Consider the following 72,089-nt stretch of genomic DNA (forward strand, 5'->3'; position numbering starts at 1 on the left):
CAGGAGTGGTTTTAGTGTCCCCACGAGGAGACAAGCTCAGTTATGTCCTCCAGATTCACTTTGACTCTTCAAACAATGAAGCTGAGTATGAGGCACTACTATATGGGTTGCGTATGCCATTTCACTCGGCGTCCGGCACCTGATGGTTTATGGCGACTCAGATTTAGTGGTTAACCAAGTAATGAAGGAATGGGACGTCAGGAGTCCCGCAATGATAGGTTACTGCAATGCAGTGAGAAAGCTAGAGAAGAAGTTTGAGGGATTGGAGCTCCACCACATACCACGAATCAAAAATCAAGCTGCTGATGATCTGGCAAAGATAGGTTCCACTCGGAAGCCTATCCCCAGCAATGTGTTCTTGGAGCATCTCCATACCCCGTCAGTGCAAGAAGATCCCTTCAAAGAAGAGCCCCCGCAACCAATAAGTCCAACCAACCCGACTGAGATAGAGATTCCAGCCGTGGTCGACCTGATCATGGAAGTCTTGGTGATCACTCCTGATTGGACGGTTCCATACATCGCATACATTCTCAGAAAAGAGCTCCTAGAGGACGAAGACGAGGCTCGCCAGATAGTCCGTCGATCCAAAGCTTTCACCGTGATGAAAGGGCAGCTTTACAGAGAGAGTGTCACAGGAGTAGCCCAACGCTGCATCACCCCGGAAGAAGGTCAGATGATCCTAAATGATATCCACTCGGGGACCTGTGGTCACCATGCGTCCTCTCGGACCATCGTGGCCAAAGCATACCGAGCGGGATTTTATTGGCCTCGAGCAAATGAGATGGCGAAAGATATAGTCGACAAGTGCGCAGGTTGCCAGTTTTACTCCAACATGTCTCACAAGCCCGCATCTGCCCTGAAGACTATTCCACTCGTCTGGCCGTTTGCAGTCTGGAGATTGGATATGGTCGGTCCCTTCAAAACTGGCGCGAGTGGCTTCACCCATTTGCTCGTAGCAGTCGACAAGTTTACCAAGTTGATCGAAGCCAAGCCCATCAAGAACCTTGGAGCAGGCACTGCCGTCAGTTTCATCAGAGAGTTGATATTCAGATATGGAGTTCCTCACAGCATCATCATAGATTACGGCTCCAACTTTGATTCTGATGAGTTCAAGGCGTTCTGTGCATCTCAAGGCACTCGGGTCAACTACTCGTCTGTCGCGCACCCGCAGTCGAATGGACAGGCTCAAAGGGCGAATGGTTTGATCCTTCAGGGGTTAAAGCCTCGACTGATGCGTGATCTTAAGCATGCTACTGTAGCTTGGGTGGCCGAACAACCATCAATCCTATGGGGGCTGAGAACAACACCCAACCGGTCGACTGATCGAACCCCTTTCTTCCTGGTATACGGCGCTGAGGCGGTGCTTCCGAGCGACTTGCTACACAATGCTCCCAGAGTTGAACTGTTCTTAGAAGCCGAAGCAGAGCAAGCACGCGAAGACGCAGTCGGTCTCTTGGAGGAAGAACACGAGATGGCTTTGGTTCGGTCGACCATTTATCTGCAAGATCTGCGTCGATTCCACACCCGCAATGTCAGATGTCGAGCATTTCAGGAGGGAGACCTTGTGCTCCGAGTGGTTCAGAAATGACCTCACAAGCTCGCTCCGGCCTGGGAAGGTCCCTTCATCATGACCAAGGTGCTTCACAATGGAGCGTATCACATCTACAACATAGCCAAGAAAATGGACGAGCCACGAGCATGGAACGCGGAGCTACTTCATCCTTTCTATACCTAGAATCACTCGACCCGACGAGTTGTAATAAAAGCACTTCAGATTATTTTCCAAAGACAAGATCTTTACAGTATCGTAATGATCGGTTTCTCGTAATCACTTGTGTCCAAATCCCCAGTGGGTGGCTTAGCCGTGAACCCGATTTTCCTAAGTTAAAAAAACACTCCGAGTGGAGAGCAATCCTCCTGCTCGGGGGCTTAGCTGCGACCCTGTAATCGCCTAAGTTAAAAACATTCCGAGTGGAGAGCGATCCTCCCACTCGGGGGCTTAGCTGCGACTCCGTAATCTCCTAAGTTAAAAACACTCCGAGTGGAGAGCGATCCTCCCACTCGGGGGCTAAGCCGCAACCCCGTAATCGCCTAAGTTAAAAACACTCCGAGTGGAGAGCAATCCTCCCACTCGGGGGCTTAGCTGCGACCCCGTAATCGCCTAAGTTAAAGAACACTCAGAGTGGAGAGCAATCCTCCCACTCTGGGGCTTAGTTGTGACCCCATAATCGCCTAAGTTAAGAACACTCTGAGTGGAGAGCAATCCTCCCACTCGGTGGGCTTAGCTGTGACCCCGTAATCGCCTAAGTTAAAAACACTCTGAGTGGAGAGCAATCCTCCCACTCGGGGCTTAGCTGTGACCCCGTAATCGCCTAAGTTAAAAACACTCCGAGTGGAGAGCAATCCTCCCACTCGGGGGTTTAGCTGCGACCCCGTAATCGCCTAAGTTAAAAACACCCCGAGTGGAGAGAAATCCTCCCACTCAGGGACTTAGCTGCGACCCCGTACTCGTCTAAGTCACAAATATGCTCTGAGCTCCGCCACAGATACAATGTTCCGTCCCCATCCGCAAGGACGACAAGGCGTCGACTGAGCACTACCTCTGAGTTACGCCACAAATACAATGTTTTGTCCCTATCCGCAAGGACGACAAGGCTGCGACTGAGCTCCATCACAAGTACAATGTACTTTCATTTGGCAAAGGGTGAGAGGATCAAGTCCACTCGGAACCGAAGGACAATCAGAAATAGTTTAATAATAGAGCAAAAGCCATGGTATTCAAAGAAATCCAAGTTCAAATAAACCCTGCAAAAGTTCAGAACCATAGCGGGCAGGAGTACTCAGGCGTCAAGCCTGAAAGAGTTTAATGATTACATGATCACTTGGCATTCTGAGGCAAATAAAGGTGGGGCATAATGTTTTTTGGTCACTCGTCAGGAGAAGGGCTGGCTGGATCACAGAAACTGTCAAGATCAATGTTGTTTGCAATGTGAGTGGCAGCCTCAAGGAAAGTGTCCATGAAGGACTGGAAAGTGTGCTTCTTGGTGTTCACATCCTTGAGGGCCGCCAGCTTGTCTTCTCTTGCGTCTTTGCAGTGCACTCGGACCAACGACAGGGCAACATCAGCACCGCAGCGAGCGGACGATTTCTTCCATTCTTGCACTCGGCCAGGGATCAGATTCAGTCGAGTCATCAATGACTCAAGATCTTGTGAAAGTTCTGCCTGAGGCCAGAGTTCAGCATCAACCCGAGTCATCGCCGCCTTTAGTCGGGAAAGATAAGCAACATCGCTGTCCATGCGTGCTTCCAACCGCAGCAAGTTCATTGCAACATCATCTTTAACAGGACAATTAATGGGGTCGAGACCCGTCTCGACCTGCCCAGTCTCAGCCTCAAAGTCCTGGCAAAGTTCTGCACAGTCAAAAAAATGATGAGTCGACAATATGATAAGACGTACCAATCGATAGCAACTAATCAGTCGAACGATGATACCTTCAAGCTTCAGGACCAGTTTTGCAGCCAGATGTCCTAGATAGGACTCCAACTCGCCCTTCTTGGCTTTGAGGCTTCCGAATTCATTGGTTAAGTTCTCCTTGACCTTCTTCAGTTGCTCGACCTCCCGATTGGCCTCAGAGACGGCAGTCTTCAGCTTTGAGTTCTCCTCTTCTAACTTGCTGACTGAAGCCAGCTTCTTGTCCGCAAGGACTGTCTTCTCTCGCGCCTCCTTTTGAGCAGCAGCAAGATCCCGATCCTTCTTCTCCAGAGCCTCCTTCACTTTCTCTAAAGAAATAACATTCTTCAGATGAGCTTGAAGTTAACGGTTTTCACTACGCACATCTGTTCGAGTGAAGCCACTCGGTTCAAAGAGACTAAAAGGAGAAACATGATGGAGTGCGGGTCACAAGGTGGACAGTTGACGATTGGTTACCTCCCATGATAGCCGCTTCATCCTGAGTAGTCTTGAGGTTCTTATTGTCCAACTCTAGATCAAGACTGAGGCTGATTTGCTTCTTGTTCAGTTCAGAAAGTTGAGCCCCAAAATCACACGACCTCTGCAGTCAACAAACAAGATGCGTCAGTCGGCAGAAACAAAAGATAATCACAGTGAAAGTTACTCTAAGACTACTTCCGAATCAAACATTCAATAGTAGTCTCGGGGACTACACCCAGTGGGTGCACTTAGTGTGCCCCCACCGATTTGGATTAACACTCGGCATGGTCTGCCCAGCTTGAGTTAAAAAAAGAGGAAACAAAAGAGTAGATTCTCATACCCCAACCGACTGCCAGCAGTCGATCGTGGTCTCGGGGACTACACCCAGTGGGTGCACTCAGCGTGCCCCCACTGGTTCGAACAAACACTTGACTCAACATAAGTCGAGTGGAGTGGAAGACCTATTTAACTCTAAAGGCAGGCACACCCCAGTGGGTGATTGGATGTGAAACATAGACCCATGATAGTAGATGCACATATGGGCGGTGAAGCAACATCAACAGTTTTCATTATTCAATAAGTTCAGTCGGGAATCAACTAACCTTAGCATTGGTCTGCAGAGCGGTGCTGGCATTATAGGCCACTTGACTGGCCTCGTGCACCACCTTCACTTGCTCCATCACAAGACTCACCTGGCAAAGAGCCTCCCTAGCAGCACTTGACGAGTCATCTGGAGTTTGGTATGAAGCAAACAGCGATGGTGTCAGAGCAGTCGAAGCAGCCACTGGATCGGACGCATGGAGTTGTACTGGAGCAGCAGCGATCTGAGCAGACGACCCCGATGGGTGATCAGTCAACAGCGGGTTAGCAAAAGTGATGTTGGTCCGAACCGGATCTCCGGATTGCTCGACCACTGTCTCAAGCACCAACATCGACTGAGGAACCTGAACCTCATGCGCTTTCCCCCTCGAGCCCTTGCCCCTCCTCCTCCTCTCCCTTAGCGGCACTTCTTCTTCATCATCATCTGGAAGCACGACAATGTATCATGGAGCTGCAACAAAAAGGAACATCAGAAATTCAACTGGCTGACAACTCAATCGATAGAATAAATTCGAGTCAGGCGGACTTACCAGCTCTGGAGGTGGCCGCGTCATCAGCTTCCTCGTCACCTGGGCCTTATCAACGTCCATATCAGTCGTAGAAGAGGTAGGGCTGGGAAAGTGTACGATCCATTCGGTCGGAACAGAAGAGTCAGTCGGTAGAGGAAAACATAGAAAAGACACTCAGCCAGAGGCAACAGGAACATCCATGTTAATCCTGGGCAGAGTCTTCCAAGCTTTTGGAGGAGCAACCTTGGGCTGCTTGCCGACTTTTTCTGTCGGCTCCGGAGTCGAAGTCTGAGTGCGCTTCTGTGTTTGGGTGCTTGGGGCCACGTTCTTGCTGCACCCACCCGCTGGATCATGGAGTAGCATGGATCGACGTTCCGAACGAGGAGGCGAGTCGACCATCTCTTCGTCGTCCGACTCGTCGCCCTCCTCTTCGTCTTCATCATCCGGAGATTGCCAATCACTGCTACGTCTTGAGCTTGTGTTGGTTTTCCTTGAAGAGGAAAGGGTGATGCAGCACTAGTAGCGTAAGTATTTCCCTTATTTTTTGAGAACCAAGGTATCAATCTAGTAGGAGGCTCCTCAGAAGTCCCACGCACCTACACAAACAAACAAGAACTCGCAACCAACGCAATAAAGGGGTTGTCAATCCCTTCACGGCCACTTGCGAAAGTGAGATCTGATAGAGATAATATGATAAGATAAATATTTTTGGTATTTTTATGATATATATTAGAAAAGTAAAGATGCAAATAAAAGTAGATTGAAAGCTTATATGATAAGAGATAGACCCGGGGGCCATAGGTTTCACTAGTGGCTTCTCTCAAGATAGCATAAGTATTACGGTGGGTGAACAAATTACTGTCGAGCAATTGATAGAAAAGCGAATAATTATGAGATTATCTAGGCATGATCATGTATATAGGCATCACGTCCATGACAAGTAGACCGACTCCTGCCTGCAACTACTACTATTACTCCACATATCGACCGCTATCCAGCATGCATCTAGAGTATTAAGTTCATAAAGAACAGAGTAATGCATTAAGAAAGATGGCATGATGTAGAGGGATAAACTCATGCAATATGATATAAACCCCATCTTTTTATCCTCGATGGCAACAATACAATACGTGCCTTGCTGCCCCTGCTGTCACTGTGAAAGGACACCGCAAGATTGAACCCAAAGCTAAGCACTTCTCCCATTGCAAGAAAGATCAATCTAGTAGGCCAAACCAAACTGATAATTTGAAAAGACTTGCGAAGATAACTTGATCACGCATAAAAGAATTCAGAGGAGATTCAAATATTTCTCATAGATAAACTAGATCATAAACCCACGATTCATCGGATCTCGACAAACACACCACAAAAAGAATTACATCGAATAGATCTCCAAGAAGATCAAGGAGAACTTTGTATTGAGATTCAAAGAGAGAGAAGAAGTCATCTAGATAATAACTATGGACCCGAAGGTCTATGGTAAACTACTCACAACTCATCGGAGAGGCCTTGGAGATGATGTAGAGGCCCTCCGTGATCGATTCCCCCTCCGGCGGAGCGCCGGCGAAGGCTCCAAGATGGGATCTCGCGGATACAGAAGGTTATGGCGGTGGAAATAGTTTTTTGTGGTCGCTTCTGATGTTTTCGGGGTACATGGGTATATGTAGGAGGAAGAAGTAGGTCGGTGGACGCTCGAGGGGCCCATGAGGGTGGGGGGCATGCCTTCCTGTAGGGGGCGCGCCGGGCACCCTCGTGGCCGCCTCCTTTGTTTCTTGACTTCCACTCCAAGTCCTCTGGATCACGTTTGTTCCAAAAAGATCGCTCCCGAAGGTTTCATTCCGTTTGGACTCCGTTTGATATTCCTTTTCTTCGAAACACTGACATAGGCAAAAAAACAGCAATTCGGGCTAGGCCTCCGGTTAGTAGGTTAGTCCCAAAAATGATATAAAAGTGTAAAGTAATGCCCATAAACATCCAAAATGGGTAATATAATAGCATGGAACAATCAAAAATTATAGATATGTTGGAGACGTATCAATCACCGCTCTCCTCCGCGCTGTCCTCTCCCTCCTGGGCTTGCTCCAGAACTTGTTCACCATTGGGCATCGAGTACATCTCAGTATAAACCTACAAGGCAAGAAGTAGAGTAAAAGTCAGTCGGGTTCAAAGACAGTCAGAATATGTACCCAAATACAGTTGGTAGCGGGGGCCGCACCTTGTCTGGCTGGTTGTTCTCACTGAAGGGGTCGACTCTCCTGGCTCCTCTGGGGTTGTCCTTGTTGCCTGTAATACTCCTCAACCACAGGGCCACTGTCTTAGCCGGTACTTCCTCTGGATGAACCCGAGCGGTGTCGTTGGCCCCAGAATACATCCACATAGGGTGGTCACGAGCCTGGAGAGGCTGGATGCGTCGACTGAGGAATACCTCCAGCAGATCCATGCCAGTGACGCCTTGATTGATCCATTGGACCACACTCTAGACTAGCATGTTTGTTTCCATGCTCTCAGTAGCGGTCACTTTCAGCGAGGAAGGAGTCTGAACACGATCAAAGGTGAAATGGGGAAGTCCAGTCGACTGGCCTGGAGTTGTGAGGTCCTGGCAGTAGAACCAGGTCGACTGCCAGCCCCTGACCGACTCAGGAAGGGTCATGGAAGGGAAAGAGCTCCTCTACCTCTTCTGGATACCCAAACCCCCACACATCTGAATGACATGTGTTTTCTCGTCACTCGTATTTGCTTTCTTCAACGACTGAGAGCAGATGGTGAAAATGTGCATGAAAAGACCCCAGTGCGGTGGACAACCCAGAAAATTCTCGCACATGGACACGAATGCAGCAAGGTATGTGATGGTGTTGGGAGAAAAGTGATGGAGAGGAAACCACGGAAAAAGGGGTGCGAAGGTAACGAGAAACCCTAGTCGAGATGGGTGGCGAGCAGAACACACTCACCCGGTCGCGGCTGCTGCACCGTCTCCCCCTCCGGCAACCGTGCAGCACCCTGGGCGATCAGTCCGGACTCCACCAGTTCGTCCAAATCAGCTTGCTGGAGCGAAGATCGGATCCAATCGCCCTGGATCCAACCCGGCGGCAGCGCCGAGCGCGAAGACGACCCATGATTCTGCTTCTTGCCTTTCGCCGCCCCCGTCGCCTTCTTTGCGCGTTCCAGCACCGCCGTCTTGTCCTTCACCACGTTGGCGGGGTGGCGGTGTCGAGAGCGGAGGAGCCGGATGCAGTTCGGAAGCAGAGGAGAAGAGGAGAAAATAGACTCGCATAGTGCAGGCGCCTCGGCTCCGTCGCCTTATAAAGGCCCACTTCCGAGTGGCTGACGCGTGGGCCCAGGCGATCCTATCAAACCCCGCAACAGTCGCACACTAGGTACGTGGCGAAAAAGGTGGCGTAGAGATCGAGGCACTCCTGTCTATCCATCCCACTTACCACGGCATGCTCCGTGCTGCGCGCTTCCCCGAAATTTCGAATCTCGTGAGATCCAGGATACGCCGTAACCAATCGTGCCAAAGGTTCCGCGCCCAGAAACAACACTCGATAGATGACGTTATAAATTCACTCTATAACTTTTGAATCGATTAAGGCGACTGAAACGAAGCCGAAGTTTCCGCATGAGCCTTCCGTCCAATGTAAGTACTTGTGAAGCGCAAGAGTTGAAGCAAGATCAACTTCAACCTTCTTTCCACCCGGACCTCAATCCATTCGGGGGCTAATGATGATGATACAGACCTAGGGTAGGGTCATAGGCCTGACCTATACGTCCTACCCAAGGTCACTACCTTAGAAGCAAAGAAGCTCAAGAGACAGCAGGGAGTACCCACCAAAGCGTCGAGTGCGATCCACTCGACCAATCAACCACTCGGGTACCCCTCCTTCCCAAAGTCACATGACCAGTCTACCACTCGACCATACAAGAAATCACTCGACCTACTGAAGACCAGGAGTCACCCAGAACAGCAACAGGCAAGCATTCACTCCGTAGTCTTTAAGGTCATTTAAGGCACTTAAGGCTGGCGTTACCAGTAACGCCTCAATCTTTATGTACATTGAACCCTCTGTAACGGGGGATGGCTGGGGTCCTTGCGAACTCTATATAAGCCACCTTCCTCCTCTAGCACAAGGGTTCGCACCCCCTATAACACACACACACACACACTCATATATTCCAGTCGACCACCTCCGGGCACCGAGACGTAGGGCTTTTACCTCCTCCAAGAGGGGCCTGAACTCGTAAACACTTGCGTACAATCTTGCCGTAGCTAGGACCTTGCCTCCTCATTCGTACCCACTATACTTACTTCATACTTAGTACCACGACATCAGCCGTCAGCGCGACCACGCCCTAACCCTGGGGGTTCCGTGATGGCGGCAGCGGCGGCCAACGAGCACTCCCTCTGTCAGGACCCCGACTCAATGCCACATCGATCTAGCATGTAACACCTCATATCACTTTGCGGCCTCACGCACGGTATCCCCACGGGTGTCGCCTTACCTTTGCCCGGGACCGTTTGCGCCTTTTGGCACATGTATATGATAGTGTCGCTAGCATCCATATGATAAGGAGCCCGGGCTGACATGGCTAGTCGTAAACCCAAAGTGGCACAAACTTACAGGGACAGGCATCCATGACCCAGCATCGAACGTGTCGGTCATCAGCGAGTGAATCCAGGCTGTAGCACTGGGCTAGCAGGACTCCGGTGAACCGGGCTGTAGCGGGCTAACAGGACCGGTATTCATCGCGTGACATTTCCCCGAAGAGACAGACACAGGAACGAAGAAGGACACATGCCGGCCAGCCTAAGTGTTTCGGAGAAGTAGCAAGCTACCATGGCTCAGTGGAAGCACTAGGAGACATTTCCCGGTAAGAGAGGCTACTAAGGATAAACAACTAGATAGTCAGATCCCACACATACCAAGCATTTCAATAACATACACACAATATGCTCGATATGTGCAAATACAACATGGCATCACAACATGACTCTACAACTCAAGTATTTTATTCAGTAGGCTCCGAGGAGCGAGATATTACAAACATGGGTCTCATGACCCAACACTCAGAGCATACAAGTCAAAGCACAAGCGGAAGCTTAACATGTCTGAGTACAGACATCTACAAATGAAAAAGGCTTAGAAGCCTGACTATCTACCAGATCCTGCCGAGGGCACAAGATCGTAGCTGAGGTAACAAGCTAAACGTCAAAGTCCACGTGGAACTACTAGCAAGACTGAAGTCTCTCTGCAAAAACATAAATTAAGCAACATGAGTACAAATGTACCCAGCAAGACTTACATCAGAACTATCTACATATGCATCATTATCAACAAAGGGGTGGTGGGGTTTAACTGCAGCAAGCCAGCTTTGACTCGGTGGCTATCCTGAACTACGACTGCAAGTAACTCTTTTGAGGTGGCGCACACGAGTCCACATATTCACCATATCAATACACCACTATGGATCCGCTTCCGTCTCCCTACGAGAACGCCATCCATAGCACTCACGCTTATCTTGCGTATTTTAGAGTATCCACTTTCACTTGTCTATGAACTGTACAGGCAACCCAGAAGTCCTTTACCACGGACACGGCTATTCGAATAGATAATGTTAACCCTGCAGGGGTGTACTTCTTCACACACGCTCTCACCACTTACCGCCGTTTACACGACATGTACTCGGCAACCTTTAATCGGAAGCCCAGCGAGGGTGTCGGCCACGACCTGACTAACCATACAAGTCTCTCGTCCAGGTTTATCGCCTATTTGGGTTCCATCCGCAAGGAGATCCGGCCAGGATGTCGCTCACGGCCCCAAACGATGTGAGCAGGGTTCCCAAGCCCACCATCCGGGTGCCACTTGGTACACCGTGCCACTGTGCCTAGTCTGTCCCAAGCCCACCTGTACCGGGTGCCACTTGGTAGACTACTAACACTACCTACAAACACCAGAAACTAGTTGCAACTCCTGGACAGAGATCATGTTGATTAATAAGTCGAGAGGGGTCGAGTTACCGGAACCCAATGTGTGGTAGTAATTGTTCATGGATCACAAACACAGAACTCAGTTCCTGAGGACGGCTGCAATGAGACAACCCACCATGTACTCCTACATGGCCTCTCACTGCTACCTTTACCAAATCGTGTTCACACACTTAGCTCACACACAGCAGGACATGTTTACACACCTCCGATTCATCCCCGATGAATCAGACCTAACTCAACTCTAAGCAGTAGCAGGCATGACAAACAAGCATGAATGAGTAGGCACATCAGGGCTCAAACAACTCCTACTCATGCTAGTGGGTTTCATCTATTTACTGTGGCAATGACAGGTCATGCAGAGGAAAGGGGTTCAACTACCGCAGCATGTAGCAGTTGAATCGTTGTTGTCCTAATGCAGTAAAATAGAGCAGGAGCGAGAAAGTGGGATTGTATCGGAATGAACAAGGGGGTTTGCTTGCCTGTCACTTCTGAAGATAGTATAGCTCTTCATCGGCGTCATCGAACTCATCGTCGGAACCACGTCTATCGAGAGGGGACAAACACCGGCAAACAAGGAAGAGCACAATCAATGCAATGCACGATATGATGCATGATCATGACATGGCAACATGCTGTTGATTGAGATAATGCAACTAACAACAAGTTAAATGGAGTTGGTTTGAACACTAGGTTCAAATTCAAACTCCATATGTGATTTCTTAAATGCCATTTAATTGAATTGTCCTAAACAGTAGTCATAAGTTGTTCTAACATGCATGAAAATGGTACAGATGGATAGACTGGATTTTTTTGATCATTTTTCATATATAAATTATTTCTTTCTGACTTACGGTTGAATTTATATGAATTTTTGAAGTTTTGGATATATTCTGGAATTTTCAGAATTAAATTAAATCCAGAAAAGAGTTACTGCATCAGCACGACATCACCCTGACGTCATCAGGTCAACAGGGCGGGTTCAGGTCAAACCTGACCAGTGGGGTCCACTGGTCCGTGACTGGGGCTGATTAGTGTCGCTGACATGTGGACCGAGTCAACAACCACGTCAGCAGGGTCAACTCTGACGCGTGGGTCCCGCTGAGTTAATCTAAACTAAACAGGAAATAAAACCCGGGGTTAATTAGGGCGTGGGGCCCATGCGTCAGTGGCCCACGGGGTTGGTTAGCGGTGTGATTAGGCCCTAATCACGGCCAAGTCGGCAGTCGCCGGCACCTTGCCGGCGACGACCTCAAACCACGGCGGAAACTCGCCGGAAAACTGCTACGGGGCTCGGTTTTGTGCGTGGTTTGCGTCTACGGGGAGCTGAAGGTGTCCCGCATCCAAAGGTGGCGACGGATGGAGCTAGGGTGGCCGGAGATAGCCGGAACGGAGCTCGCGGCGGCGGCCGGAGTTCGGCTTAGCACGGGCGAGGCACTCCGCTTGGCTGACGGGCGAGCTAAGCGGCAGGGCGGATTGCTGGGAGCTCCAGGAGCACGCTGGTGCCACTGGACCGGGCGGAGGTGCTCAGGAGCGAGGATCTCACCGGCCATGGCGGACGGCGGCTTCAGTCGTCAGTGAAGTAGGAGCTACAGCGTGAAAACGGAACAACGGAGAGGGGGGGTTCGAGGGAGAGGCTTACGGCGGTTGCAACGATGCAGACGGCGAGCTCGGGGAAGGTCCAGCGCGGGCAAAACGGCAGCGACGATCTCGGGCGGCCGGAGGTGAAGACGACGGCGATGGCGGTGTTCTAGGGCCTCCGGCGTCGTACAGCTCGATGGAGAGGACGAGGGGACCGAGGCGGTTCTTCTGGACAGCTCAGGGGAGATATGCGACGGCGGTGGGCGCGGTGGTGGTGAACGGCGTCGACGGCAGCGCTCGGTTGCGAGAGGGAGAGAGAGCAGAGGAAGGGAGAGCATTCGGGAGAGAGTGAGAGGGCCCAGGGGGTGCGTGGCGTCTCCGTGGCATCGTCTAGGAGCACCGGGGAGGAGCCAGGCAGGCAGGGAGGTGGCGTGGCGAGCTCGGCGGCGTCGCGGTGTCCCTCCTCTGCCTACTGGCAGAGGTAGGCGATGACTGGCACCGGGCCAGTGGGCTGGGCTGGCCAGGTAAGTGGCCCAGGTAGGTCCTTCTCTCTCTCTCTCTCTCTCTCTCTCTCTCTCTCTCTCTCTCTTTCTTTTATTTCTATTTTTCTTTTGTTCTGTAAGTTTGTGGCATTACTAAAAATATCTAGGCACTTTGAAAAATCACCAAACTGTGCATGCCCAATGTTTAGAATATATCCAACATGGAACATTTTGGTTTGGGATTATTTGGACATTCAAAATATTTACTAGCATTTAAATGCCCAAATGCAATTAACTAATGATTTAATCCAGTGACCCTCTGTTGTCCTAGAAAAGTGTGCACCATTTTTGTCAGAGGTTCTAGACCAAGGCAAAGATGATGAACATTTTAGTAGGGCATTTTGGGTTCATTGAAAATGATTTTAGTAAACCCTAGTTGGTTTAAGGGGGGTGCTGGGGGTTCTGTCATCCCCAATTCAACTTAAATAAAATTTAAACATGATGCAACAAGATGCAAACACTAGGCAGCACCAGAAACTAGGGATGTGACAACTCACCCCCACTAAGCAAAAATCTCGTCCCAAGATTCAAGCGTAGGGTAAGATGAAGGGGAAAACGCAACTAACGAAATCTTCACGATCCAGGTTGCACTTCAAATGAACGTTGATTCAATCACCATCTTTGTCTTGTCGTCTTGCTCTGAGAACTCCAGCCAACATGACAACAAGAGGAGAAGGAGACTCTAGAAGGATCGATCTTCTCGAAGATCGAACAACTTAGGATCAACCCGCGGAATGAGGCATAGCAACACCACTCGAGCTGAGACACAAAACACACATCTAGAGGGATGGAGTGGAACAAATGACGAGGGTTCACTAGGTAGACAACAATTCCACGCTTAAAAGGGTGGTGAACGGTTGTCAACTCAGCGAGGAGTTGAGTTGCCATGATGCCACAGCGGGACATCCTGGAGGAGGGTGATTCCTAGATTATTACCTTAAGTGGCAAAAAGAATTACCTTTGATTCAGAGATCATTGAAAATCTTTTATACCAACCTAAGGCAATTCTCGAGCGACCATTTGGAGGGGTTCGGTAGAATGGCATACCCGGATTAGAATGGATGATGTGGATTACCTTGTTGAAAACAACACAAGGGATGATTTTGCTTGCGCGTGCTCTCAAGAACTTGAGCATTTCCATATTCATCAAGGTTTTACCAATTTCCGAAGCGAGGATCCTGGCAGCACATCATACTACCATGATGAATACCGGTGGAAGATGCAGATGAAAAGGAAGATAACACCTTCTCAGATTTCACCTTAGCAATGCCAAGGTCGCAAGATCTGGATAATCGACCGAGAGACATTTAGCACTCCGCTTCTAATGTTCTCCTTGATGTGCTAGTGTATAGCATTCATAGATATGGTTTGATATCTAGAACATCAAGTAAAAGGTCGGACTTCGGGAACACAAAAATCCATAAGGAACAACTAGGGAGTAAATCCTACGAAATCCTTATGGGGAGGTGGCCAACTTCCTCAATCAAGATACTACAGTAATAGGTCTTCCGGCTGGACGTGTTGGCCACGACATCCTCTTTACCGGTTACAGAGGGACCAATATTATAGTTCTTGGAAAAATGCTCCAACCATCATATCTGCCAGAGATTCAGATCTGGTTGGTGTCAGAACAATCTAGACTCATCGAGTCTAGAAATAAAAATGAAAGTTTGCAACACAAATCGACGAGATGATGTTGCGAGATTCTCGGGAAATGGACTACGGTAGTAAGCTCCAAAATATGAGCTGGTCTTGCTACAAACATGTGAACACGTTGTCCGAGACAAGCGTGACCACATGGTAGTCTTATAATAAAATACTACCAAGTTCTGGTTGGGAACCATCATCGAGGATATCGGAGTCTTGTGCATGATCTAGAATTAACACAACAAACTCCTTTTCCTTGAACAAATCAATCAGTGGCTTGGTGTGCTAGGGATTACACGTGGAGTGGAGGTAGCGAGCCTATCAAACCATGGAATACTTCACACATGCATGACTGACTTGGGATGATTCCAGGGAAACAAAAACAATCTTTCTCGAACTCACGGCGACAACTTGCTCCAAATGCACGTGAATCAGAGAAAGTCACTTGTTTCATCCAACATATTCTTCACGAATGGGACATGAAGATAATGCTTATAAAAATTTCCAACACTAGGTTGATGTTCAACATGAATCACGGGGGAGACAAAATGCTGCTGATGGGCTCAACAGTAACTCATCGGAATTTCCATATCACTGGACTTCCGCCATCATGTGAACACGGTGATAGTATTGGTCAGACCAAAAAAATATAATGATGTATGCTCGAGGGATCAACCACGAGTAAGACAACATTATGAACATTGTTGGTTCTGATTTGATTTGACGATAGCCCATACTCAAGTTAAAGATGGGGTAAGACAATAGGTCCAACAACTGGTCACAGGGACCAATCGATGAAGATATCATCTTTCTTCAACACACACACACTCACACTCAAGGATATCCCTTAGGAATGAACTAAGTCGGACAAGCTTTATCTTCCAACTCTCCAAGTTGTTGTTTAGCTTAACCAACTAGCTCAGGGTATCCAACAAGGATTCTTGGAGAAGGGGTGGTTACAGAAAACCAACTAGCTCACAACTCAACATAGCGGTCAGGTGACAACCTAGTGATACTTCCGAGAAGATAATCAGAAAATCACGAACCACCGGTATGCTTCTAAGCTCGAGAACAATCTTGCTTTTCAGGGCAAGATGATATGATCAAATAAGCGAGGGATTGGCACAATCCTAAGTCATTGATCGAGAAGTGCACCGGAAGCAAGGACTAGGTAGCACGATCAACCCTAGGGTGACGATTCAATAATCAACACGCTAAGGATGAGATTGGTGTCCATTAACTACCAAGCAACACGGTTGCTAGGAGTATTGACTTCACACATCATAGTTCACTTGTCGGCATTCCGGTTGCGACAACACAAAACCGAGGAATGAATAATGATGGCGAGAGTATCACTAAATCAAGAATTCATAGGATGGTGTGCAATTCCCATGATAATCTTAATATAAAGATGGTAACACTCCAGGGTGGAACAGAACAAAAACTGGATTAGTATTTTGATCTGCGGAGTACAACTGCTTTGACCCAATCCTAAATATGGATGAGGTACTGGAGTTTGTTTCTCCTAGTCATCCTGAATAGAATGGCTTGACGGACCACAAGATTAATAAGCATCGATGACACGAATGCACAATTACTCCTGACTATCAATTGATAGATGAAGATCGGAATACGACTGAAGAGGGACAACTCAAAGGAACACATATCTTTCTGAGTTGTGGATGCATAGATTAGTATGTCGAGCAAAGCTCAACATTTCTTCCGAATAACCCATGCAGAAGGTAGAACTGGCAGATTCACAATATAGAATGGAGAACTCATCAAAAGCACTCTGGTTGTGATCTTTTGGTTCAAAAGAACTCCTGCCAAGAATGGTTCATGGTATTTGGAAGAACAATATACCACGGACCTCGAGGACTATCACAAAGGTTACTAATATCCTAAAGGTACGAGCAACACTAACAACATGAAGTAAGTAGGGAAATCTCGGGTTCAGAAACCCAGGAGTAGAATGCCTACTAGCTATGTGGCATCACGGGATGCCTTCGGGAATGATGGCTAGAATCATCACACTGGGACACAGAACATGGCTAGATTACTAGGTGATACTCTAGACATCTAGGGTCATAATCATAGCTCCAACATATACGTTGAGGCAATAGAGTACATCAACTCACCGTTTAGTGTGGTTAACCTGGCTAGGAAGGACATCAAAACCGAGGGAAGGATTTTGCAATTGCATCAGATTATTTAGAAACCTGGGATGACTCGGACAGCATAACGGCTGTAAATGCTCAAAAGGTTGGAGACATGCTACAAAAATGGTGGCATAGCCACTCAGAAGCACAATAACAAGGTTCCGAGACCAACTATGAACACACAGGGGTATTAGAAACTGAACTGGGCTTAAATCCAACAATCTTACAAGTTTACGAATTAGTAACACGTGATCCTAATAGAAAGATGAGAAGCCTAATTCCTTAACCCCGTAGGAAAGATAAGATGACTCGGATCAGAGGGCATGAGGTATAAGGAGTAAAAAGAGCCTTACGTTCCATCCCACAATCAATTCCCTTATATACCTAAAGAATTTCTAGACTCGACTTCGACCAGTTTGGCTTGGTAAACCTACAGGCAGTCAAGCTCTGATACCAAAGCTGTCAGGACCCCGACTCAATGCCACATCGATCTAGCATGTAACACCTCATATCACTTTGCGGCCTCACGCACGGTATCCCCACGGGTGTCGCCTTACCTTTGCCCGGGACCGTTTGCGCCTTTTGGCACACGTATATGATAGTGTCGCTAGCATCCATATGATAAGGAGCCCGGGCTGACATGGCTAGTCGTAAACCCAAAGTGGCACAAACTTACAGGGACAGGCATCCATGACCCAGCATCGAACGTGTCGGTCATCAGCGAGTGAATCCAGGCTGTAGCACTGGGCTAGCAGGACTCCGGTGAACCGGGCTGTAGCGGGCTAACAGGACCCCGTTATTCATCGCGTGACATTTCCCCGAAGGGACAGACACAGGAACGAAGAAGGACACATGCCGGCCAGCCTAAGTGTTCCGGAGCAGTAGCAAGCTACCATGGCTCAGTGGAAGCACTAGGAGACATTTCCCGGTAAGAGAGGCTACAAAGGATAAACAACTAGATAGTCAGATCCCACACATACCAAGCATTTCAATAACATACACACAATATGCTCGATATGTGCCAATACAACATGGCATCACAACATGACTCTACAACTCAAGTATTTTATTCAGTAGGCTCCGAGGAGCAAGATATTACAAACATGGGTCTCATGACCCAACACTCAGAGCATACAAGTCAAAGCACAAGCGGAAGCTTAACATGTCTGAGTACAGACATCTACAAATGAAAAAGGCTCAGAAGCCTGACTATCTACCAGATCCTGCCGAGGGCACAAGATCGTAGCTGAGGTAACAAGCTAAACATCGAAGTCCATGTGGAACTACTAGCGAGACTGAAGTCTCTCTGCAAAAACATAAATTAAGCAACGTGAGTACAAATGTACCCAGCAAGACTTACATCAGAACTATCTACATATGCATCATTATCAACAAAGGGGTGGTGGGGTTTAACTGCAGCAAGCCAGCTTTGACTCGGTGGCTATCCTGAACTACGACTGCAAGTAACTCTTTTGAGGTGGCGCACACGAGTCCACATATTCACCATATCAATACACCACTATGGATCCGCTCCCGTCTCCCTACGAGAACGCCATCCACAGCACTCATGCTTATCTTGCATATTTTAGAGTATCCACTTTCACTTGTCTATGAACTGTACAGGCAACCAAGAAGTCCTTTACCACGGACACGGCTATTCGAATAGATAATGTACCGGGACTAAAGGCCCTCACCAACCGGGACTGTAGGCCCTTTTTCTACTAGTGTGTTAACCCTGCAGGGGTGTACTTCTTCACACACGCTCTCACCACTTACCGCCGTTTACACGACATGTACTCGGCAACCTTCAAGCGGAAGCCCAGCGAGGGTGTCGGCCAAGACCTGACTAACCATACAAGTCTCTCATCCAGGTTTATCGCCTATTCGGGTTCCATCCGCAAGGAGATCCGGCCGGGGTGTCGCTCACGGTCCCAAACGATGTGAGCAGGGTTCCCAAGCCCACCATCCGGGTGCCACTTGGTACACCGTGCCACTGTGCCTAGTCTGTCCCAAGCCCACCTGTATCGGGTGCCACTTGGTAGACTACTAACACTACCTACAAACACCAGAAACTAGTTGCAACTCCTGGACAGAGATCATGTTGATTAATAAGTCGAGAGGGGTCGAGTTACCGGAACCCAATGTGTGGTAGTAACTGTTCATGGATCACAAACACAGAACTCAGTTCCTGAGGACGGCTGCAATGAGACAACCCACCATGTACTCCTAAATGGCCTCTCACCGCTACCTTTACCAAATCGTGTTCACACACTTAGCTCACACACAGCAGGACATGTTTACACACCTCCGATTCATCCCCAATGAATCAGACCTGACTCAACTCTAAGCAGTAGCAGGCATGACAAACAAGCATGAATGAGTAGGCACATCAGGGCTCAAACAACTCCTACTCATGCTAGTGGGTTTCATCTATTTACTGTGGCAATGACAGGTCATGCAGAGGAAAGGGGTTCAACTACCGCAGCATGTAACAGTTGAATCGTTGTTGTCCTAATGCAGTAAAATAGAGCAGGAGCGAGAAAGTGGGATTGTATCGGAATGAACAAGGGGGTTTGCTTGCCTGGCACTTCTGAAGATAATATAGCTCTTCATCGGCGTCATCGAACTCATTGTCGGAACCACGTCTATCGAGAGGGGACAAACACCGACAAACAAGGAAGAGCACAATCAATGCAATGCACGATATGATGCATGATCATGACATGGCAACATGCTGTTGATTGAGCTAATGCAACTAACAACAAGTTAAATGGAGTTGGTTTGAACACTAGGTTCAAATTCAAACTCCATATGTGATTTCTTAAATGCCATTTAATTGAATTGTCCTAAACACTAGTCATAAGTTGTTCTAACATGCATGAAAATGGTACAGATGGATAGATTGGATTTTTCTGATCATTTTTCATATATAAATTATTTCATTCTGAGTTACGGTTAAATTTATATGAATTTTTGAAGTTTTGGATATATTCTGGAATTTTGAGAATTAAATTAAATCCAGAAAAGAGTTACTGCGTCAGCACGACATCACCCTGACGTCATCAGGTCAACAGGGCGGGTTCAGGTCAAACCTAACCAGTGGGGTCCACTGGTCAGTGACTGGAGCTGATTAGTGTCGCTGACATGTGGACCCAGTCAACAGCCACGTCAGCAGGGTCAACTCTGACGCGTGGGTCCTGCTGAGTTAATCTAAACTAAACAGGAAATAAAACCCGGGGTTAATTAGGGCGTGGGGCCCATGCGTCAGTGGCCCACGGGGTTGGTTAGCGGTGTGATTAGGCCCTAATCACGGCCACGTCGGCAGTCGCCGGCGCCTTGCCGGCGGCGACCTCAAACCGCGGCGGAAACTCGCCGGAAAACTGCTATGGGGCTCGGTTTTGCGCGTGGTTTGCGTCTACGGGGAGCTGAAGGTGTCGCGCATCCAGAGGTGGCGACGGATGGAGCTAGGGTGGCCGGAGATAGCCGGAACGGAGCTCGCCGCGGCGGTCAGAGTTCGGCTTAGCACGGGCGAGGTGCAGCGCTTGGCTGACGGGCGAGCTAAGCGGCGGAGCGGATTGCTGGGAGCTCCAGGAGCACGCTGGTGCCACTGGACCGGGCGGAGGTGCTCAGGAGCGAGGACCTCACCGGCCATGGCGGACGGCGGCTTTGGTCGCCAGTGAAGTAGGAGCTACGGCGTGAAAATGAAACAACGGAGAGGGGGGTTCGAGGGAGAGGCTTACGGCGGTTGCAATGGTGCAGACGGCGAGCTCAGGGAAGGTCCAGCGTGAGCAGAATGGCGGCGACGATCTCGGGCGGCCGGAGGTGAAGACGACAGCGATGGCGGCGTTCTAGGGCCTCCGGCGTCGTACAACTCGGTGGAGAGGACGAGGTGACAGAGGCGGTTCTTCTGGACAGCTCAGGGGAGATGTGCGACGGCGGTGGGCGCGGTGGTGGTGAACGGCGTCGACGGCAGCGCTCGGTTGCGAGAGGGAGAGAGAGCAGAGGAGGGGAGAGCATTCGGGAGAGTGAGAGGGCCCGGGGGGTGCGTGGCGTCTCTGTGGCATCGTCTAGGAGCATCGGGGAGGAGCCAGGCAGGCAGGGAGGTGGCGTGGCGAGCTCGGCGGCGTCGCGGTGTCCCTCCTCTGCCTACTGGCAGAGGTAGGCGATGACTGGCACCGGGCCAATGGGCAGGGCTGGCCAGGTAAGTGGCCCAGGTAGGTCCTTCTCTCTCTCTCTCTCTTTCTTTTATTTCTATTTTTCTTTTATTCTGTAAGTTTGTGGCATTACTAAAAATATCTAGGCACTTTCAAAAATCACCAAACTGTGCATGCCCAATGTTTAGAATATATCCAACATGGAATATTTTGGTTTGGGATTATTTGGACATTCAAAATATTTACTAGCATTTAAATGCCCAAATGCAATTAACTAATGATTTAATCCAGTGACCCTCTGTTGTCCTAGAAAAGTGTGCACCATTTTTGTCAGAGGTTCTAGACCAAGGCAAAGATGATGAACATTTTAGTAGGGCATTTTGGGTTCATTGAAAATGATTTTAGTAAACCCTAGTTGGTTTAAGGGGGGGTGCTAGGGGTTCTGTCATCCCCAATTCAACTTAAATAAAATTTAAACATGATGCAACAAGATGCAAACACTAGGCATCACCAGAAGCTAGGGATGTGACACCCTCCCTCGACCACGCCCTAAACCTGGGGTTTCACGATGGCTGTGGCGGCGGTCTTGGTGGTCAGCGAAGGAGCACAAAGTTGGGCAGCAAAGACCGGGAACCCTGGTTCGGGGATGGCGACTGTGCCGAAGTCATACCACAACCACGCCGTAGGATTCCCTAGATCGAGGGAGCAGTTGGATCGAGAGGGGACCGGCGGCGTATGTTTTTCTCCTTGTGTGTGAAAAATAAATGCTTTAATTTTCTTAAAATTGTTTATTTATTTCCTAATTAATGTGATTGAGCGAGTTAAGGTAAGCTTAACTAATTTAGATATTGATCATGATTGATTCTTTCACATAAAGACATTATTAAATAAATTTCGCCAGTATGGAAAGTTCTGATCCGTTCAGTTTTTTTCATTGTGTGGGAGGGTGACACGAAATAAACCGGTGGGTGGTGGGGGACGAAAAAAACCCAGCTAGAAAAGACGGTTGAAAGTCATGGGCCGAAAATAAACCGTGGATACTGTTCAAGCAATTCAGACATTAGAAGTAGAGATTACTATAAACTTGGTCAAAGTTTGCACAGTTTGACTTGACAGAAATCTTATACACAAAATAAAAAGAAACGGAGGGAGTATAACAGTTCTTTTCCTATTTTGGATTTCTACTCTAGATATCAGAATTACCTTAGCTAGTGATGTGGAGCTTTTCTGGCAATTGCCAACCGCTTTACTTAGCTTCTGTAGATCTTGTAGACCGAAAGAAACTTGCGTCTCACCTGCAAAATAAAACACATGTCAACATCATAATGATGCAGGCACAACACGTGGGAGTTTTATTCATTCAACTTGTTGCGTGGTTGCAACTGTGTTTGTCATAATGGTGCAGGCACAAATTGAAGTCCCGAAAGATACGGCTTTCGGGCCGTAGCAGTATATGGTTATGCATCCAAGTCATGACACTGACGAAAATATTGAGCTGGAAGTCTACTAGCTGGCTAATAGCTAGGCAGTGGATTAAACCCTTTCTGAACCCTTTTCATAAAAAAATAATTCTAAACATTCGAAAAATTCTACTATTTTTTTCGTGATAAAAACTGATGAGTGTTTTAAATGCGTGCAAAATTTTGTGATAGAATGACATTCGTGGAGGCCTATGAAAAAAAGTCAAAATTGACGGTCCAAAAGAATATTTTGGAAAATATTTTGGAGCATCAATTTTGTTTTCCCTACCAAATTTCCACGAATAACATCTCATTACAAAATTTTGCACGCAGATGAAACACTTATCAATGTTTGCTTCCAAAATATACAGTCTTTTTGAAAGAAAAAAAAAAGCTGCTCACCCGGATGCAAGTGAGCTCGCAGAAGAGCACTTTCGACCAAACTTATCATACAAGGTTTGGTATGTCCATGGGTAGTAGAACTGGTAAGCAATCCAAACTCAGGTAGAAAAAGTAATACTCCCTCCGATCCAAAGAGCAGAACTGTTTGCGCATATAGAGACGGCACCTAACACGTTGTTACATCAGGCCGGACCGCATGAAACTTACAGTAGTGCACAAATACAGCGTTGCTTTTGCAGCACGTCCTGAACTGTGACTTGACGGGATTTTGTCTCCGGAGTCGGACGCGGCTGGACCTGGCTACGCCACTGCATATTCAAATCATCCATTCTGCCCCACTGCTTTTAGCTCGTACTGTAGGGGATGCAGCCGGCGCCGGGGACCTGCTCAAGCAAGAGACCGACTTTTTGTCTTCCACACGAGCACGACTCGCCAGCTGAAAATTCCCTGTCCCCGGCTTGAAGGTGTGGCTCATTTGGTCCGGCGTCACGGTCGGAGACAGCTCCATATCCGTCAGCGGAGGATCTCATGGTTGGTCGACGACAGAGCTCTCCACCAGTGGCCGAGCTTGAGCCGAAATCTTAGGGCAGTAAGAACATCTCTAGCAACCCTCAGAAATGGTTAAACCCATAAAAATCCGGTTTTACAGTTTTTGTTGTCAAAAAACACTTCGAATAGAGCCCATAAAAGTGCAAAACTGAGGGTGCCATAAAAACCGGTCAACGCTACGCGACAAGGGAATTCCGACGTACGCACACGGGCTCCGGTGACCTTCCACCACGGAACTCGCCGGAAACTCGCCGCTTAAAACAGTTGCGCCGCCGGCCTGCAGAGGAGCTCGCAGGAGCAGCGTCGGCGACGACTCCGTGACACCGGGAGGCTTCATCCGTGCTGGTTGTCCCTCATCTGATGTTGGCTGTCCCACATCTGCCATAGAGGCTTCGATTGATTAAGCACTGACGGGAGCTAGCTAGCAAGCTCCTGGATCGATTCGATCGAAGCTACGGCGACGGGAGCTAGCTAGCTCCTGGGTCGATTCGATCGATCCATTCAAGCAGCTACGGCGACGGACGCTGGTGGCGCTTCGTGTGAGCCGTCCTGGACGCCGGCGGCTACGTATTTGGCCGCTTCGTGCGTGCCGGCTTTGTAGGAGCGAGCTAGTTGACCGTGGACACGGGCGAGAGGAAGAAGAAGACGCGGGAAAAAAATATAAACGAACATTCGGTTTTGCAGTTTAAGTTTGAGGGGTCTATTCGGCCGCAGCTCAAACCCGACCTTAAAATGTGTTTTCCGCGAATTAACAACCGCGTTTTAAGTTCTGCGGTTTAAGAGGTATGCTAGAGATGCTCTAAGTTATATACACATTATTTTCATGAGGAGAGAGGAAGGGGGGATTACCCAGGTTGGGGAGCTTTGCCACTGCTCTCCACGTCCGTGTCCGGTGGGACCGGGCCTACCAAACGGCGCGCACAGGGTCTCACAAGAATCAACCATACAGAACGCACTGTTAGCAATCAAAAGACTTGACTCGTACTCACATGACTCTTCTTGAGAATCAGAGTTGAAAACACACAGCGAAGCAATCATATCAATCATAAGGCTCGACTCATACTCGAAGGACTCTTCTTCAGAATCAGAGCTGAAAGAGGGCGAAACACACAAGGAGCAATCAGAGCAATCATAAGGCTCGGCTAAAACTCAAAGGACTCTTCTTCAGAATCATAGTTGAAACAAGGCGAAACACACAATGAAGCAACCACAACAGTCATAAGGCTTGACTCATACTCCAAGGACTTATTCAAAGTCTATGTGAGAGTATGTGACGCCCATCTGCGATGACGAAGGGGGGGAAGAGGACGGAGGGGGTGGGTCAAGCGCTGACGGCGGATCTGAGGCCCTTAAGGCGCGCGTGGGGCACGTCGTGGAAGAGAGGGGGAGCGTTCAACAGGTTAACCCTATGTTTGCTTATGGCCTCTACCCATGACCCATGGGACATGGGAAGGTAGCATAGTACACAGTTCAAAAAAATAGCGTAGGACAGGCATGGGCGAGAGATAATTTGGCAGTAGTAGCTTGCCAGTTGAGTCTCCAAGAGCTGGTCCTCACATTCATAATCGGAGTGTCCAGGATTGTTGGCGCACAAGGTAGTTCTACTGTAGCCACACAGACAGACGCAAAACTGTAGGATTTGGACTGCTTGCAACGCTCAAACACAGCTTTCAGCATTACACGGTGCAAATATGCTGGATTTGGACAGCTAACAACGCTGACCACAGCTTCCATAGTTTTGGACCACAACGTGACAGTGAGATTGGACTTGGAAGTACCAATCAGAGCTGAAACAGGGAATAAATATCAACCAACACAATCTTCTCCGAGTTTGTTTTCCGGGTTCCGGTCCTCCTCGAGTTCATCCGCTTGGACATAATTGACGTAGCTCCGGCGTAAATTCCTGCCATGTACTTGAAACAGCGAGGCTAAGGTTTTTCGTCACGTGCCAAAGTTTGGCGTCAGGTGCTTCAGATCTATGTAAGGTTCAACGGCGACGACTATGACTTCAGCGCGCTGGTTCTTAGGGTCATGTGCACGAAGACTTCTCTGCTGTCGCCGACAAGGTCAAGCTGGCTCCGGTAGGGGGCGACGACAACGACACGTCGACGACTCGTTCTGGCGGTAGTACTGGTCGTTCGGTGATCTTATGAATCTTGATGTAATTTTTATTACGTTTAAAACACTTTATACTTTCGGTGAACTTTTATAATAATAAATCTGATCCTATGGAACACTAGGCAGGACAATGTTTTTCTTTTCTTTTTTGAAATGGAGACAGGACAACCTTGGCCGACAGAGCAACCATTTTGTGTTCATCCATTCCCAGGGTACTCCTTTTTTTTCACATTCCAGAGTACTCAAAAACGTTGCCCTTGGGCGTTCAGTTATTCCGCCATAAACACGAAATGGTCTACAACAACTCGACATGGACCGATGGACGGGGTAGATGACGCCAATGCAATGACAGACGCACACACAGCACACACGGCCATGTCAATGACCGGACACCAACGGCGACCGCCGGCCAAACCTAAGCCGGCGACTAAGGCGCAGCGAACTTGTTGCTGTACCAGAAGACTCCCGTGCGGTCTTCGGGCTCGACGTAGATGCACTCCTTGGCCTCGCGCCATGTGGCCTTGGCGACGGGGGTGGGGTCGAATTGGTAGTACTCGCCGAGGATGGGCTTGATCGCCTTGGTGGCCTCCATGGCGTGGTAGTGCGGCATGTTGGAGAAGAGGTGGTGCGCCACGTGCGTGTCCGTGATGTTGTGGAACACGCGGTTGAGGATGCCGTAGTCCCGGTCCATGGTGGCGAGCGCCCCGCGCAGCCAGTCCCACTCCGTCGAGTCGTAGTGCGGCAACGCCGGGTGGGTGTGCTGCAGGTAGGTGATCAGGACCAGCCACGCGTTCACGATCAACAGCGGCACGCCGTAGACCCGCACCACCCACCAGAACCCAAAGGCCGACGCGAGCTTGAACAAGGCGAGGGACACGGCAAGCACGCCGACGTCCGAGATGAAGACCTGGGCGCGCTCCCGGTCGTTGTAGATCGGGCTGTAGGGGTCGAAGTGGCAGGCGAAGCGCGGGTACGGGCGGCCGCAGGTGTTGAGCGATAGGTACATCGGCCACCCAATGGTGAGCTGCACGACGAGGAGCCCCAGACGTCCGACGGGGTTGTTGTAGATGTAGGGGGCGTACCACGCCAGCGCCTCCTTCTGCTTGGGGACGAACACCTCGTCGCGCTCCAGCGAGCCGGTGTTGGAATGGTGGCGGCGGTGGCTGTACTTCCTCGAGAAGTAGGGGACGAGCAGCCACGAGTGGAGTACCAGGCCGACGATGTCGTCGAGCAGCGAGGAGTCGGAGAAGGCGTTGTGGCCGCACTCGTGCGCGATGACCCAGACGCCGGTCATGACGCAGCCCTGCAGGACCCAGTAGAGCGGCCAGGCGCCCAGCTGCAGCACGCTCGGGAGGGTGGGGATCCAGACCAGCGCCACGTACAGTAGGGCCCCGACGATGACGAGGTCATGGACCAGGTAGGAGAATGACTTGATCACCGAACGCTGGAAGCAGTGAGGCGGGATTGCCTTCTTGATCTGGGCCAGTGTGAACGGCGGCTTGTCCGTCGGCGAGCGCTGGAAGGTCGCGCCGGCGCCGCCGCGGCCGAATAGCTCCCGCTCCTTCTCTGTCATCCTGCCGCCGGCACCCATGATGCTGCTGATGACAACGACGAAAAACAACGGTGGTCAGACAGTACGTATGAAGTATTGAAGTTATGTATCATTCAAGAACGAAGATACTGTATATTCTAACGGATGATTCTACAAGCAGATGGCCATGAACGACGATATCTAGCAAGTTGGTTATACTTTACCAATGTACTTCTGCTCTGCGAGCGCACGAGAGGGCATCGAGGCAAGCCCGGCACGAGCACCCACGGTGGTGGGAGTAAATTGCACGGAAGTACCACAATTGGGGCATTGGAAGCAGATTGGTACCAAGTTTGGTAATTTTTGCGTGTCAGTACCAAGTCTGGGGCTAGACGTTACAAAAAGGTCTAAATCGCGTATAAACGCGTATTGACGGTGTATCTGACCAGCGGGCCCGCATGTTAGCTGCCGACGTGGCATTTTTTTGCAGAAATCCCCCGCACAAGGAGGGGCGAGGACTGGCGGCGGCCACCACAGCGAACGGTCGGCGCCGCTGGGGAGGAAAGGGGCGGCCTCGTCGCGGCCCCCAGTGCGGCCAGGCGCGGCGAGAGGCGCGCACCGAGGCGGGCGCGGCCGGACCGGTGGGGGGGGGGGCGCTGCGCAAGGGCGGGTGGCAGCGGACGAGCGGGCGAGCAGCAGCGGCGCAAGATGGGGCAAATGGCGGCGGCGCGTGGCAGCAGCAGCAGGAGGAGGAGGAGGCCAGTGGCGGCACGACAGGGCGCGCGCGTGCGCAGGCGAGCGGCGAGGCCGCGCCGGGCGCGCTCAAGTGCGAGCAGCCGCGGCCAGGAGGTTGCAGGCGCGGCACTCGGCAGGTAGCAGGAGTGGACGGCGGTCGCGGCAGGAGCGGGGCGAGCGCGAGCGCGAGCTCGGTCGGGGGGGGGGGGGTCGGCGGAGCGCTGCGTGGGTGAGGGACAGAGGAAAGAGGACGAGCGGGAGGTGCTCACGGTGGCCGTAGGGGATGGGCAGTGGGGCGCGAGGAGGTCGACGGAGACGATGACGACGTGGAGGCAGACCGGCGAGGTAGCGTCCCGGGCGGCGGCGGATCCGAGGGAGCGAGGAGGGGCGAGGACGTCCTGCGGGGATGACGGCTTACATCGGGCGCGGGCGTGCAGGAGAAGGGGATCGAACAAGGGCGCCCCTCCCCTATTTGTCAGCGCGTGCGTGTGGGTGACTGCGCGCAGGGGGAATGAGGGAGATCGACGGAGTGGGGGTGCGCGGGTTAGGGACGTCCTGCTCCGGTGGCCGGCCGGCGGCGAGGCGAGGAGGAGGCCGGGGCGAGGCGGGGGTTACGGGAGGCGAACGAGCTCGGGCTCGAGGGGCTCCTCCCCTCAATCCAGATCGGGTGCCGCCGCGCTTGAGGACGAAGGAGGTGCGAGGGGGTTTCTGCAAAAGAAATGCCACATCGGCAGCTGACATGCAGACCCCGCTGGTCAGATACACCGTCAATACGCGTTTATACGCGATTTAGACCCTTTTTGTAACGTCTAGCCCCAGGCTTGGTACTGACACGTAAAAAATACCAAACTTGATACCAATCTGCTTCCAATGGCTCAATTGTGGTACTTCTGTGTAATTTACTCCGGTGGTGGTGGCGAAAAAGATTTTGTGGATCCCGTCTCCAAATATGGAACCGTGCATACCGGATCGCATCTGCCGCCACCTGTCCAACATCATCATCCCACGGTAGCCAGCCCAGCAGCCCTCCGCTGCGATCGGCTCCTTTCCCACGTACGCGCTCGGCTCCGTTTCCATACGCACGCGATTGGCATGGCACGTTTGCAGATCGCGGCATGTGCGAGCATCCGCGACATGCTCAGATTTTTTTTCGGATGCGTGCCCCACCAGCTGCTTCACATGTACTGCTAAGCTAAATTCATATGTAACCATATGCCTCTTCTCGAGCTCCCATTTAAGACACACATTTTCTTTCTCTAAGAGCATCTACAGCCGGACCTCTCAAAGCGGCCTCATACGCCCGGACGGACTGCCCGCTCACTTTTTTGGACCCAGACGGACGCCTCAAACGGGGCTCAAACGCCCGGACTGACCGTCACTCCTCATATCCAGCCCAAATATGATGCAGATATGGGGTGGCCCGGGCACGCCCGGGCGCGTCCGCCTCACAAGCCCAGCCCACCACCGACCCCATGGATGTCCCACAAAAAAAACCATCGGCCTCGTCGGTCCGAAACCCTAGCTCACTCACTCTTCTCTCTCGCTCGGTCCTCTCCCCTCATCGATTCCGGTCGAATCCGTCGCAATGTCGAGCTCCGGCAGCCGCTCCAACGACAAGGTGGATCCGGAGTATGAGCTTGCCCTCCGCATCGCCTTGGAGCGGTCCAAGGTGGAGACCGGGGGCAGCTTCGGATCTGCAACCTCGCCGCGGTTGCAGCTTCCCCTCGGTGCATCTCGAACGCCGATGCTGGCCCCTCCCGGCCCATGGGCAGCTCCGACAGGCGGCCATCGCAATCGGCGCCTTCCCTACGCATCCCTTGCCCCGCCGGCTGCTGCTTCCCCACGCCATTCCCTCGCCCTACCGGCTTCTGCTCCCCCTCGTGGGTAGCGGTGGGTGCTTGTGCCCGCCCCGCCAGCCTGGACGCGCCCGCCGCCCGCCGCGGGAGGCAGTGGGCAAGGGAGAGTGAGGTTGTGGAGAGCTCCGCCCTCCGCCGGCGTGGGTTACCAGCGGAGCCCGACGAGGACCAGCGGCTCCTCGCGTGGGTCTACCGCCGTTCTCTTACGACGACGGAGACGGACGCTCAGCGGCTCCGTCATAAGAACACCAAGGCTCTTCGTCTTGCCATCGAGCAGTCCGAGGGGGAGGCGTTGGAGAAGGCGAAGGAGGCGGCTCAGCTGGCCAAGCTCAGGCACCAGCAGGACCGGGCCATCCAGCACCTCAAGGGCCTCGTCATCATCGACTCCTCCTCCGACGACGGCCACGGCTCCTTCTCCGATGAATCGGACGATCCTCTACCAGCCACCGACGGGTACAGCTCCGCCAGCGACCAGAAGGGGAAAGGGCCAGCCCGGAAGTGGTGAAGTTGATTTAATTTCAAGTTTTAGATGTAGTATAAAGTTGTCTATCATTTATGTGAACTTTGGTGGATCTTTTGGTGAACTATTGTCCTATTTCCATGTCCGGAGCTGATGTTTCATCGACGTTGCATGATATAGATGGATATAGGGGTTCGGATATGAGAGACATGGATGTGGACGACGCGGTTTGAGGACTGCACGGACACTGTCCGTGGACGTGTTCGGGCGCGTCCGCGGGCGTTTGAGGGCCCGGATTTGCCAAGTCCGGTTGTAAATGCTCTAACTCTATCTTCTCCCACAAGATTGCTAACTTGTTTATCTTAATTTGCAACTTGGTGTTCACCCTCTCCCGGTGACAAAATGAAACAATTCAACTTATGTGAGTTGACACTCCTATACCACATTGAGGGCGGCCAATCACTTGCGATAGTAGCCCACATACTCGTTCACTTCTCTTGAATGATACACCATTGATGTTGGAGGAAGCCATATTGCGGGTGTTAACGATAGGATGTGGCTCCAATACTTACTTCCCCTTTGCTCCATGCCACATACAGGGTCCATGCTTATGGTCAACCAAGCTTTAACCAAGAAGAAGATACCCTTAAATATTGTGAATGTCATACCTTTTGCTCTGGCCATATTTGCCTTTCTTTTCCTTTTGGAGTTTGATGTTCCGCCAACTTCAAACGTAGGACAATTTGAATCCCCCAAGAAATAGTCCATTTGGTAGGTTATTGATTCATATTGATTATGCCCGACATGATATTGTCCTAACATTATCACGACGGCAAATAAACTAACTGTATATGCAACTAATTGATAATTGATTCAATGGCATATGCAAGGTATTGATCGGAAAGGATCAAAACATGTATTGTCTCCTGCTACATCATTCCATCAAACGGGATGTGGGCAGACCAGGCGCCACCGTTGTCGTGCTTGTCCGCTCCTGTTGCAGCTACAGCGAGTCACACATGTTGTCCTCCGCCGCTTGCGTTGGTGGAAAACAGTCTGAAATGGCCCATCCGGCTGTCAAACTGCCGTTAGTCGCGGGTGGACTAGACGCCGTGTTGGGAAACGTAGTAATTTCAAAAAAATTCCTACGCACACGCAAGATCATGGTGATGCATAGCAACGAGAGGGGAGAGTATTGTCCACGTACTCTTGTAGACCGAAAGCGGAAGCGTTAGCACAACGCGGTTGATGTAGTCGTACGTCTTCACGGCCCGACCGATCAAGCACCGAAAGCACGACACATTCGAGTTCTTGCACACGTTCAGCTCGATGACGTCCCTCGAACTCTGATCCAACCGAGCGTCGAGGGAGAGTTCCGTCAGCACGACGGCGTGGTGACGATGATGATGTTCTACCGTCGCAGGGCTTCGCCTAAGCACCGCTACGATATTATTGAGGAGGACTATGGTGGAGGAGGGCACCGCACACGGCTAAGAGATCAATGATCGATTGTTGTGTCTCCAAGGGGTGCCCCCTCCCCGTATATAAAGGAGTGGAGGAGGGGGAGGGCCGGCCCTCTCTATGGCGCGCCCTAGGAGGAGTCCTACTCCCACCGGGAGTAGGATTCCCCCCTTCCAAGTAGTAGGAGTAGGAGTCAAGGAATGGGGAGAGAGAAGAGAAGGAAGGAGGGGGCACAGCCCTTCCCCCTAGTCCAATTCGGACTAGGCCTTGGGGGGGGCGCCCAACCTCTCCTCTCTCTTTCCCCTAAAGCCCAATAAGGCCCATATACTCCCTGGCGAATTTCCGTAACTCTCCGGTACTCCGAAAAATACCCAAATCACTCGGAACCTTTCCGATGTCCGAATATAGTCGTCCAATATATGAATCTTTACGTCTCGACTATTTCAAGACTCCTCGTCATGTCCCCGATCTCATCCGGGACTCCGAACTCCTTCGGTACATCAAAACTCATAAACTCATAATAAAACTGTCATCGAAACCTTAAGCGTGCGGACCATACGGGTTCGAGAACTATGTAGACATGACCGAAACACGTTTCCGGTCAATAATCAATAGTGGAACCTGGATGCTCATATTGGCTCCTACATATTCTACAAAGATCTTTATCGGTCAAACCGCATAACAACATACGTTGTTCCCTTTGTCATCGGTATGTTACTTGCCCGAGATTCGATCGTCGGTATCTCAATACCTAGTTCAATATCGTTACCAGCAAGTCTCTTTACTCGTTATGTAATGCATCATCCCGCAACTAACTCATTAGTCACATTGCTTGCAAGGCTTATAGTGATGTGCATTACCGAGAGGGCCCAGAGATACCTCCCCGACAATCGGAGTGACAAATCCTAATCTCAAAATACGCCAACTCAACAAGTACCTTCAGAGACACCTGTAGAGCTCCTTTATAATCAACCAGTTACGTTGTGACGTTTGGTAGCACACAAAGTGTTCCTCCGTAAACGGGAGTTGCATAATCTCATAGTCATAGGAACATGTATAAGTCATGAAGAAAGCAATAGCAACATACTAAACGATCAAGTGCTAAGCTAACGGAATGGGTCAAGTCAATCACATCATTCTTCTAATGATGTGATCTCGTTAATCAAATGACAACTCATGTCTATGGCTAGGAAACTTAACCATCTTTAATTCACGAGCTAGTCAAATAGAGGCATACTAGTGACACTATGTTTGTCTATGTATTCACACATGTATTATGTTTCCGGTTAATACAATTCTAGCATGAATAATAAACATTTATCATGAAATAAGGAAATAAATAATAACTTTATTATTGTCTCTAGGGCATATTTCCTTCAGTCTCCCACTTGCACTAGAGTCAAAAAATCTAGTTCACATCGCCATGTGATTTAACACCAATATTCATATCTGTATATGATTAACACCCATAGTTGACATCGTCATGTGACCAACACACAAAGGGTTTACTAGAGTCAATAATCTAGTTCACATAGCTATGTGATTAACACCCAAAGAGTACTAAGGTGTGATCATGTTTTGCTCGTGAGAGAAGCTTAGTCAACGGGTCTGTCACATTCAGAGCCGTATGTATTTTGCAAATATTCTATGTCTACAATGCTCTGCACGGAGCTACTCTAGCTAATTGCTCCCACTTTCAATTTGTATCCAGATTGAGACTTAGAGTCATCTGGATCGGTGTGAAAGCTTGCACCGATGTAACTCTTTACGACGGGCTCTTTTATCACCTCCATAATCGAGAAATATTTCCTTAGTCCTCACTAAGGATATTCTTGACCAATGTCCAGTGATCTACTCCTAGATCACTATTGTACTCCCTTGCCAAATTCAGAGCAAGGTATACAATAGGTCTGGTACATAGCATAGCATACTTTATAGAACCTATGACTGAGGCATAGGGAATGACTTTCATTCTCTTTTCTATTTTCTGCCGTGGTCGGGATTTGAGTCTTACTCAATTTCACACCTTTGCAACACAGGCAAGAACTCTTTCTTTGACTGTTCCATTTTGAACTATTTCAAAATCTTGACAAGGTATGTACTTATTGAAAAACTTATCAAGCGTCTTGATCTATCTCAATAGATCTTGATGCTCAATATGTAAGTAGCTTTACTGAGGTCTTTCTTTTAAAGAACTCCTTTCAAATACTCCTTTATGCTTTCCAGAAAAATTCTACATCATTTCTGATCAACAATATGTTACTCACATATATTTATCAGAAAGGCGGTAGTGCTCCCACTCACTTTATTGTAAATACAGGCTTCACCGCAAGTCTGTATAAAACTATATGCTTTGATCAACTTATCAAAGCGTATATTCCAACTCTGAGATGCTTGCACCAGTCCATAGATGGATCGCTGGAGCTTGCACATTTTGTTAGCACCTTTAGGATTGACAAAACCTTCTGGTTGCATCATATACAACTCTTCTTTAAGAAAACCATTAAGGAATGCAGTTTTGACATCCATTTGCCAGATTTCATAAAATGTGGCAATTGCTAACATGATTCGGACAGACTTAAGCATCGCTACAGTTGAGAAAATCTCATTGTAGTCAACACCTTGAACTTGTCGAAAACCTTTTTGCGACAAGTCAAGCTTTGTAGATAGTAACACTACTATCAGCGTCTGTCTTCCTCTTGAAGATCCATTTATACAATATGGCTTGCCGATCATCGGGCAACTCCACCAAAGTCCACACTTTGTTCTCATACATGGATCCCATCTCAGATTTCATGGCCTCAAGCCATTTCGTGGAATCTGGGCTCATCATCGCTTCCTCATAGTTCGTAGGTTCATCATGGTCTAATAACATGACTTCCAGAACAGGATTACTGTACCACTCTGGTGCGGACTGTACTTTGGAAGACCTACGAGGTTTTGTAGTAACTTAATTTGAAGTTTCATGATCATCATCATTAGCTTCCTCACTAATTGGTGTAGGAATCACTGGAACTGATTTCTGTGATGAACTACTTTCCAATTCGGGAGAAGGTACAAATTACCTTATCAAGCTCTACTTTCCTCCCACTCACTTCTTGCGAGAGAAACTCCTTCTCTAGAAAGGATCCATTCTTAGCAACAAATGTTTTGCCTTTGGATCTGTGATAGAAGGTGTACCCAACAGTTTCCTTTGGGTATTCTATGAAGACGCACTTCTCCTATTTGGGTTCGAGCTTATCAGGTTGAAACTTTTTTCACATAAGCATCGCAAATCCAAACTTTAAGAAACGACAGCTTAGGTTTACTGCTAAACCATAGTTCATACGGTGTCGTCTCAACGGATTTAGATGGTGCCCTATTTAAAGTGAATGCAGCTATCTCTAATGCATAACCCCAAAACGGTAGTGGTAAATCAGTAAGATACATCATAGATCACACCATATCCAATAAAGTGCGGTTACGATGTTCGGACACACCATTACGCTGTGGTGTTCCATGTGGCGTGAACTGTGAAACTTTTCCATATTGTTTAAAATGAAGGCCAAACTCGTAACTCAAATATTCTTCTCTATGATCAGATTGTAGAAACTTTATTTTCTTGTTACGATGATTCTCCACTTTACTCTGAAATTCTTTGAACTTTTCAAATGTTTCAGACTTGTGCTTCATTAAGTAGATATACACATATCTACTCAAATCATCTGTGAAGGTCAGAAAATAACGATACCCGCCACGAGCATCAACACTCATTGGACCGCATACATCGGTATGTATTGTTTCCAACAAGTTAGTAGCTCGTTCCGTTGTTCCGAAGAACGGAGTTTTAGTCATCTTGCCAAAAAGGCACGGTTCGTAAGCATTAAATGATTCATAACCAAGTGATTCCGAAAATCCATCTTTATGGAGTTTCTTCATGTGCTTTACACCGATATGACCCAAACGGCAGTGCCACAAATAAGTTGCACTATCATTATTAACTTTGCATCTTTTGGCATCAACATTGTGAATATGTGTATCACTACGATCGAGATCCAACAAACTATTTTCATTGGGTGTATGACCATTGAAGGTTTTATTCATGTAAACAGAACAACAATTATTCTCTGACTTGAAATCAATAACCGTATTGTAATAAACATGATCAAATCATATTCATGCTCAACGCAAATGTCAAATAACATTTATTTAGGTTTAACACTAATCCCGAAAGTATAGGGAGTGTGTGATGATGATCATATCATTCTTGGAACTACTTCCAACACTCATCGTCACTTCCCCTTCAACTAGTCCCTGTTTATTCTGTAACTCCTGTTTCGAGTTACTAATCTTAGCAACCGAACAAGTATCAAATACCCAGGTGTTACTATAAACGCTAGTAAGGTACACATCAATAACATGTATATCAAATATACCCTTGTTCACTTTGTCATCCTTCTTATCCACCAAATATTCAGGGTATTTCCGCTTCTAGTGACCATTTCCTTTGCAATAGAAGCACTCAGTTTCAGGCTTTGGTCCAGCTTTGGGCTTCCTCGCGGGAGTGACAACTTGCTTGTCATTATACTTGAAGTTCCCTTTCTTTCCCTTTGCCCTTTTCTTGAAACTAGTGGTCTTGTCAATCATCAACACTTGATGCTCTTTCTTGATTTCTACCTTCGTCGATTTCAACATCACGAAGAGCTCGGGAATCGTTTTCATCATCCCTTGCATACTATAGTTCATCACGAAGTTCTAGTAACTTGGTGATGGTGACTAGAGAACTCTCTCAATCATTATCTTATCTGGAAGATTAACTCCCACTTGATTCAAGCGATTGTAGTACCCAGACAATCTGAGCACATGCTCACTAGTTGAGCGATTCTCCTCCATCTTTTAGCTATAGAACTTGTTGGAGACTTCATATGTCTCAACTCGGGTATTTGCTTGAAATATTAACTTCAATTCTTGGAACATCTCATATGGTCCATGACGTTCAAAACGTCTTTGAAGTCCTGATTCTAAGCCGTTAAGCATGGTGCAGTAAACTATCAAGTAGTCATCATATTGAGCTAGCCAAACGTTCATAACGTCTGCATCTGCTCCTGCAATAGGTCTGTCACCTAGCGGTGCATTAAGGACATAATTCTTCTGTGCAGCAATGAGGATAAACCTCAGATCATGGATCCAATCTGCATCATTGCTACTAACATCTTTCAACACAATTTTCTCTAGGAACATATCAAAATAAACATATGAAAGCAACAACGCGAGCTATTGATCTACAACATAATTTGCAAAATACTACCAGGACTAAGTTCATGATAAATTTAAGTTCAGTTAATCATATTACTTAAGAACTCCCACTTAGACAGACATCTCTCTAGTCATCTAAGTGATCACATGATCCAAATCAACTAAACCATGTCCGATCATCACGTGAGATGGAGTAGTTTTCAATGGTGAACATCACTATGTTGATCATATCTACTATATGATTCATGCTCGACCTTTCGGTCTCCGTGTTCCGAGGCCATATCTGCATATGCTAGGCTTGTCAAGTTTAACCTGAGTATTCTGCGCGTGCAAAACTAGCTTGCACCCGTTGTAGATGGACGTAGAGCTTATCACACCCGATCATCACGTGGTGTCTAGGCACGACGAACTTTGGCAACGGTGCATACTCGGGGAGAACACTTTTATCTTGAAATTTAGTGAGAGATCATCTTATAATGCTACCATCAATCAAAGCAAGATAAGATGCATAAAAGATAAACATCACATGCAATCAATATAAGTGATATGATATGGCCATCATCATCTTGTGCTTGTGATCTCCATCTCTGAAGCACCGTCATGATCACCATCGTTACCGGCGCGACACCTTGATCTCCATCATAGCATCATTGTCGTTACGCCATCTATTGCTTCTACGACTATCGCTACCGCTTAGTGATAAAGTAAAGCAATTACAGGGCGTTTGCATTTCATACAATAAAGCGACAACCATATGGCTCCTGCCAGTTGCCGATAACTTCGGTTACAAAACATGATCATCTCATACAATAAAATATAGCATCACGTCTTGACCATATCACATCACAACATGTCCTGCAAAAACAAGTTAGACGTCCTCTACTTTGTTGTTGCAAATTTTAGGTGGCTGCTACGGGCTGAGCAAGAACCATTCTTACCTACGCATAAAAACCACAACGATAGTTTGTCAAGTTAGTGTTGTTTTAACCTTCGCAAGGACCGGGCGTATCCACACTCGGTTCAACTAAGTTGGAGAAACAGACACCCGCTAGTCACCTGTGTGCAAAGCACGACGGTAAAACCAGTCTCGCGTAAGCGTACGCGTAATGTCGGTCCGGGCCGCTTCATCCAACAATACCGCTGAACCAAAGTATGACATGCTGGTAAGCAGTATGACTTGTATCACCCACAACTCACTTGTGTTCTACTCGTGCATATAACATCAACGCATAAAACCTAGGCTCGGATGCCACTGTTGGGGAACGTAGTAATTTCAAAAAAATTCCTACGCACACACAAGATCATGGTGATGCATAGCAACGAGAGGGGAGAGTGTTGTCCACGTACCCTCGTAGACCGAAAGCGGAAGCGTTAGCACAACGCGGTTGATGTAGTCGTACGTCTTCACGGCCCAACCAATCAAGCACCGAAAGCATGGCACCTCCGAGTTCTTGCACACGTTCAGCTCGATGACGTCCCTCGAACTCCGATCCAGCCGAGTGTCGAGGGAGAGTTCCGTCAGCACGACAGCGTGGTGACGATGATGATGTTCTACCGTCGCAGGGCTTCGCCTAAGCACCGCTACGATATTATCGAGCAGGACTATGGTGCAGGGGGGCACCGCACACGGATAAGAGATCAATGATCAATTGTTGTGTCTCCAAGGGGTGCCCCCCTCCCCGTATATAAAGGAGTGGAGGAGGGGGAGGGTCGACTCTCTCTATGGCGCGCCCTAGGAGGAGTCCTACTCCCACCGGGAGTAGGATTCCACCCCTTCCAAGTAGTAGGAGTAGGAGTCAAGGAAAGGTGAGAGAGAAGAGAAGGAAGGAGGGGGCGCAACCCTTCCCCCTAGTCCAATTCGGACTAGACCTTGGGGGGCGCCCAACCTCTCCTCTCTCTTTCCCCTAAAGCCCAATAAGGCCCATATACTCCCCGGCGAATTTCCGTAACTCTCCGGTACTCCGAAAAATACCCGAATCACTCGGAACCTTTCCGATGTCCGAATATAGTCGTCCAATATATCGATCTTTACGTCTCGACCATTTTGAGACTCCTCGTCATGTCCCCGATCGCATCCGGGACTCCGAAATCCTTCGGTACATCAAAACTCATAAACTCATAATAAAACTATCATCGAAACATTAAGCGTGCGGACCCTACGGGTTCGAGAACTATGCAGACATGACCGAAACACTTTTCCGGTCAATAACCAATAGCGGAACCTGGATGCTCATATTGGCTCCTACATATTCTACGAAGATCTTTATCGGTCAAACCGCATAACAACATACGTTGTTCCCTTTGTCATCGGTATGTTACTTGCCCGAGATTCGATCGTCGGTATCTCAATACCTAGTTCAATCTCGTTACCGGCAAGTCTCTTTACTCGTTATGTAATGCATCATCCCGTAACTAACTCATTAGTCACATTGCTTGCAAGGCTTATAGTGATGTGCATTACCGAAAGGGCCCAGAGATACCTCCCCGACAATCGGAGTGACAAATCCTAATCTCAAAATACGCCAACTCAACAAGTACCTTCGGAGACACCTATAGAGCTCCTTTATAATCACCCAGTTACGTTGTGACGTTTGGTAGCACACAAAGTGTTCCTCCGGTAAACGGGAGTTGCATAATCTCATAGTCATAGGAACATGTATAAGTCATGAAGAAAGCAATAGCAACATACTAAACGATCAAGTGCTAAGCTAACAGAATGGGTCAAGTCAATCACATCATTCTCGTAATGATGTGATCCCGTTAGTCAAATGACAACTCATGTCTATGGCTAGGAAACTTAACCATCTTTGATTCACGAGCTAGTCAAGTAGAGGCATACTAGTGACACTATGTTTGTCTATGTATTCACACATGTATTATGTTTCCGGTTAATACAATTCTAGCATGAATAATAAACATTTATCATGAAATAAGGAAATAAATAATAACTTTATTATTGCCTCTTGGGCATATTTCCTTCACGTCGCCTTCCTTGTTGATGGCAGGATCGAGGGGCTTGGGGCGGCGGCGGAGGGGACACATGCTCCTTGAGGTCTAGTACAATACCCTTGGTCGGAACTCTCTGTGTCCCCGCTTCCCTCTCGCGTTGCCTCCTTCGCCGGTCCCTCCGGGCGAAGTTCTCTGGCTTGCAGCTCGGTTCCACGGACGGGAGCCCCACAGACAATGCTGAGGCAACATTTGTTATGGTGGTGAGGGACAGGTACACAGCAAAGATATCTAGGGCGGCAGATGGGGGAGGAAGGGTGGACGATGGTGATGGCTAAGATGCTGGAAATAGTGGAAGGACGCGTGAGGATAGCAGTGTATTTGGTGCAGCTTAAGGTGGGTTTGCCCGGTGTGGTCCGACATGGCAGACGTGCCTGGGCGTGTCCGGGCCTCCCCATATCCGACCCAAATTTAGACTAGTTATGAGGGATACCAGTCAGCCCGGATGTATAGGACCGGTATGAGGAGCCCGTCTGGATTAGGTTTTCTTTGAGCGGTCGATGATTGGGTTGTCCGCCCAAACATATAGGGGGTTTTGCGGAGCCCGCCTGTAGATGCTCTTAATGCACAAAGAGTGTTTCTCCTCCAGCACTTGTGTTGGTGTCACTTGATCAAATTTGGTCTATGGACACCCAAAAAAATTGTCTATGGACAGTTGGACCTGGCTACGCCATTGGTGTTGCCATGCCCATGCCCACTCAAATCATTCGTTTTGTCTTGCTACTTCACCCGAATAGCACGGATGCAGCCAGTCCCCATGTGTTGGTGTCAGTTGATCAAATTTGGTCTATGAACACCCAAAAAATTGTCTATGGACGGCTGGACCTTGCTACGTTGTTGCCGTTGCCATGCCCATGCCCACTCAAATCACCAGTTTTGTCTTGCTGCTTCACTTGAATTGCACGAATGCAGCCGACGCCGGGGACCGGCTGGAGATTTTTTTTTGTCTTCCATACAAGCACGACTCGCCAGCTGAACAAGCCTTTGGTCCAGACTCAGCCCTCAAGGTTGGTCGACGACAGAGCTTTCCACGTCGTGCCCTATGGCCATGGGACCAGGCGTATCTAACGGCCGTTCGATACACGGAGCAACCACATAATTCTTTGAAAGAAAAAAAGAAATAAACAAACAACCACGCAGAACGCGTGGTTAGCAATCACAAGGCTTTATCCGTAGATACAATCGCAGGACTCTTTGGAACCACGAGCATCACTGCTGTGACACCTCGTGGTTAATCGGCGGTGGTGTCCGAAGGTGTTCTGGACAAGTGCTAGTAAGAGCAGTCGCTCCTAGACGCTCCGCCTCCTAGCCGCTGGTGGCCACTAAGGCCCCGGCGTCCACGCACTTCTGCAACAACAGCCGACAGTAATCTCTCCACTACTCCATCTAGGGTGCCATCTCATCTCCATGGCCCTCGCAGATCTCAACTTCGACGTCGGGCAGGACTTCACTGCCGAGGTTTGGGGGAAATGGGGAGTTCCCATCAACTATGAAGATGGCAAGGACCTCGAAGAGTTCGTACTGGTTGCCGAATTCACCAGATCTCAGCTCAGGCTCACGGAAGAATCTGTAAGCACAACTCTTCTCTCATGCTTTGGAGAGAGAGCATCTCTTTTTAAAGTTAAGTTACTACAAAATTGGTCGTTCAAGTTCTCCGTCTCCTCTAAAGAGGTGGGGTTTTCGATCATCAAAGATGGCAACATCTCGATCCCCCTCTTGAATATCAATTTCTTACTTTGGGGAAATGGTGGCCCTAACTCCAGCTGGGAATTAGATCAGTACCTCAAAGAAAAAGAGGATAAATGGACTCATATCTTTCGCCGTCATCCTCGAAAATCTTACGTGCAAGCATTGCAATCTCCCAGAATCTATTTAGACCCCCTCCTTCCGATCCTAGATCCACCAGACTTGTTTAGATCTCTCATTGTCGGGCTCGATCACCGAGACATAATCATGGTGCTTGAGTTACTACTAGGAGGACGGGATCAGCGCAATTTCAAACTCCATCTCGCCTGTTTTGTGTCCTGCTGCCTCCTCTCGGGCCACATCAGGCCCAACTGCTCGAATAGAATCAAATGTCGGGCCTGCAAGCGATGGATCCACATTGCACGAGACTGCTACTCACTAGCTAAGCCCATCCCAACAGCTGAGAATATCTCGCAGCTCATCCAGACGCTTGCGATTCCGAGGCAAGCACCCATTGTTCCCGCGACGGTGACTAATCAGGAGGCCATTCAACCTACCAACCAAGGTCTCCCAGTTATTCCGCTTCGACAGACTCACCGTGTCGACAACCATAATCACAGCACCTCCCAAAACTCCATCTCTCACCGTCTCCAAGCAGCCAGAATCCGCCCAAATCCAGTCCCCCCATTGGTACCATCTGCTACATCGATCACTCCGACGGTTGCAAAGACAATGGCGGCATTTCTTTTCGATCTGACGACATTCCTCCCACCTAATTACCAGAGCATCCAGGTTGTGGGTTGCCCTTCCCGGATTAGAGTCATTACGGGTGCTGCGCAGTGATGCATGAGGAATGGGCGATTGCGACGATCATCCCGGTGCCTAATCTGTTGGTGGCATTCAACAGCATCCGCGAGGTATTGTCAGGTTTTCTTGCTGATAACCAGTTGGGCTTCTCTGAGATTGAGCCACGTCCTTTCGAGCAAGCATATGTCAAGTTCAATAGTGTCTTTGATAGAGATGATATGGTCAACCGCAGTCCACACCAGTTTATAGATGTCCATGTCATCTTTCAAAAACATGACAGGGGTTTGAATTGGAGAAGCTTGGTTCTTAATAGAGATGCTTGGATCCTGTTATCTGGATACCCTTTTGACAGAAGGAACATACAAGAAGTTAGTAATGCAGTCAGTAAGTTTGGAAAATTCCTTATGTGGGACAGAGTCCGTAGCACAAGAGTTAATCTGATGGTGAAGGTCAGAGTGGAAGGACTAAGAGACATTCCTAGCAGTATTGTGATGGGAGAGGGATATGAATTTCACACTGGATCACTAACAGTACCAGTGGTTATCATATAGCATGAGATTTTGGGTGCAGAGACACCAGATGAAGATCCAGTGGCACCACATGGGAACTGATACGTCTCCAACGTATCTATACTTTTTGAATGTTCCATGCTATTGTATTATCATTCTTGGATGTTTTACAATCATTTTATAGTCATTTAAATCAATTTTTGGTACTAACCTATTGGCATAGTGCCTAGTGCCAGTTGTTGTTTTCTGCTTGTTTTTTACATCACAAGAAATCAATACCAAACGGAGTCCAAACGCAGTAAAACTTTTTGTGGATTTTTCTGGACCAGAAGACACCTATTGGGCCAAAGAAGTACCAAAGGAGTGCTCGGAGGGGAGAACAACCCACCAGGGCGCACCTGGGGCCCACCTCGGTGGCCTCCTGCACTGCCTCTTTGCTCTATAATTACCCCAGTATTCCAGAAACCCTAGGGGATTCGACGAAAATCAATTCCAGCCGTCGCAAGTTCTAGAAACACCAGATCCAATCTAAACACCATCATGGAGGGGTTCATCATGTCCATTGGTGCCTCTCCGATGATGCGTGAGTAGTTCTTTGTAGATCTATGGGTCCGTAGTTAGTAGCTAGATGGCTTCCTCTCTCTCTCTCTCTCTCTCTCTCTCTCTCTCTCTCTCCCTCTCTTGATTCTCAATACGATGGTCTCTTGGAGATCCATATGATGTAAGTCTTTTTGTGGTGTGTTTGTTGGGATCCGATGAACTTTGGATTTATGATCAAATCTATGTTTTTTATCCATGAAAGTTATTTGAGTCTTCTTTGATCTCTTATATGCATGATTGATTATAGCCTCGTATTTCTTCTCCGATATTTGGGTTTTGTTTGGCCAACTTGATCTATTTATCTTGCAATGGGAAGAGGTGCTTTGTGATGGGTTCGATCTTACGGTGCTTGATCCCAGTGACCGAAGGGGAAACGAAAGGATAACAAGATGGGGTCTATTTCTACATAAATAGATCTTGTCTACATCATGTCATCGTTCTTGTTGCATTAATCCGTTTTTCCATGAACTTAATACACTAGATGCATGTTGGATAGCGGTCGATGTGTGGAGTAATAGTAGTAGATGCAGGTAGGAGTCGGTCTACTAATCTTGGACGTGATGCCTATATAATGATCATTGCCTGGATATCATCATGATTATTTGAAGTTCTATCAATTGCCCAACAGTAATTGTTTTCCCACCGTTTGCTACTTTTCTCGAGAGAAGCCACTAGTGAAACCTACGGCCCCGGGTCTCTTCCTTAATATATTTGCATTCACGATCTATTTTCCTTTGCTTTTATCTTCAGTTCTATTAAACTAAAAATACAAAAATACCTTGCTGCATTTTATTTTATTTGCGATCTATTTATCCTACCCATTACAACTTTATCCTGTCTCCGTGCCAATTTCTAGCGCTGTTGCCCAAAAGGGATTGACAACCCCTTTAACACGTCGGGTTGCGGGTATTTGTTATTTGTGTGCAGGAGTTTTTTATGTTGTGTTGCGTGGTTCTCCTACTGGTTCGATAACCTTGGTCTCATCACTGAGGGAAATACCTACCGTAGCTGTGCTGCATCATTCCTTCCTCTTTGGGGAAATACCGACGTAGTTCTAGCAGACATCAAGAACCCACACCCAGTGCCTCATCAGGCCTATTTCCATCCTAATCAACATAACCACTTTTTAGGTCCACTACAGGAGCATGAGCAAGATGATCAACAGGCACCTGCACCACCAATCCCTCAAGTTAATCTGCAACTGGCACTTCATGGTGCTGTTGATGACCCTGCTCTGCTTGAAGATGACAATGTGGAGGAAGATCATGATCCCATGCCAGGATGGGGCCATTGGGCTATGCCACTACAAGCAGATGTGGAATTGCATGCATGCGAAATTTTGCCTATAAATGAGCTCATGGAACCACTGTAAGAGAATAACCCAGCTATGGAGGCCAACAACAGCATCACACTCTCTATGGGCCCCTCTGATGCTAGTGCTGTTGATTCCTATTCTGCCTGATTTAAATCTGGAGGTTGTTCCCAATGGCCCCAATGCAGGAATAGGCCCAACTAGCTGAGCAGTTGAATAATATGGTTTTGCCCTTCTAGGCCCAAGAACCACAATTGGAGCCAGAGCCCAGCATGGAGGCAATCCCTCGGCATTCTATTGTCACACTGAGAGACCTATTGGAAGATCCTATGTTCTTTGAGCTCCTGGCCCATGACACATCTAGCAGCAAGGGAGCCACTATAAGAAACTCTCCTACTCTAATGCTTCAAATCACAGGACATGAGACACATATAGCAAACAAAGACAAAACAGATACGTATCACCTAGGCTTTATTGAGAAGACTGATCAGGCAAGGAATGAGAACACATACCTGATTATATCTGATACAACTCCATATTTGGGACCCAATTCTATTCAGCCAGATACAGGTGAGCAAGAGGTTTCAGATATGACTGCGCCCCCTGGATGTCTAGTCACTTTATTTGATAATCTAGCACATAATACAGGGGCTGCATTACCTTCAAGAATGGAAGGTACATAACAGGTACTTAATGATATCACTATGGACAACATGAGCACTAAAGAGAAGCTTATTGGAATATAAGGTGCAAAGGTTTGGAAGAAACACTTTGCTCCAACTCAAGATAGCAAAGAGGTCATATAGGTACCAGTGTATTGGGTGAATTTCTTGTCAGTTACACTTTTATCACCAGATAAATTTGATTGTCTAAAAGATTCATTTCCTCTACTATTTGGTCTATCATTTGTCAAGAAGCTACCTCAACAACACTTCCATTTTCCATCCCCTGGCACTGTCAGAATGATAACACTCTTTGTATGTTCTTTGCCTACATAAAGCACCAAGGAGCAACTGATCTCACCATCTGCAGAGAACAACTCTACCAAGGTCATGTCTGCATCATCCACCACTGCTCTTCACAGGAACAAGAAGAGAAAAGAAAATGTACCTTTGGTTGAAACGTAGGTAAGGAGAAGTTGCGGACTTCAGAAAATAAAGAAAGGATTTAAGAAATCTATTTGTAAAGATAGAGACTGTCTAGCATGTCATGCAGCTCCTCCACTGATCCCTCCCAAAATGATTAAAAGTTTAAATACCTCTTTTTGCAAGGTCTCTGACAAGGACACCACTAATGAACTCCTTACCAAGAGACCCAAGAAAACCAAGAGTGACAACACTACTATGGAGGGCAAGAAGAAGGCAAGGGAGCAGAGCAAGAAGTGGATCTAGTTTCTTCCCACTAGACCACTAGTAGATGCTAGCTAGTTTCTATGTTTAATGAGACTTTTGCTTTTGTCTCCATGGGATGTAAGACTAAGTTATACTTTTGATGTGATGCTTGTGAGGTAGATGTTTTGGAAGTTGGCTCAATAGCTTGTTTAAGCAAGAGACAATCATGGACCAGTTGTTGGAAATATGCCCTAGAGGCAATAATAAAAGTATTATTATTATATTTCCTTGTTCATGATAATTGTCTTTTATTCATGCTATAACTGTATTATCCGGAAATTGTAATACATGTGTGAATACATAGACCACAATATGTCCCTAGTGAGCCTCTAGTTGACTAGCTCGTTGTGATCAACAGATAGTCATGGTTTCCTGGCTATGAACATTGGATGTCGTTGATAACGGGATCACATCATTAGGAGAATGATGTGATGGACAAGACCCAATCCTAAGACTAGCACAAAGATCGTGTAGTTCGTTTGCTAGAGCTTTGCCAATGTCAAGTATCTCTTCCTTTGACCATGAGATCGTGTAACTCCTGAATACCGTAGGAGTGCTTTGGGTGTATCAAACGTCACAACGTAACTGGGTGACTATAAAGGTGCACTACAGGTATCTCCGAAAGTATCTATTGTTTTATGCGGATCGAGACTGGGATTTGTCACTCCGTGTAAACGGAGAGGTATCTCTGGGCCCACTCGGTAGGACATCATCATATGCGCAATGTGACCAAGGAGTTGATCACGGGATGATGTGTTACGGAACGAGTAAAGTGACTTGCCGGTAACGAGATTGAACAAGGTATCGGTATACCGACGATCGAATCTCGGGCAAGTAAAATACCGCTAGACAAAGGGAATTGAATACGGGATTGATTAAGTCCTTGACATCGTGGTTCATCCGATGAGATCATCGTGGAACATGTGGGAGCCAACATGGGTATCCAGATCCCGCTGTTGGTTATTGACCGGAGAACGTCTCGGTCATGTCTGCATGTCTCCCGAACCCGTAGGGTCTACACACTTAAGGTTCGATGACGCTAGGCTTATAAAGGAAGCTTGTATGTGGTTACCGAATGTTGTTCGGAGTCCCGGATGAGATCCCGGACGTCACGAGGAGTTCCGGAATGGTCCGGAGGTAAAGATTTATATATAGGAAGTCCTGTTTCGGCCATCGGGACAAGTTTCGGGGTCATCGGTATTGTACCGGGACCACCGGAAGGGTCCCGGGGGCCCACCGGGTGGGGCCACCTGCCCCGGGGGGCCACATGGGCTGAAGTGGGAAGGGATCCAGCCCAAAGTGGGCTGGGGCGCCACTTCCCTCATGGCCCATGCGCCTAGGGTCAAAGGGGAACCCTAAGGAAGAGTCCTAGGAGGGGAAGGCACCTCCTAGGTGCCTTGGGGGGGGAGGGAATCCCCTCCTTGGCCGCACCCCAAAACCCATCTAGGGCTGGCCGCCGCCCCTAGGGGGTGGGAAAACCCTAAAGGGGGCGCAGCCCCCTTCCCCCCTATATATATGAGGCCTAGGGGCTGCCCATAACACGCGATTTGATCTCTCGTTGGTGCAGCCCTGCCCCTCTCCCTCCTCCTCTTCTCCCATGGTGCTTGGCGAAGCCCTGCGGGATTGCCACGCTCCTCCACCACCACCACGCCGTTGTGCTGCTGCTGGATGGAGTCTTCCTCAACCTCTCCCTCTCTCCTTGCTGGATCAAGGCGTGGGAGACGTCACCGGGCTGTACGTGTGTTGAACGCGGAGGTGCCGTCCGTTCGGCACTTGATCATCGGTAATTTGAATCACGACGAGTACGACTCCATCAACCCCGTTCACTTGAACGCTTCCGCTTAGCGATCTACAAGGGTATGTAGATGCACTCTCTTTCTACTCGTTGCTGGTCTCTCCATGGATAGATCTTGGTGATACGTAGGAAAATTTTTGAATTTCTGCTACGTTCCCCAACAGTGGCATCATGAGCTAGGTCTATTGCGTAGATTCTTTGCACGAGTAGAACACAAAGTAGTTGTGGGTGTTGATGTTGTTCAATATGCTTACCGTTACTAGTCCAATCTTGTTTCGACGGTATTGTGGGATGAAGCGGCCCGGACCGACCTTACACGTACTCTTACGTGAGACAGGTTCCACCGATTGACATGCACTTGGTGCATAAGGTGGCTAGCGGGTGCCAGTCTCTCCCACTTTAGTCAGAACGGATTCGATGAAAAGGGTCCTTATGAAGGGTAAATAGCAATTGGCATATCACGTTGTGGTCTTGCGTAGGTAAGAAACGTTCTTGCTAGAAACCCATAGCAGCCACGTAAAACATGCAACAACAATTAGAGGACGTCTAACTTGTTTTTGCAGGGTATGCTATGTGATGTGATATGGCCAAGAAGAATGTGATGAATGACATGTGATGTATGAGATTGATCATGTTCTTGTAATAGGAATCACGACTTGCATGTCGATGAGTATGACAACCGGCAGGAGCCATAGGAGTTGTCTTTATTTTTTGTATGACCTGCGTGTCATTGAAGAATGCCATGTAACTTACTTTACTTTATTGCTAAACGCGTTAGTCATAGAAGTAGAAGTAGTCGTTGGCGTGACAACTTCATGAAGACACGATGATGGAGATCATGGTGTCATGCCGGTGACAAGATGATCATGGAGCCCCGAAGATGGAGATCAATGGAGCTATATGATATTGGCCATATCATGTCACAACTATTTGATTGCATGTGATGTTTATCATGTTTATGCATCTTGTTTACTTAGGACGACGGTAGTAAATAAGATGATCCCTTACAAAATTTCAAGAAGTGTTCTCCCCTAACTGTGCACCGTTGCTACAGTTCGTCGCTTCTAAGCACCACGTGATGATCGGGTGTGATGGATTCTTACGTTCACATACAACGGGTGTAAGACAGTTTTACACAGCGAAAACACTTAGGGTTAACTTGACGAGCCTAGCATGTGCAGACATGGCCTCGGAACACGGAGACCGAAAGGTCGAGCATGAGTCGTATAGTAGATACGATCAACATGAAGATGTTCACCGACGTTAACTAGTCCGTCTCACGTGATGATCGGACACGGCCTAGTTGACTCGGATCATGTGATCACTTAGATGACCAGAGGGATGTCTATCTAAGTGGGAGTTCATAAGATGAACTTAATTATCCTGAACATAGTCAAAAGACCTTTTGCAAATTATGTCGTAGCTCGCGCTTTAGTTCTACTGTTTTAGATATGTTCCTAGAGAAAATATAGTTGAAAGTTGACAGTAGCGATTATGCGGACACTAGAACGCTTATGTCCTTAATGCACTGCTCAGTGTGCTGAACCCCAAACGTCGTTTGTGGATGTTTCGAACATCGAACATACACGTTTTGATAACTACGTGATAGTTCAGTTAAATGGTTTAAGTAGAGGCACCAAAGACGTTTTCGAAACGTCGCGGAACATATGAGATGTTTCGAGGGCTGAAATTGGGATTTCAGGCTCGTGCCCACGTCAAGAGGTATAAGACCTCCGACAATTTTCTTAGCCTACAAACTAAGGGAGAAAAGCTCAATCGTTGAGCTTGTGCTCAGATTGTCTGAGTGCAACAATCACTTGAATCAAGTGGGAGTTGATCTTCCAAATGAGATAGTGATGTTTCTCCAAAGTCATTACCGCCAAGCTGCTAGAGCTTCGTGATGAACTATAACATATCAGGGATAGATATGATGATCCTTGAGGTATTCGCGATGTTTGACACCGCGAAAGTAGAAATCAAGAAGGAGCATCAATTGTTGATGGTTGGTGCAACCACTAGTTTCAAGAAGGGCAAGGGCAAGAAGGGATACTTCATGAAACGGCAAATCGGCTGTTGCACTAGTGAAGAAACCCAAGATTGAACCCAAACCCGAGACTAAGTGCTTCTGTAATAAGGGGAACAGCTACTGGAGCAGCATTACCCTAGATACTTGGTAGATGAGAAGGCTGGCAAGGTCGATAGAAGTATATTGGATATACATTATGTTAATGTGTACTTTACTAGTACTCCTAGTAGCACCAGGGTATAAGATACCGGTTCGGTTGCTAAGTGTTAGTAACTCGAAATAAAAGCTATGGCATAAACGGAGACTAGCTAAAGGTGAGTTGACGATATGTGTTGGAAGTGTTTCCAATGTTGATATGATCAAGCATCGCACGCTCCCTCTACCATCAAGATTTGGTGTTTGCGTTGAGCATAGACATGATTGGATTATGTCTATCGCAATACGGTTATTCATTTAAAGAGAATAATGGTTACTCTATTTATTTGAATAATACCTTCAATGGTCTTGCACCTAAAATGGATGGTTCATTGAAATCTCGATCGTAGTGATACACATGTTCATGCCAAAAGATAGTAATGATAGTACCACCTATTTGTGGCACTGCCACGTAAGTCATATCGGTATAAAATGCATGAAGAAGCTCCATGTTGATGGATCTTTGGACTCACTCATTTTTGAAAAGTTTGAGACATGCGAACCATGTCTATTGGTATATATGCATGAAGAAACTCCATGCAAATGGACCGTTTGAACTCACTTGATTTTGAATCACTTGAGATATGCAAATCATACCACATGGGCAAGATGACTGAAAAGCCTCGGTTTCAGTAAGATGGAACAAGATAGCAACTTGTTGGAAGTAACACATTTTGATGTGTCCAATCCAATGAGTGCTGAGGCATGCAGTGAATATCGTTATGATCTTACTTCACAGATGATTCGAGTAGATGTTGAGAATATTTACTTGATGAAACACAAGTCTGAATTATTGAATGGTTCAAGTAATTTCAGAGTGAAGTAGAAGATCATTGTGACAAGAGGATAAAATGTCTATGATATGATCATAGAGATGAATATCTGAGTTATGAGTTTTGGCACACAATTAAGACATTGTGGAAATTGTTTCACAATTAACACCGCCTGGAACACCATAGTGTGATGGTGTGTCCGAACATCATAGTTGCACCCTATTGGATATGATGCGTACCATGATTTCTCTTATCGAATTACCACTATCGTTCATGGGTTAGGCATTAGAGACAACCACACTCATTTTAATAGGGTACCACGTAATTCCGTTGAGATGACACCGGTTTAGAGAAACCTATGCTGTCATTTCTTAAAAGTTTGGGGCTGCGACGCTTATGTGAAAAAGTTTCAGGATTAAAGCTCGAACCCAAAGCGGATAAAACGCATCTTCATAGGACACCCAAAACAGTTGGGTATACCTCCTAATTCAGATCCGAAAGCAATATGGATTGTTTCTTGAATCGGGTCCTTTCTCGAGGAAAGGTTTCTCTCGAAAGAGTTGAGTGGGAGGATGGTGGAGACTTGATGAGGTTATTGAACCGTCTCTTCAACTAGTGTGTGACAGGGCACAGGAAGTTGTTCCTGTGGCACCTACACCAATTGAAGTGGAAGCTTATGATATTGATCATGAAACTTCGGATCAAGTCACTACCAAACCTCGTAGGACGACAAGGACACGTACTACTTCGGAGTGGTAAGGTGATCCTGTCTTGAAGGTCATGTTGCTAGACAACAATGAACCTACGAGCTATGAAGAAGCGATGGTGGGCCCGGATTCCGATAAATGGCTCGAGGCCATAAAATCCGAGAACGGATCCATGGACTTTGGTGGACTTGCCCGATGATCGGCAAGCCATTAAGATAAATGGATCTTTAAGAAGAAGACGGACGTGGATGGTAATGTCACCATCCATGAAGCTCGACTTGTGGCAAAAAGTTTTTCACAAGTTCAAGGAGTTGACTACGATGAGATTTTCTCATCCGTAGCGATGCTTAAGTCCGTCGGATTCATGTTAGCATTAGCTGTATTTATGAAATCTGGCAGATGGATATGAAAACGAGTTTCCTTACCAGTTTTCGTAAGGAAAGGTTGTATGTAATACAATCAGAAAGTTTTTTGTCGATCCTAAGGATGCTAAAAGGTATGCTAGCTCCAGCAATCCTTCTAAGGACTGGAGTGAGCATCTCGGAGTTGGAATGTATGCTTTGATGATGATCAAAGATTTTGGGTTTGTACAAAGTTTATGAGAAACTTGTATTTCAAAAGAAGTGAGTGGGAGCACTATAGAATTTCTGATGAGTATATGTTGTTGACATATTGTTGATCAGAAATGACGTAGGATTTCTGGAAAGCATATAGGGTTATTTTGAAAGTGTTTTTCAATGGAAAGCCTGGATTAAGCTGCTTGAGCATTGAGCATCAAGATCTATAAGGATAGATCAAAACGCTTAATGGTACTTTCAAATGAGCACATACCTTGACATGATCTTGAAGGTGTTCAAGATGGATCAGTCAAAGAAGAAGTTCTTGCCTGAGTTGTAAGGTACGAAGTTAAGACTTAAAGCTCGACCACGGCAGAATAGAGAGAAAGGACGAAGGTCGTCCCCTATGCTTAAAACGTAGGCTCTTCAGTATGCTGTGCTGTGTACCGCACCTGAAGTGTGCCTTGCCATGAGTCAGTCAAGGGGTACAAGAGTGATCCAAGAATGGCTCACAGACAGCGGTCAAAGTTACCCTTAGTAACTAGTGGACTAAGGAATTTTCTCGATTATGGAGGTGGTAAAAGAGTTCGTCGTAAAGGTTACGTCGATGCAAGCTTAACACCTATCCAGATAGCTCTAAGTAGAGATACCGGATACATATATTGGAGCAACAATTTAGAATAGCTCCAAGTAGAACAGTTATTTGGAACAGCTCCAAATAGAGAGTGGTAGCTGCATCTAGGAGATGACATAGAGATTTGTAAAGCACACACGGATCTGAAAGGTTCAGACCCGTTGACTAAAACCTCTCTCACAAGCAACATGATCAAACATAAAACTCATTGAGTGTTAATCACATAGTGATGTGAACTAGACTACTGACTCTAGTAAACTCTTGGGTATTAGTCACATGGCGATGTGACCTGTGAGTGTTAATCACATGGCGATGTGAACTAGATTATTGACTCTAGTGCAAGTGGGAGACTGTTGGAAATATGCCCTAGAGGCAATAATAAAAGTATTATTATTATATTTCCTTGTTCATGATAATTGTCTTTTATTCATGCTATAACTGTATTATCCGGAAATCGTAATACACGTGTGAATACATAGACCACAATATGTCCCTAGTGAGCCTCTAGTTGACTAGCTCGTTGTGATCAACAGATAGTCATGGTTTCCTGGCTATGAACATTGGATGTCGTTGATAACGGGATCACATCATTAGGAGAATGATGTGATGGACAAGACCCAATCCTAAGACTAGCACAAAGATCGTGTAGTTCGTTTGCTAGAGCTTTGCCAATGTCAAGTATCTCTTCCTTTGACCATGAGATCGTGTAACTCCTGAATACCGTAGGAGTTCTTTGGGTGTATCAAACGTCACAACGTAACTGGGTGACTATAAAGGTGCACTACAGGTATCTCCGAAAGTATCTATTGTTTTATGCGGATCGAGACTGGGATTTGTCACTCCGTGTAAACGGAGAGGTATCTCTGGGCCCACTCGGTAGGACATCATCATATGCGCAATGTGACCAAGGAGTTGATCACGGGATGATGTGTTACGGAACGAGTAAAGTGACTTGCCGGTAACGAGATTGAACAAGGTATCGGTATACCGACGATCGAATCTCGGGCAAGTAAAATACCGCTAGACAAAGGGAATTGAATACGGGATTGATTAAGTCCTTGACATCGTGGTTCATCCGATGAGATCATCGTGGAACATGTGGGAGCCAACATGGGTATCCAGATCCCGCTGTTGGTTATTGACCGGAGAACGTCTCGGTCATGTCTGCATGTCTCCCGAACCCGTAGGGTCTACACACTTAAGGTTCGATGACGCTAGGCTTATAAAGGAAGCTTGTATGTGGTTACCGAATGTTGTTCGGAGTCCCGGATGAGATCCCGGACGTCACGAGGAGTTCCGGAATGGTCCGGAGGTAAAGATTTATATATAGGAAGTCCTGTTTCGGCCATCGGGACAAGTTTTGGGGTCATCGGTATTGTACCGGGACCACCGGAAGGGTCCCGGGGGCCCACCGGGTGGGGCCACCTGCCCCGGGGGGCCACATGGGCTGAAGTGGGAAGGGATCCAGCCCAAAGTGGGCTGGGGCGCCACTTCCCTCATGGCCCATGTGCCTAGGGTCAAAGGGGAACCCTAAGGAAGAGTCCTAGGAGGGGAAGGCACCTCCTAGGTGCCTTGGGGGGGAGGGAATCCCCTCCTTGGCCGCACCCCAAAACCCATCTAGGGCTGGCCGCCGCCCCTAGGGGGTGGGAAAACCCTAAAGGGGGCGCAGCCCCCTTCCCCCCTATATATATGAGGCCTAGGGGCTGCCCATAACACGCGATTTGATCTCTCGTTGGTGCAGCCCTGGCCCTCTCCCTCCTCCTCTTCTCCCGTGGTGCTTGGCGAAGCCCTGCGGGATTGCCACGCTCCTCCACCACCACCACGCCGTTGTGCTGCTGCTGGATGGAGTCTTCCTCAACCTCTCCCTCTCTCCTTGCTGGATCAAGGCGTGGGAGACGTCACCGGGCTGTACGTGTGTTGAACGCGGAGGTGCCGTCCGTTCGGCACTTGATCATCGGTAATTTGAATCACGACGAGTACGACTCCATCAACCCCGTTCACTTGAACGCTTCTGCTTAGCGATCTACAAGGGTATGTAGATGCACTCTCTTTCTACTCGTTGCTGGTCTCTCCATAGATAGATCTTGGTGATACGTAGGAAAAATTTTGAATTTCTGCTACGTTCCCCAACACCAGTAACTGGGTTGATTATTTATCTGAGTCTCAGTTGCAGTTCTTTGCACTTTGATGGATAGAGACTGGAACATCCTGAATTGGAATATTAGAGGCATTAATGACCCTAAAAATGGACACCTTTGGCTAATAAAATTGAGGAATCTCAATGCTCTATTATATGCTGGCAAGAAACTAAGAAAGAATCATTTGACACCTCATACCTGAAGAATTTATGTCCCAGAAGGATTGCAAAATTTGCAATTTTTTCCATATATAGGTGCATCTGGTGGCCTCTTAGTTGCATGGAATGAGAATCTATTCACTGGTCAGGTCTGTCACTCAAATGAATTTTCCCTATCTATCCAATTCACATCCAATCACAATGGAGACACTTGGATCTTAACCAATGTCTATGGTCCCTGCCAACACTCTGAAAGGATCCAATTCCTGGACTGGTTTCAAAATTTGCAAATGCCTGATGACTCACACTGGCTTATTATGGGTGATTTCAACTACATTAGATACCCACATAATAGAAGCAGGGAAGGGGTATGATGTCTACTACACAACCTTCTTCTTGTAGACGTTGTTGGGCCTGCAAGTGCACAGGTTTGTAGGACAGTAGCAAATTTCCCTCAAGTGGATGACCTAAGGTTTATCAATCCGTGGGAGGCGTAGGACGAAGATGGTCTCTCTCAAACAACCCTGCAATCAAATAACAAAGAGTCTCTTGTGTCCCCAGCACACCCAATACAATGGTAAATTGTATAGGTGCACTAGTTCGGCGAAGAGATGGTGATACAAGTGCAATATGGATGGTAGATATAGGTTTTTGTAATCTGAAATAATAAAAACAGCAAGGTAACTAATGATAAAAGTGAGCGTAAACGGTATTGCAATGGTAGGAAACAAGGCCTAGGGTTCGTACTTTCACTAGTGCGAGTTCTCTCAACAATAATAACATAGATAGATCATATAACAATCCCTCAACATGCAACAAAGAGTCACTCCAAAGCCACTAATAGAGGAGAACAAACGAAGAGATTATGGTAGGGTACGAAACCACCTCAAAGTTATTCTTTCGGATCAATCTATTCAAGAGTTCGTACTAGAATAACACCTTAAGACACAAATCAACCAAAACCCTAATGTCACCTAGATACTCCATTGTCACCTCAAGTATCCGTGGGCATGATTATACGATATGCATCACACAATCTCAGATTCATCCAACCAACACAAAGTACTTCAAAGAGTGCCCCAAAGTTTCTACCGGAGAGTCAAGAAAACGTGTGCCAACCCCTATGCATAGGTTCATGGGCAGAACCCGCAAGTTGGTCACCAAAACATACATCAAGTAGCACGTGATATCCCATTGTCACCACAGATAAACACGGCAAGACATACATCAAGTGTTCTCAAATCAAAGACTCAATCCGATAAGATAACTTCAAGAGGGAAACTCAATTCATCACAAGAGAGTAGAGGGGGATAAACATCATAAGATCCAACTATAATAACAAAGCTCGTGATACATCAAGATTGTGCCATAGAGAGAACATGAGAGAGAGAGAGAGATCAAACACATAGCTACAGGTACATACCCTCAGCCCCGACGGTGAACTACTCCCTCCTCGTCGTGGAGAGCGCCGGGATGATGAAGATGACCACCGGTGATGGGTTCCCCCTCCGGCAGGGTGCCGGAACGGGCTCCCGAGAGGTTTTTCGTGGCTACAGAGGCTTGCGGCGGTGGAACTCCCGATCTATCTTGATATTCGATGTTTTTAGGGTACGTAGGCTTATATAGGCAAAAGAAGTCGGTCGGGGAAGCCTCGAGGGGCCCACGAGAGGGTAGGGCGCGCCCAGGGGGTGGGCGCCCCCCCGTCTCGTGGCCTCCTCGATGATCCCCTGGCTTGCACTCCAAGTTCCTGGGATTGGTTCTGTTCCAAAAATAACTTTGCCGAAGGTTTCATTCCGTTTGGACTCCGTTTGATATTCCTTTTCTTCGTAATACTGAAACAAGTCAGCAATATGGGCTGGACCTCCGGTTAGTAGGTTAGTCCCAAAAATGATATAAATGTGTAAAATAAAGCCCATAAACATCCAAAAGGAGTAATATAATAGCATGGAACAATCAAAAACTATAGATACGTTGGAGACGTATCAAGCATCCCCAAGCTTAATTCCTGCTCATCCTCGAGTAGGTAAATGATAAAAACAGAATTTTTGATGTGGAATGCTACCTAGCAAAATTCTCAATGTAATTTTCTTCATTGTGGCATGAATGCTCAGATCCAAATAATTCAAAATAAAAGTTCATATTGACATAAGAAATAGTGATACTTCAAGCATACTAATCAAAGTAATCATGTCTTCTCAAAATAACATGGCCAAAGAAAGTTATCCCTGCAAAATCATATAGTCTGGCTGTTGCTCTATCTTCATCACACAAAGTATTTAATCATGCACAACCCCGATGACAAGCCAAGCAATTGTTTCATACTTTAATAATCTCAAACTCTTTCAACTTTCACGCAATACATGAGCGTGAGCCATGGACATAGCACTATATGTGGAATAGAATGGTGGTTGTGGAGAAGACAAAAAAAGAGAGAAGATAGTCTCACATCAACTAGGCGTATCAACGGGCTATGGAGATGCCCATTAATAGATATCAATGTGAGTGAGTAGGGATTGCCATGCAACGGATGCACTAGAGCTATAAATATATGAAAGCTCAACAAAAGAGACTAAGTGGGTGTGCATCCAACTCACTTGCTCACGAAGACCTAGGGCATTTTGAGGAAGCCCATCATTGGAATATACAAGCCAAGTTCTATAATGAAAAATTCCCACTAGTATATGAAAGTGACAACATAGGAGACTCTCTATCATGAAGATCATGGTGCTACTTTGAAGCACAAGTGTGGAAAAAGAGATAGTAGCATTGTCCCTTCTCTCTTTTTCTCTCATTTTTTTCTTTTTTTAGCCTTTATCTTTTTTTCTTTTTTTTTGTAAAGTCCGAAGTCTCATCCCGACTTGTGGGGGAATCATTGTCTTCATCATCCTTTCCTCACTAGGACAATGCTCTATTAATGAAGATCATCACACTTTTATGGATTTACAACTCAAAGCTAGAACAAGATATGACTCTATATAAATGCCTCCGGCGGTGTACCGGGATATGCAATGAATCAAGAGTGACATGTATGAAGATTATGGAGGTGGCCTTGCCAAAAATACAATGTCAACTACATGATCATGCAAAGAGCAATATGACAAAGGTCATGCGTGCCATATGAAGGAAACGGTCGAAAGTTGCATGGCAATATATCTCGGAATGGCTATGGAAATGCAATAATAGGTAGGTATGGTGGCTGTTTTGAGGAAGGTATATGGTGGGTATATGGTACCGGCGAAAGTTGCGCGGCACAAAAGAGGCTGGCAATGGTGGAAGGGTGAGGGTGCGTATAATCCATGGACTCAGCATTAGTCAAAAGAACTCATATACTTATTGCAAAAATCTAAAAGTCATCAAAAACAAAGCACTACGCGCATGCTCCTAGGGGGATAGATTGGTAGGAAAAGACCATCGCTCGTCCCCGACCGCCACACATAAGAAAGACAATCAACAAATAAAATTGTGCTCCAACTTCATCACAAAGCGGTTCACCATACGTGCATGCTACGGGAATCACAAACCTCAACACAAGCATTTTTCATAATAACCTCAACTAGCATGACTTTAATATCACTACCTCCATATCTCAAAACAATTATTAAGCATCAAATTGATCATAGCATCCAATTCACTTTCTGTGATAGTTTTTATTATACCCAACTTGGATGCTCATCATTCTAAGACCAACTTTGTAACCATAGAAAATACCATGTTGTTCTAAAAGACTCTCAAAATAATATAAGTGAAGCATGAGAGACTAGGAATTTCTACAAAATATAACCACCGCCGTGCTCTAAAAGATATAAGTGAAGCACTAGAGCAAACGACAAACTACTCTGAAAGATATAAGTGAAGATCAATGAGTAGTCAAATAGTTGTGAAACTATGTAAAGACTCTCTAACATTTAAGAATTCATATATTGGTGTTGTATTCAAACAGCAAGCAAAACAAAATAAAATTACATTGCAAGGATAGCACAACTCATGTGAAGAAGCAAAAACTTAGGCTCAACCGATACTAACCGATAGTTGTTGAAAAAGAAAGGTGGGATGCCTACCGGGGCATCCCCAAACTTAGATGCTTGAGACTTCTTGGAATATTATCTTGGGGTGCCTTGGGCATCCCCAAGCTTGAACTTTTGTTTCTCCTTAATTCCTCTCATATCATGGTTTCTCTTTTTATCAAAAGCTTCATCCACAACAAACTCAACAAGAACTCGTGAGAGAGGTTAGTATAAACCAATGCAAAACCTTATCATTTTCTACTGTAGCAAATCACTAAAATTATTATTCAACATTTCATACTAAATGTCTCTGAATATTTAATACTCCTATCCTTAAATAAAATCATTAAACAAGCAAACATATGCAAACAATGCAAACATAACAGCAATCTGTCAAAACAGTACAGTCTGTAAAGAATGCAAGAATATCAATACTTCCCTAACTCCAAAAATTATTAAATAAAATTCCCAGTGCAGTAAATTTATCAGAGCTCATTATGCAAAAAGTTTCAACATTATATCGTGCTCTTACTTTTCTAGGGAATTTTTGCAACAACGGTAAACTTTCTTTTTTCAAACAGCAACATGTATGCTAGCAAAATAAGTGTGGCAAAGGCTATCCTTGACCTTTTTATTGAAAATAAAGATGCAAAACATTATTATAAATAACAGAAAGCAAATACTAACAAAAGAAAATGACGCTCCAAGAAAAACACATATCATGTGGTGAATAAAAATTATAGCTCCAAGTAAAGTTACCGATGAACGAAGACGAAAGAGGGGATGCCTTCCGGGGCATCCCCAAGCTTAGGCTTTTGGATATTCTTGAATATTACCTTGGGGTGCCTAGGGCATCCCCAAGCTTAGGCTCTTGCCACTCCTTATTCCATAGTCCATCGAATCTTACCCAAAACTTGAAAACTTCACAACACAAAACTCAACAGAAAACTCGTAAGCTTTGTTAGTATAAGAAAATAAAACCACCACTTAGGTACTGTAATGAACTCATTCTAAATTCATATTGGTGTAATATCTACTGTATTCCAACTTATCTATGGTTCATACCCTCCGATACTACTCATAGATTCATCAAAATAAGCAAACAACACATAGAAAACAGAATCTGTCAAAAACAGGACAGTCTGTAGTAATCTGTATCACACGTATACTTCTGGAACTCCAAAAATCCTACAAAATTAGGAAGTCCTAAGAAATTTGTGTACCAATACAGAGCAAAAAGAATCAGATAAGAAGAACGTTTCTGTGAATTAACGAAACTAATTTACTGGGTGCAAAAGTTTCTGATTTTCAGCAGGATCAACACAACGATCACCGTAAGCTATCCTAAAGGTCTTACTTGGCACTTTATTGAAAAAAAGCTATAAAATATGATTACTACAGTATCATAATCATGTGAACACACAAAAACAGTAAAGGTAAATATTGGGTTGTCTCCCAACAAGCGCTTTTTTTAATGCCTTTCTAGCTAGGCATGATGATGGCAATGATGATTACATAAAAGATAAGAATTGAAACATAACGGAAGCATCATAAAGCATATGACTAGCACATTTAAGTCCAGCCCACTTCCTATGCATAGGGATTTTGTGAGAAAACAACTTATGGGAACAATAATCAACTATCATAGGAAGGCAAAATAAGCATAGCTTCAAGATTTTCAACACATAGAGAGGAAACTTGATATTATTGCAATTCCTACAAGCATATGTTCCTCTCTCATAATAATTTTCAGTAGCATCATGAATGAATTCAACAATATAACCAACACCTAAAGCATTCTTTTCATGATCTACAAACATAGAAAATTTACTACTCTCCACATAAGCAAAATTCTTCTCATTCGGAATAGTGGGAGTATCATAAGAGACTTGAACACTAAAAATTGTTTCCACATTAAAAGAGTAATGTTCAGAAAAAGGGTAATCATAATCATGAAAAGTTTTATAAATATAATCATAACTACTTTTTATAGCATAAGTTTCATCACAATAATCATCATAAGTAGCAACTTCGTTCTCATCATAATCGATTGAAACCTCTTCCAAGATAGTGGAATCATCACTAAATAAAGTTGACACTCTTTCAAATCCACTTTCATATTCATCACAATAAGATTCAACATTCTCCAAAATAGTGGGATAACTACTTCCTAAAGTTGACACTCTTCCAAACCCACTTTTATCAATATAATCATCATAAATAGGAGGCATGCTATCATCATAAAAAACTTTGCATATCAAAACTTGGGATACTAAAAATATCATCTTCATTAAACATAGCATCCCCAAGCTTGTGGCTTTGCATATCATTAGCATAATCACTCTCATCATTAAAAATATGGATAGCACCAATAGTATAGCAATTATCATCATCACAATGAGTAGTAGGAGCAACATCATTCGGGAGAGATACCTTTTTACCTTTGTTGCTCCTTCATATCAATAATCTAATATTCCCTTACCTTTAATGAGTAGTATAACTGATATGCTTGCTTTCAACGAAACACAATTTCCATCGTTTATGTTTTTAGGGTACGTGGGACTATAATGGAACTATTATGCGTGGTTTAGATTATTGCTAATCCACAAGTTTAGATTATTGCTATGACGCATAATCACTCATAATGGAAATTGGAATCTAATATTCCCTTCCTTCATATCAATAATCTAATATTCCCTTACCTTTTATTGAGTAGTATAACTGATATGCTTGCTTTCAATGAAGCAATTAATAGCCAGGCCCTCATTGAAATTCCTCTCAAAGGAAGAAGTTTTACATGGAGCAACATGCAAGCTGCCCCACTACTAGAAAAGTTGGACTGGTGTTTCACTTCTGAAGCTTGGACCCTCAAATATCCTGCTACATTTGCCATTCCACTTGCTAAAACTACCTATGATCATGTGCCAATTAGAATTCAAATTGGGTCTTCTAATTCCAGAGAAATATCTTTAGATTTGAGAACTTCTGGCTAGAACATCCTCAATTCAAAGAGGTTGTCAGTAATATTTGGACACGGGATGTGGAGGCTAGTGACAGTGCTAAAGTGATAGCTATTAAATTCAAGAGACTGAGAAAATGTTTAAAGAACTAGGCCAGAAATCTTTCTGACTTAAAAATAATAATTGTAGACACCAACTTCATGATCATGTGCTATGATACCATAGAGGAGTTCAGAGTGCTTTCCTTAGAGCAGTCCAATGCCAAAGCCATCTCAAACTTCATCTTGAAGGCATTCTAGAGAAACAGAGGAAATATTGGAAGTAGAGCGCCACCATCAGGGGAAAAAAAGTTGGAGAGGCCAACACTAAATATTTCTAGGCTAGGGCTACCATCAAGTTCAGAAACAACACCATTACCATGTTGAGAGATGAACATGGGCATGAACACCATGACCATCAGGCTAAGGCCACAATTCTATATAGAGCTTTCAAAGATCGAATGGGGACATGCTCTCCTACCACAAACCCACTCAACCTGCATCAACTGCTACAACCCATGGAAGATTTGTCTAAACTTGAAGCACCTTTCACCAAAGAGGAAATTGATAATATGATCTAACAGATGCCTGCAGAAAAATCACCAGGGCCAGATGGTTTTAATGCTTCTTTCCTTAAAAACTATTGGGAGATCATTGTTGATGACTTCTATAAACTCATAGAAGATTTCCACTCAGGACAGATCAACATTCAGAGTATTAATTATTCTTTCATCACTCCGATTCCAAAGAAATATTATGCAGCAACACCAGCTGAGTTCAGGCCCATTCATCTCTTGAATTGTACCATCAAGATCATCACCAAACTATTAGCAAACAGACTGCAAAAGTACATCCTCAAGATGGTGCATAAGAATCATTATGGTTTCTTGAATAGTAGATGTATACAAGACTGCCTTGCATGGTCATATGAGTATATTCATCAATGCCACCAGAGAAAGAAAGAAATCATTCTACTTAAACTAGACTTTGAAAAGGCATTTGACATGCTTAACCATGACACCATCATAGAAGTTTTGCAAGCTAAAGGTTTTGGAGCTAAATGGATTCATTGGATTAAGATGATCTATGGTACTGGCTTCTATTTGTACTTCTTAATGGGGGTGCCAGAAAAGCAATTCTTATGCAAGAAGGGGGTTAGGTAGAGAGACCCATTATCACCACTGACTTTTGTGATTGCAGCAGATATTCTACAATCTATCCTCAATGAAGCCTGCCATGCTGCTATGATAGAAACACCATTGTTTCATACCTCTTACACAGACTATCCAATTATCCAATATGTTGATCATACCGTTTTGGTGGCCAAGGCTGATGACAGACAACTGATGCACATTAAGAATCTCCTGCTGCATTATGCTGAGTACACAGGGCTAAAAGTTAATTACTCTAAGTCCATTATGATTTCTATCAACACTCCTGCACAGAAGATGAGTGAATTATCCAACCTCCTGGGCTGCAAGATTCGATCTCTTCCTCGTACTTATCTGGGGCTACCACTCTGTCTGTCCAAGCCAAGGGTAGAGGACTTTGTTCCCATGCTAAAACGTATTGAGAGTAGGTTGTTGAGTTGTTCCACTATGTTGTCCACTGGTGACAAGTTAACCCTGGTGAAATCAGTTTTCACTAATCTACCCACATTTTTCATGTGCACCTTGGAAATTCCAAAGACAGTGATCAAACAAATCAACACATATCTAATGAACTATTTTTGGAGGAAATATGGTACACAAGAAAGAGGGACAGTCCACATTTCATGGGACCCAGTCTGCAAATTCAAAGATCAGGGAGATCCACAACCAAGCTCTGCTCATTAAATACCTTCATAAATTCTTCAACAAGATTGATACTCCATGGGTACACATTATCTAGGAAGCTCACTATCAAGACAAATTACCAAATGACACCAAGGCTGGATCATTCTGGTGGAGGACAGTTCTAAAACTTCTTCCTACCTTCAAGCAGCATGCAGTGTGTAAGGCAGGTCAAGGGAACACAATTCTCTTCTGGTCTGGTAGATGGCAAGACACACCACTTTCTATCAAATACCCAGAACTTTTCTCATTTGCTATTCAGCAGAATATAACTCTTCAGAGAGCACTGGAACACAATGATATCAACCTCCTATTTCAAAGACCCATGTCACGGGAAGCTTTTGCTCAATAGAATGAATTGCAGACTTTAATCAATGAGAGACCGTTAGTAACTGGACACGACAACTGGTCTTACACTTGGGAGGCTCCTAAGTACTCATCTAGGAAGATGTACAAAGCTATTCAGTGATATAATCTAGCACACAGCACATTCAGACTCCCGTGGAAAACACCTTGTCGGCTGAAACATAAAATCTTCTTTTGGTTATTGTTGCATGACAGAATCAGCACCCGAAATATACTACACAGAAGAAGCGTGTATCTTGAGGACTATAACTGTGCCCTCTGTGCTGAAACCACTGAAGAAACGGTGACTCATCTCTTCCGGGACTGCCCCTTTGCACTGATGTGTTGGATGCTATTGCACCCAATAAACATCGAGGCATGTCGACCTATGATGAAATCTACCTCATATTGAAATCACTACCCTCAGAACTTGCTATGGATACCATTGTCATGGGCTGCTGGCAGAAATGACGAGATTTTCAGAAGAGCCACACCATCAGTGAATACTTGGAAATTTTATTTGAGAGAAGGAATCAGAGCTGTAGAATTAAGAGCAAAGACTGATAAGGCAGACAAAATCCACGGTTGGACAGAGAATAATCTTTAATCCCGTAGATGTTTCATAGAACGGACATTGGTTCAATGGCCATTTTATTTTATTTTACTTTTGTAATTGTACATGTTAATTAATAAAAATTTACCGTAGAACAATTCTTCTACGGTTTCGCCTAAAAAACGAGCATCACTGCTGCGTCGCGTCGCAGGACTGTTCTTCAGAATCAGAACCGAAACAGGGAAGCAATCAATCACAAAGAGTATATCTCATAGCATGATAGCATGTGTGAGATTTATGTGATGTTGCCGTGTGAACCACTGTTGCGTGCGCTCTCAGGTCGGCAGGACGGAGCGTCGTCTCCCTCCCGTGTATCATCAGCACGAGTTATTGAGTTGCTCCTCCATCCGTTGAGGCGTTCCGTTAAGATCGAGGCGGAGTAAATCTCGTGCTCCCTGGCACGGCACGCATCTCGTTTCAAACGTCACGTGCAAATGCCAGGAAACGCGTACGCGCGCGCTCCGTGGCACCACGACGGCATTGCACTTGCCAACGTTCCGGCCAACTCTCGGCTGGAAATCCGCAGTGCGTGCATTGAATTTGAACCCATGGCTGCACATGAGACGGGAGGGACCGGGGATATTGCCCCGGCCCCCGGCCACGCACATCAATTCTTGCATAGTACTACAGGCATGGGCGAGAAATAAATTGGCGGTAGTAGCTCCCGTTTGCAAGAGAGACAAGTCGAGGCTCCGAAAGCTTGGCCTCACATTCACAAGCACAGTTTCCAGGATTATTGGCGTACACTGGGCTGCTTGCGACGCTCAAACGCAACTTTCAGCATTACACTGTGCAAGATTGCTGGATTTGGACCGCTAACAACGCTGACCACAGCTTGGAGACCACAACATGACAGTGAGACTGGACCTGGAAGGACCAAAGCACACGGAAACTTGATGATACCCCGCGCGTTGCTACCGGAATCGATTGCAATATATATTTCAATAAGATTTGATTTAATGGAATATAATTATTTAATTAATAACATATGAATCAAAATTTAAAATACATACACCTTATTAGATTCGATTATGTATAGTTGTGAAATATTTATTTGAGTAAGTAGAATAACAAAATAAATAAATAAATCCCATACATGGTTGTATGTGGTTGTGAGTCTTTTTCATGCATGGTTGCATGTTGAGGTGGTCTTATGCCATACATAATTGTATGTGATACGACATGTTTGCATTGAGGATGACTCGTTTAGGTATATACTACATGATACTCCCTCTGTATAAAAATATAAGACTTCTTTGATACATATTGTATCAAAAAACATCTTTGATACAAAGGGAGTATTGCATAAGTGTCGACCACAAGACATACGCTGTTGCGGAACTGTTTGCCTTACTGCAATTCTAGAAGATCCCACAAAAATTCGTCATGCAAAAACAGTATATGGTTCCCCCTAAACAGGATTTGCAGTACCGCGTGGCATCGGGCACAACAGATCCCGCAAAAATCATCAACGATCAAATGTGGAGCCCACTAGTCTATAGTTGAATTTACCACAAGGTCCTTCATGATAGTATATAGATTGGAATTGGGTCCTCTCTCTCACATCACATCCACACATTCGTCTCGCAGAGTGCACCAAGCAGAAGTGCAGGATTCTACAGGGGCCTCCACCGGATCGAGGAGGGGCGGCCTTCACCAGATCGAGTGGTGTCTACGGCAGCCTCCTGCTCACGCCCGAGGCAAGTTACTGCTGCGGACAAGCGACAGCTTGTGGCCGAGCTCCTACGGCGGGGCGGACGCGGCCGAGCGAGCAGCAGCCCAAAGGCGGGGCGGACGCGGTCGAGCTCCTGCTCCCGCTCGATTCCTCAGTATCGTACGCTCCTCTGGCTGGCCACCGCTTCTCTTCTATTTGGCCGAAATCGAGCTCAGCAGGTGGCAACGCTAGTGGCGCCGGGTCCGACGGGAGCGGTTGGTGCTAAAAATTCCCTCCCACCAAAGATAGAGGAAACTACAAAACCATGATGAAAAACTGAAGATATGGCATACGCGGGTCGAAATATACAGCTCCCCGCAAAAAAAATTAGAGCAAGAGCTGATATATGTTACGTTTTTTGTCCTGATACCGTATATCGACGGTTATTTTGCGTGATGCATAGATTTGCAGCATATGCTAGAGTTGCTCTTACCACACCTTTTCCTGTGGATGAGCTCCAACAGAGTGGACAACCTTGGTCGACAGAGCAAGCAAGCAAGCAATCATCCACTCTCAGAGAGAAATAAAGTCACGAGAAAGAACATCCATCTAAACGTTGGAGTACTCAAAAAAGTTGCCCTTCCTTCGACGATCAGTTATTCCGCCATAAACACCAAATGGTCTACAACAACATGACACGGACGGGGGAAGATGACGCCAATGCAATGACAGACGCACACACAACACACGCGGCCATGTCCACGGCCACGGACACCAACGACGACCGCCGGCCAAACCTAAGCCGACGACTAGAACGCAGAGAAAAAGTAAAGACGGAACTGACCAAAGTCACGGACACGCTACTCTTCCTTGCACCACTCAACTCTTCTAGCATTGGCACGGTAATAGTAGTCTTCTTTTGTGCCCAAATGCCCTCTGCTATCTAAAGACTAACCATATGGACTGTAGGTAGATGGATGGAATTACTTGGGAGGATCTCTTCTCTGAGTTCTTTCTCGAGCACAGTTGATGGATCTTGGCGGCTAGAACTTGTTGCTGTACCAGAAGACCCCCTTGCGGTCCTCGGGCTCGACATAGATGCACTCCTTGGCCTCGCGCCATGTGGCCTTGGCGACGGGGGTGGGGTCGAATTGGTAGTACTCGCCGAGGATGGGCTTGATCGCCTTGGTGGCCTCCATGGCGTGGTAGTGCGGCATGGTGGAGAAGAGGTGGTGCGCCACGTGCGTGTCTGTGATGTTGTGGAACACGCGGTTGAGGATGCCGTAGTCGCGGTCCATGGTGGCGAGCGCCCCGCGCAGCCAGTCCCACTCCGTCGAGTCGTAGTGCGGCAGCGCCGGGTGGGTGTGCTGCAGGTAGGTGATCAGGACCAGCCACGCGTTCACGATCAGCAGCGGCACGCCGTAGACCCGCACCACCCACCAGAACCCGAACGACGACACGAGCTTCAACAAGGCGAGGGACACGGCCAGCACGCCGACATCCGAGATGAAAATCTGAGCACGCTCCCGGTCGTTGTAGATCGGGCCGTAGGGGTCGAAGTGGCAGGCAAACCGCGGGTACGGGCGGCCTGAGGCGTTGAGCGCCAGGTACAGCGGCCACCCGAGGGTGAGCTGCACGACGATGTGCACCAGGCGGCCGACGGGGTTGTTGTAGATGTAGGGGGTGTACCACGCCAGCGCCTCCTTCTGCTTGGGGACGAACACCTCGTCACGCTCCAGCGACCCGGTGTTGGAGTGGTGGCGACGGTGGCTGTACTTCCACGAGAAGTAGGGGACGAGCAGCCACGAGTGGAGCACCAGGCCGACGGTGTCGTCGAGCAGCGAGTAGTCGGAGAAGGCATGGTGGCCGCACTCGTGTGCGATGACCCAGACGCCGGTCATGACGCAGCCCTGCACGATCCAGTAGAGCGGCCAGGCGCCCAGCTGCAGCACGGTCGGGAGGGTAGGGATCCAAACCAGCGCCGCGTACAGCAGAGCCGCGACGATGACCAGGTCATGGACCACGTAGGAGAAGGACTTGATGATCGAACGCTGGAAGCAGTGAGGCGGGATTGCCTTCTTGATCTGACCCAGCGTGAACGGCGGCTTGTCCGTGGGCGAGCGCTGGTAGGCTGCGCCGCCGTTGGCGCGGCCGAGCTGCTCCTGCTTCTCCCGCTCCTTCTCCGTCATCCTGCCGCCGGCACCCATGATGCTGCAGACAACAAAGAAGCACAGGTGGTCAGATGGCATGAACGAAGTTATGTTGTACTCTATCATAAGAGATCAAGAACAGAACAGTATATTCTAGCAGCATGATTCTACAATATTGCCATGAACGAAAATATCTAGCAAGCTGGCTATACTTTACTCTAGTTCTGCTGGCGCACGACAGGGGCATCGACGCAAGGAAAACACGAGGGGGTTCCTATATCGTCGCCCACGGTGGTGGTGGCGTGCCCCGATGCTAACAAGATAAAATATTCCTCCCTTCAAAAATATTCCTTTCCCTCTGAAGAAAAGAGATAAAATATTCCTAGATGACATGCCAAGTGGGGGGATCGCGGCATGTGCGAGCCCAATGGCATGTTCAGATTCCCTTTCGGGTGCGTGCACCGCAGCTGCTTCACATGTACTGCTGCTAAGCTAAATTCAGATCTGCCCAGCCCATGCCTCAGAACAATCACAGACAAATCGGCTGCCGTACTTCAGTAAAACACAGGGATAAGGTGACTGATCCAATCCAATGGTTAAAGCAAGGATATGCGCCAGGAAACTCGTTCAAAATGAGGCAGTGCACCGCGAGTCCGGTTTACACGCATACATATATCCGGTAAGATAAGGTGATCAAATCCTACCAGACACACCTTGGACGGTCAAATATAAGCCACCGGCCGTCGTAGAACGCCAATATGGACGAATACGTCTCTCTCTCTCTCCTGCCTCTGTACTACGACTAGGACATAATATTCAGTCAGAGCCAAGTCACCCACCTACCACCCCTCGTCTCGAGCACACCTCCCCACAGCAGCGCAGCAGTGGGCGACCGAGACCAAGGAACAGCAGTAAAACGAGGTACCACGTGATTACCACGTTGAACAGGGCGCATCTTGAGACGGTAGGTGGACTTTCGATTCAGATGCCATCGACAAAGGTGCGTAATCTCCTTCTCGCTTTCAAGAGAGAAAAAGAAGCCCCACGGCCAAAGCATAAACCATAATACAGGCAGCTCTGGATTGCGATGTTCAACTTTGCTGATTCATGGCAATAAACCCCCTCCAGCTGATTGATTAGGACTCGCATGCTGATTCGGGGCAGGCATTAACCCTGGATTACACGACTGATTAGGACTGCTGGCTCCGGCTCCGAGTGATTAGGAGGAGGACCAGAGCGCGGCAACAGGGCACGCATACGGGCTACCTACCACGGCTGCCTACAGGGCAAGTACAGGGCTGCGGTGCTATCCAAGGTGGACGAGGGCCCATGGGCACCCAGATCTGCGCCTTTGGTCGCTTGTGCGCGTCCAGCTAAGCTGTCTGCGGCCGGAAATGAGAAAAAAAGAGGCGGTGCAGGCCCGCCCTGCGGCTGTGGGCCTGGATCCGCCGAATATTGCGCAGGCTCTGTCTGGCCCACGCAGGCTTTTCTGTACCTTAGCGCAGGCACGCGGTCGTGGGGTGACGAAACGGAAGGGGACAATCGCCACCGTCCAGGCGCCGGCGACAGAATATCTGACGGGGTCGTGAATCACGGTGACTTTTTCTAGGTCAGGAGCAGCGCGCACGAGCCCGCCCGCCAGCCGCCGCCGCCGACCAGCGCGTGAGATGCGACGTGCTGAAAGGAACGGCCTAACTTTCTTTTTTTTTTCTTTCTTTCTTATGATGATGATAGTATCCCAACGACTTGAGCACGAGAAGCATATGGCTCCGCCTGCCGTGTTACGTTGGAAAAAGATATTTTTTGTGCTAGTCATAACGGCCACGGTATCGGCTTTGCCTCTTTGAAAACAGAAAAATTGCCTGTTGTCAAAGGCCAATTTGTGTTACCGGAAACAATCCGGCAATTAGTGTTGTTACGGCCAAATCACGATTTGGAGTAATTCTGTTTGTGTTTCTCAATGAAAATCGGGTCCTCTCTTCCTTCATCAAAAGAACAGACACATGGGGACTAAAATTTTGGTGCAGCTTTTCTAACAAAGCTAACGGTAGCTGACAAAAGGCAGCTGCGCCAGAAAAGATGGCAGATTTTACGAATCTAAAATGAGTGGTAACGGCCGAGGTGCAGAGATCAGGGCCCAAAAGGCATACCGAAATATCTGGATGCCATCCGCACCAATATCCCGCAGATCTGGTAGCAAGATGCAGCAGAGTCCGCGTATAAATGTCTATATACGCGCATCAGCGCTAATCAGGGGCGATTCGTTCTAATGCTGCCCCTTGCTACCTCGGGCGAAACAGTGCATGGGACACGCACATTTCGCTGGGAATTCGGTCGGAGGTAGGTGCAGAGGCCAGCGGAGCGGCGAATTGACGGACCGGTGGCAGGAATCAGGAGCGGCAGCAAAGGGGGGAAGAAACAGCAGCCTCTCGAGTTCCTCTCCTGGCGGCGCCGCGGTGGCTCCACGAGGGATAGGTCGGGAAACGGGATGGTTGCGGCAAGCCACCCTGCCTACTCGCCATTCTCCACGGCCAAAACGGCCGGAACAGGGCAGATTCCGCACGAATCCGCGCCAAAGAAAATGAATCTAGGGATTAACCATACAAGCGATGGATTCGCAGGGGCGACGAATGGCGATACCTGATAGGGGTGGGCGGGAGCAGGGTAGATCGGGCCGACGGACACCACACACGCGAGCGAGCGCGGGCACCCCTCTTGCCTCTCCGGCGCCTCTGCTCCTCTTGTTGACGGGACGAACGAGTGGTTTGTGCGGGGGGGTGGAGCAGGCCGCCTCCGAGTCCACCGGTGGGGGATGCTATTTAAAAGCGCCCCGTCCCCTCACGCGCGCCCGCTGGCGCGTGGGCCCGGAGAGCCAGATGGGGCGCACTGACCCAAGAAATCTGGCCCCGTACACGTGTCGCGATTTGTATCGCTCGTCTGAGGGGGCTGTGGCCCGGGTCTCGCATGGCGGGCCGGCGGCCGTCCGTTCGGGCCATCCGACGGTGGGGAGCTTGCCACCAGAATGGCGTGGGATTGACCACTAGATATAGCGGCAATTTTGTCAGTCAGCTGAGGCCTTTCCCCTGCACAGAAATACAGCAAACAGATCCTGGATGATAGATACTACTCCTTTTGTAACTTCGAAAAAAGAATGCCTACATGTAAATTTTGGTGTTTTTTTATCAATTCGCGGTGCAAACATCTCCACACAAAAATTATGGTGCATATGTATGTTTATATTACTCGCAAAAAAAAGTATGTTTATATCATGTTTTTTCTATGGGGATGT

General features: G+C 47.1%; 2 protein-coding genes across 3 annotated transcripts; both read right to left on the reverse strand.

Annotated features, from left to right (window-relative positions):
- Positions 1 to 25,871: 25,871 nt before the first annotated feature.
- Positions 25,872 to 27,387, reverse strand: LOC123134421 (fatty acid desaturase DES2-like). Its single transcript, XM_044553680.1, has one exon. It carries the CDS (start codon positions 27,221 to 27,223, stop codon positions 26,060 to 26,062), a length of 1,164 nt encoding a protein of 387 aa, XP_044409615.1. The 5' UTR covers positions 27,224 to 27,387; the 3' UTR covers positions 25,872 to 26,059.
- A 39,885-nt stretch (positions 27,388 to 67,272) lies between these two features.
- LOC123138008 (fatty acid desaturase DES2) lies at positions 67,273 to 71,615 on the reverse strand. Of its 2 annotated transcripts, none has more exons than XM_044557897.1 (2): positions 71,441 to 71,615; positions 67,273 to 68,861 (listed from the first exon to the last, which is right to left on the reverse strand). In XM_044557897.1, exon 2 carries the CDS (start codon positions 68,855 to 68,857, stop codon positions 67,694 to 67,696), a length of 1,164 nt encoding a protein of 387 aa, XP_044413832.1. In that variant the 5' UTR covers positions 68,858 to 68,861; positions 71,441 to 71,615; the 3' UTR covers positions 67,273 to 67,693. The 2 variants fall into 2 exon arrangements, with proteins under 2 accessions (XP_044413832.1, XP_044413831.1); XM_044557896.1 differs by lacking the exon at positions 71,441 to 71,615 and adding an exon at positions 69,013 to 70,010.
- Positions 71,616 to 72,089: the final 474 nt, after the last annotated feature.

This window comes from Triticum aestivum, chromosome 6B (assembly GCF_018294505.1).
Source record: "Triticum aestivum cultivar Chinese Spring chromosome 6B, IWGSC CS RefSeq v2.1, whole genome shotgun sequence".
Lineage (NCBI taxonomy): Eukaryota > Viridiplantae > Streptophyta > Magnoliopsida > Poales > Poaceae > Triticum > Triticum aestivum.

Bases quoted from the DNA above. Each gene is read 5' to 3' on its own strand.
- LOC123134421 (XM_044553680.1), bottom strand. From the start codon at position 27,223: ATGGGTGCCGGCGGCAGGATGACAGAGAAGGAGCGGGAGCTATTCGGC.
- LOC123138008 (XM_044557896.1), bottom strand. From the start codon at position 69,047: ATGCCCCTGTCGTGCGCCAGCAGAACTAGAGTAAA. The intron at 68,862-69,012 runs GTATAGCCAGCT...TGTTGTCTGCAG, and splicing joins GCCAGCAGAACTAGAGTAAA to CATCATGGGTGCCGGCGGCA.